Raw genomic sequence first — 59,424 nt, forward strand, 5'->3', positions numbered from 1 at the left:
GATAACTGATCAAACTTCATCTAATGTGAAAAAACGTCTACATTCAGACTTCATAACTGGTTATCTTTTACTGGCTTTTGTAAAGTTACCGGGTGATGGTTTACAGCATTTATGACAATAGTCGTGGGTCATGTGTTTACTGTGGCCTACTATTTAAAATTGTTATTGCTATATTTACCGAGATTATTTTCACAAATTGTTTTTCGTCTCCTTTTTTTCTTTAAACTGAAAGGTTAAATCGCATAAAAAATAAGGAAAATAGCTGGCTGTGACTGCCGCCCTGTGTAACTGTGAAACTTAAAAAAATTATAACAAAATGTACCGGCTGTTGTATGTGCACTTTAAACTCGCAAGGAAGAAATATAACCATTGCATAACACGAAATCTTGGCATGCACCACAGAGGAAATTTTAAGGATGATTGGTCAAGCTAATTGCTCTCTTATATCAACAGAAATCTAGCTTAAATATCACTTTACGTCAACAAACCTGAATAGGCGCACAGCAAATATCACACACTGCAGTGCATCAGACCACTATTATTATGCCTCGCTATACAACTGCCAAGCCATCAGCGAGCAGTGGATGCCGCAGATGGCCTTTACATTTTACATATGCTGTGTTTGGTGCTGGGATAGTATATGAAAAGACCCTTTTACATACAGTGCCAAAAAAAAGCAAAACCACATTCTTATATCCAAACATATCAGGCCATCAGTATAGAGTCAGTCAGTCCTCAGTCTGCCAAACGCAGTGCTGAGGAGAAACAGTGGGGATGGATTGAGGAGAAAGGCATATGCAAAGATGGAGCGGCGTGAGAACGGTCAAAGATTTTCAAGAAGGTTTTCAAAAAAAAGGACACTTAGCTTGTGCACTCACATCTAGTGATTTATGCTGGGTTTGTCAGCAAAAATAAATAATAACAAATTTCCTTTGAAGCTAATTTGACTTAAATGTAAATTCATTTTCAAAAACTGAATGATGTAAGACAATAAAGGAGAATGCTTTTGTGAAAATATATTTTATTCATTTTGCACAGGGAGTCTGGAGTTCATTGTTAGCTACATTTTTATGAACTGCTCTGTAACCGAGTGAGAACGATGAGCTTCCACCAGCTTCTTCCCCAAAGCACGTTTGTCTTTGTGACTGTGATTGAAAAGATGTGTGGCCAATATCTCTGTGAACCTGACTGGAATGCCAAAACATTATCAGAAGTGTGGAGAAAACACTGGGAGAAATGTATCAGGTACATTTCTAAGATTCTGCTTGATTTCTCAATGAACTTGGCCCTTGTTTTCTCAGTGTGACCCGAGGCCAAGCCTTCCCAGTTCGTGTGAGCTTTCACAAAAGCAAGCCTCAGAGTGTGCTTGAACGGCCATGGGACGGAAACGCACGCTGTTTGAGTTGGGAGAAGTGCAAACACAGACAGTGCATGGGTCATTGTGTGAGACAGAGAGGAGAACGAAAGACCCGCTCGCACTGCAAACACTCCCAGCTGTTCAGATCGATGTTTGCATTTGTGTGTGTGTGTGCATATGTGTGCATATGTGTGCACATGTCCACGCACTTGTACCTGTCCATAACTGCAGCCAGATACAAATATAGCACCACACCTTAAGTCAATGCAGCCCATTTAGACTTCACAGGTATGTAAACTCCAACACCAAAGTGTGCATTTGATGTGTCCGCAAAGTTTACCTGAAAAGTGGAGGAAAGTTAATACCTAATGAAGTTTTGCAATGTTATCTCATTCATATTCCTGCCTATTGAGGCAAAGCACAGTCACTAATAGCTCTTGGCCAGTGGACCAGCATGCACTGGAATCAATTATATAAGCTGCTTATTTTAAAGTACTACAGAGAATGTTGCAGAATTACAAACACTGAAGTCCTCAAGCAAACCTCGAGCTTACTTGTTATATTTGATTTATGCTTTATTGATGAGTTGTTTTTTTCTGATAGTGTTGGGTTTAAAAATATATATAACAGAAATTATGCAGTTGAATTGTTGCTTCTGGGCACAGGGAACAAGTCATGTTAATATTACAGATGAAATTGTGTCTCAAGCGCCAAATTGATGTGGACTCTGTCTTTTCAGAGCTTTTCTCATATCCACAGGCTTGTTAGAGGGCAACAAAGAGCACTGCTTGTATTCGCTCCACTGCACACAGTGTCTGGGGGTTCTTTGATACAGACACAAGCCACATGTCTGTCAGATTTTATTGTGAATGCTAGGGTTCCATTCTCTGACCATTCTCTGACCAAGGAAGCTAAAATGTGATTGATATACTTTGTTTTTGGTCAGATTTATGTGTTTTTAAGCCATGAAATAAATTGTCCCTGTGTTTGCCTTGAACGTGTGAAATTTTGCTCTCACTTCCCGTTAAAATGCAGTTTTTCCTTCCGTCTGTCGCCAAGTGCTTTCTCAAAGGAGGTCATTTGATTGTTTTCTCGGTATAATTGTTGGGTCTGTACCTTGTAATATAAAGCGCCTTGAGGCAACTATTGTGATTGATTGATTTGGCACAATATAAACAAACTTGAACTGAATTGTATTTGTATTATAGCTTTTTCAGTGTTGCTAAATGTAAGAGGGATTTTAGTCCCAATAATATTGATCCAGTGAAGTAAAAAAAATCAAAATAACAACAAATAAACAAGATATATGGATATATATCCCGTGTTCATTCCAAGTGACAGGCCCATGCTTAGACTGTGGCACACAAGGGCTTCCTACCCATCTGATTTAATGAAAACAACTGAAGGCAAAATGTTTGCCCAGGGCAGTCAGACCAATCAAATACTATTGAAGAGTGAAAAGGTAGCATTTCATTTCCTTCCGAAGGTTTCTTCGAGTGTGTGGCTTTGTGTATTATTGTGCGTGTATGAGTCAAACTGTGTTTGACATACTAGGTCTGTGGGCATAGACATTCATTACATTATGATCCCCGGATGACATATAATTTTGAATTTTTTACTTGGGAAGGATTCTGGAGAGTCATCAAAACACGTGATTAAAAAAACAACAACAAAAAGACCCCAACTTTAATACTGAGGGAGGGGATAGATGTATTTTACTGATGTGACTTCACTGTGTTTTTTGGTCATTAGCAGTATCAGCTGGAATATCAGTAAGTATTTGAGCAGACAATGTAAAATCTGAAAAACAAACCGTGAATTATGCTGTCTTTTATGTGACACATGTCGTTTGATGAGCATGCTAAGGTTTGTTCCAATAAAATGTATTCCTGCCGAACTCCTGCATGCAGTAATTATCAAGTGTATATTGTATTACTTTTGTGCAAATATACATCCTCAGCTAGTCGCTCGCGTAGACACATGGAACAGTAGCAACAAATCTTAATTTCAGTCTTTCTAAGACCTCTCCAAGTTGAAACCGGACTCTTTTCTTTCCTCTATGTCATTTCATTCATTTTACTGAGTGTGTTCTTGAATATAGACTACAGCTTTGGCATGGTGTCCCAGACTGTCAGATTTGGGAAAACTGATCCTGCCTCCCTGCACTGTTTAAGAACCCTGGCCTGATCAGGAAAACACCCGTGACAGTTTGGCTAGTGGCCTTGCAAAGAAGTGAAACCTATTTAAAATAGCAACATTGCAAATTAATGTTTGAAGGTTTTAACATGAGAAAAAAACACTCTCCCCGCTTTAAGCTTCAGTTCAAACTTCATACAATCTCAGCAAGTGTGGTGTTGGGCACTGTGGAGAGGAACCAGCTGTTGAAAAAAACCCCCCGCTGCCTTCTATCAAGAGGGCATGGTGCAGCATTTCAGCTTCCAGGAAGAAGTGGGCCTGGGATTCATGCGGACCCAGCCTAGCAGATCTATGATTGCACACATATGCACACAAATGAGCTTGTAAGGAACTGATATATCAGTAAGCATGGTGAGGAATTAATCAAACACACCCTGTTTCCCTACCTGCAGCTGTGCCTGAACAGGAGAGACGAATAGGTCAAATCCATTCAAAAGGATAGGTGGAATGACGGGGTTGGTCTAACCTTTGACCTCACAGTTCCATGTATGAGTTGACATTTTATATGCACTTCAGTTACTCCCAGCATGCTTCTACAAATCTCCATCACTGTATTCACAAAGTGAGGCTGAGCTTGGCTAATTGAAGGAAGTGTTAAAATTAAGAGGAACAGAGAGTCAGAGGGAGACGTCTGATGGAGATTGAAAGGGGGGACTTTGCGAGTACAATATAGCCATTTCCCCCCTCTTGCCTGGGGCCCAGCGTAGATGTGGTGGACCCAGCCCCAGACGCCACTCCGTGGTTTGGCACACTGTGCGTTTCAGCCTTCTCACTGTTTCCAGCTGAACCAGCTCCCATGCAAACACATGGGCAACCGGTGGGTTTTCTTATTTAGTTGTCGGTCAAGAGTACTTAATAATATTCAAAAAGACAGTGCGACATATCATACCACGCTTGCCAAAATATGATCTGCTTTTTTTTTTCTTTTCTTTTTCCCCTCCCTCCCTTCCCAACAATTTTCCCCTCTGCAGTTTGGGAAGAGAGCACGGAGATGAAAAGGAACAGATACACAATGCTCCAATCTAGACAAAGTTTGGCTGGCACTTATTAAAGTAATAGAGCAGACTGAGAAAAATGGCAAGCACAGAGCAAAGACAGTGACTGCCTTTCAAGAGGCTGCAAATGGAAATATTTCGAATACAATGGCCCTGAAATCCAGCACAAAGCGGAGGCAGTGATGTGGCGTATGACTTACGCAGATTGATATGTCCTCGTTGACCTAAATGCTGTCATCCCTGCCTCCTCTTTTTGAAGTTAAATAAACAGTGTGTCACAAGATCTTCCACATGCCACCCAAGTGCTTCAGTGTGTGAGAGATTCTCTGTGTGTGTCCGCAGTGCTTGTGTCTAACGGTTTAATTTGTGGCTCCGTACGCAGATTTACTGCATGGATGCAGAGGGACGAGGAGTGTGTGTTAGTGCGCACGGGAATGTGTTCGCCGGTTTGGATGCGTGTGACACGTCTGTGATGACAATGGCGAGTGACAAACAATGCTGACGCACACTGTCCTGGGTCTTGAGCCTTGCTTCAATAAAAAAACAAAAAAAAAAACAAAACGAGTCAGTCCTTTGAACATTTTAATTAAACTAAACAGGACCATCTCCACCCAGGCCTATGAGTTATGTATATTTTGAAGACAAACAAGACCATCTTTTACAGGGCAGACATCAAAAACATGTCTTTTTTATGTCACCCTGGGCCTGCATGTTGACTTTCATTATTTCTAAATTCCATCTGGAATTTTGATGGGCATGTTTTGAAGGAAAAGGCCTTGAAACCACAATGCAGGGATGTCTTGAAACAAAGGTCTCTGCGGTTTTGTCTGTTTCTCGTGGCGAACAACAGCCCGACAGTCTCTGTGCTCAGATAGCTCATGTCTGTAATTTTAGTTTATGGCATCATTATTACAACACGTTAGCTATTTTTCATGTACTTTCTTTGGAAATATACTGAACTGATGGTTTATGCGTTCTTTAGAGAAACATACCAGGGACAATAAAATTTAAAGAGTAAAGAGAAAAAGGGTTCCTTGGACTGTGACTAGCTAAAGTAAGTAAGTAAATAAATCACTCTGATCAAATATGATCAGTTGTGCCTGAAAGTGAACTAAGGTAAATTCTAAGACTGGAGTGGCCTCGTCAGATTATCAGTTTTATTACATTTTCTCCAGTAACCAAAAACAAGCAGGACATGTAAAGTGGCATATCTATCTATCTATCTATCTATCTATCTATCTATCTATCTATCTATCTGTGTGTGTGTGTGTGTGTGTGTGTGTGTGTGTGTCCTTTTGCCACCAGAGGGAGTCCCAAAGGATTTAACTCCATAGTCTGAATATCTGCTCAAAATTCACATCACCCTGGCTCATAGGCAAGAAATGCGAATATTGAGGTTTTGTTTATGTTTTTTTGTTCATGCACTTCACTGTTAATCAAAATCACTGACAGAATCCTACTGAACCAGTTCATTATTATTAATTATTAGTCATGCAGTGGTATTTTTTTCTCACTCAAACAGCTGGAAAGCCATTCCTCCTCTGCTTCATTTTATGGGGCTTACTGTTGTGGTGTAGCCCATCACTTGTGGGGCAATGCCTAATGTTGCAAGCGCCTAGCCGGGGCTACAGGCCTATAAAAGGCCATTTCACTTCGTTCCTTTTAGTTTTCCATACAACAACTGCACGTGTTGAGCTCAGCACTGAAGCCCGTCCCATCCTCTGCATATCCATGCTGCAGGAGGAGGAGGAGGCAAGGAGCCCTTTTGTTACCTGTATTAGACTACCTGGCGGTTGCAAGTTAGTAACGTGGTCTGTGTTTAAGATGTCTTCAAAATATAGAAGCAGCGATGTTCCAAAGCTTTAAACACCACGAAATCCGCGTTTTTTTCCTTTTCTTTTAGGACACTGCAGTATGCGCAACTATTCCCCCCTCCCTCGCTCTCTTTCTACCTGCAAGGCACAGCAAGTAGGAATTGTTAATTAGGTTTTACCGTCAAAGTAAGGACGAATAGGAGGCACTTCCTCCAAGAACTCATTCACCTTTCAAGTCCGAACCTCTCTCGAGTTTCATTTTGGAGTTCTTAGCCACCTTTCAGGTCGTCATCAGCATCTCACCTGTACTCGCGGACCATGGATTTCGCACGGTCGATTATTTCCAAGGAGCTTATGCTAGATGTCGCGGGAAACAGACGGTACACGTGCATCTGGAAGGGCTAAGAAACCTGCCAATGTGAACGGAAAGCGTGGCCACTTTATGTTATAGTGCATGGCCTCCGGACAAAGTGGCAACGATCATGCACGAAACCCTCCGAAGACGGAGTCTCTACGTGTTCCTGTGTTTTGGCATCATATACCTCAGACTTGGGTGAGTTTTTTGTCGTTGTTACTTATCGAGACACTGTAGCCCGCGAGCCTCGGTGTGAAATTCGTTGCGACAGTTAGGCACGCTTCAGAGGGGAAAAGCATTGTAGAGGAAAGATTCGACTGCCCTCTGACCTTAGAGTGAAGCATGAGGATGAAAAAGTAAAACCAGGTGTGTTTAAACATGTAAGAATCATTGCATCATCAAAGTGCACAGCTATAGCTTGGAGAGGGGTGTTATGCGTAAAAAAATTGCAGGTCTGTTCTTGTACCAACGGACAGTACGATCGATCGGCGTTTACCACAGAAGCTTATTTAATTCACCTCCTGGTACTCCTGCTTTGTTGCAGAGGATCATTTGAGCCGCTGTCTCTGCCTCGGATTCAGCTCGGCCCTGCATACCTTCATTAATAGCGGCAGACTGAGTTGTAGTTCCACATTCCATTGCCCAGACGGAGTTTTTACCTGTTTTGCAATACCTCACCTTGATACATAAACACAGAAGGACGTCCATGCCTTCCTTCTCTGCTGCCTCTCGGGCATGATCGTGTTAGGATCTCCAGGAAGATAAGCAGAAGTTCGGGGTTTTTTTTGCGCATTTTTAACATCATACTGTTAATAAAACATTAATTATTAGTGAAATGCTCAGTGAGTCGAAGAGTACATGTTCTAACCCATCTGAATCCAATACACTGAAACCAATATAAATTAGCTGCTATAGCCATAATAAAGCCCAGGGGTCCTGTGCAGCCCTGCCTACCGGGAACGTTGCGCTGCAGAGGAGACAGATCCAACCGAATCAGAGCAAAAGCAGGACCTACGTTATAAAAAGTAGACTTTATAACAGGTTCTGTTGTTTTTAAGCCACTCTGCATTTGCTTAGTGGGTTAATTCTAAGCAATTGCCCAAGAAATAAATAAAAGTTAATAATTAAAAATGAAAGCTGGTACCAGTCACACACGACCACACCACATAATAGTATAGAACATGTATTTATGACTCTTTTATTCTAATAGTAAGACTGTTTATGTTTGTCATATACATCAAGTTCAGGAGTGCTTCTAACTTTGTTGTATGCTTGTGCTTATAATGGCAGTTAAGTAGATCTGATCTTATCCTGTCTCACATTTTCAGCTGTAAAATGGAACGATTGGGCCCCTGCAGCTTGATGTTAATGCTCCGACTGCGCAAATCTCGGAGATTCGCGCGGTCGAAACGAATCAAATAGACAGAACCTCGTGAACTGACTTCAGATTTCACACGGGGTTCATGTCACATGACAGTAGCTCCTTTATGGGGTCTCTTGTCTTATTGTTTACTAATCCTGAGCAGTTAGCTCATTCCTTCCATCCTTTTACTCCGGCTAAGTCTTTCATGGTACCCTCTTTGTGTACAATAACTGGAGCCTGCAGGTGTTGAGTGAAAGTCACGATGTTGAGAAGATAAAAAAAGCTTCCACTCACCAAACCATGTCAGAAAAAAAAGAAAAAAGAAAAAAAGAAAAGAAAAATTCAGTTTATGGCAACAATAGTGCAGTTTTTAAGCCTTTACTTCCATCAATCCTGCACCCTGAGCATAGAAAACCCTGCCTCAGAGCAGGGTCTCAAAATAGGATGACAGCCAACAGAGCGCAGCAGACAGGTAGGCAGAGCAGAAATATTATAGACGCCTATAGAAATGTTATAGTGTTGCCGCAGGATAGAATAAGGTCACTGAACCCCTGTTTGGCTTCTGGGAATTATGCTTTATGTTTCCATGGAAATGTCACAGCAGACAAAGACATTTCTTTATAGCAGCATGGAAAAATAGCTAGAATCATATCTGCCATTCACAGACAGACAGACAGACAGACAGATAGATAGATAGAGTCACTTCGTTAACGTGATGCCAACTTGTTGATTCAAAATGACACATCCTGCCAAGACGTGCGCTGATTTCTTACACATGGAGCCTCGCTGATGGTGTGAGGCTGAAGCAGCCAGCCTCTGTGTTTGTTTATTTTTGGCTGGATGGTGGGGTTGGGGGTGGAGGTTGCGGGGCTGTGTGGCTGTGTCGGTAGGTGGGGAGGGGGTGATAATGATGAATGAAACCTTTAGCGCTGTCCAACGGGAATCAGATGAGTGTCACCCTATTGTCCCACTGTGGCAAAGTGGGCGGATAGCAGTGTCTCTCCCTGCCCAATGGCAGGCACGACTCTCATGAGAGCGGAGAGAGGCACTTTTCTGCCATGCAAAATCCCTAAAACCATCATCATTCCGGCTCGGGAACCCACAGTACTGTGTAACAGCCTCCGCTGCTGAGAGATGACAGAGCCAATCTCGGCGCACACACGGCCCTGGGAGCTTGGAGCTGCGTAGAGTCGCTGCGCAAACACAAGGCGACGCAGAGCGAGTTTTATTTTTTTATTTTTGTGCGGAAAAGGGGATTTAAAGTCCGGGATTAAAGAAGGTTTTTTTTTATCCCTCCTCCTCTCATCGTAGTCCGTCTCGTCTCACTCAAACCGAGCGTGGCCGTTTTGCTCAATGTCATCATGATCCTCTTCTCGTCGCGCAGTGTACTGCTGTCAGTCTACTACCCGCAGATTTTCCTGATCCTGACGAGTGGCAGCTACCTGTAAGTTCGAGCCAATTAACGAGTCCTTCACTCCACAGGGTGCGCGCTCTCATCCTCAGCAACACAAAGATGCACGGGTTAGGCTTTCCTCCTCTCACAACCCTCAGTCTTCTCAATAGGGGATATATTTTCTTCGCCCCAATATTCAAAAGCCGATAAAAGTGGATTATTTCGCTCATCCCTCATCCTCAGGTCAGAGTTATTTACACCGTGATATCAAACTGTATCGAACACGGACCGGGTCTAACAGAAGTGCAGCTCAGGCGGCATATTTGATTGTTCAACTGAACTAATGTTATCCAAACTAAAAAAAAGAAGAAAAAAGATAATACTCATCAGTAGAAACACCCGGGTCCACGTGGGAAAGCAGTAATTTGGCGTAAAGCTCAACGCTCTAATGTGCCATCCCCTCAGCGAGCATGTCTGCGGAGTAAGTAGGGCTCGTTTGGGTCAGGCTGTTGGATTTAAAACATTTTACAAAATCGAGGAAAATTAATACTGTAGGAACTGCAACATTGGTCCATTTTGGCCACTGAGTGGCAGAGATGTTCAAGACAATTAGATGCGGAGATTCTGTTTTCTTCCCCTTGTGAGAAAAACTTCGCGCAACGTGGGTCATTTTTACGCATGGAAGCACCTTTAACCTGCCAGAGCGAGCGAAAGACTACCACGCATTACCTCACCTCTCCCCGATTTCAAATATTTTGATGTTACCGTTTGAGCCCACATCTTAAACTATCCCCTATGCAACACGTACGTGATTGGCACCGCAATGCGCTGAGCTCTGGATTAAAAGTATTTCGCAGAACGGCGGCTTTCTTAAAGTTTCCAAAATAATTACATGGTCCTTTGCTCCATCCTTTGCTGCCCGGAGACCCCAAACCTGATGCTGGAATAGATGTGTTTTTTTTTTTCCTTGGGGGGGTTCAGACAAAAGTAGGCTACGCTGCTAAGTATATGGCTTGCACATCAAAGTTACATACCATTATTTGTTTGGATTATTTAACTATGTTTTCAGCGGTGTATTAACCGCAGGATAGGCCACGTGGAGAACATTTAAACATAGATTCAAAATAATACAATACCCCTTCATCAAAACTATACAGGAAATGTTTTGGCATGTAAAACTGTAAAAACAAGTTTTTTGTGGGCAGTAAATACACCCCGAGCCAAAGTATATATCCATATAGTCCTTTGGAGTCACTGCACACCTCGCCTGTGGAAACAGTCTGAAAACTGTGGGCGTGTAAGGGATTTTGTTTTAAGTAAAACCACTCTAAAATGCTAAAATTTATAAATGCTGCTAGATTTGCTGTTAATGTGTCTGTGTGTGTGTGGTGGGGGGAATAAGGAGAGTATTTATTCACTTGACTTGAGTAAGTTGTGCCTCGGGCATTTTTGCGAGGGCCTTCCTCTTGTAGAAAACACGCCTGGGAACGTAACAGCCTGTCAGTTAGGTTCAAAGTGTTCAATGTGATGAAGCAGGTGGCTGTAAGCAAACTGAATGCCATGACGCAGATGATAGTTCCTCTTAAGGCCACCACACTGCACTGTGATGGAATCTTTAAGCTCCTCACCACAGTTAAGATTTAAGCTCTTCCACAGTAATGACTTCACACTGACCTAAAGTAGTGTTTCATTTACATTTCCTGGTGACTGTTTTAGTCTTGAAGTTTTTGGGATCAATGTAACATGGAAATGATCATGTTTTATCAGCGCTAAGGTTAAATTATTAATGAAAAATCAGCTTTACCAGCTTAAAAATCAGAATAGAAAGAGCAATTAACGGTGGACTCTAAATGTTTTAGGTTTCTGTACGGTTTGTGGTAACATGATCAGACTTTCCACCTGCTGCTTTAAAATTAAAACCCACCTTTCCTCTCATCTCTCTGCAGCATCACTGCTAAACCACAATCCAGTGACGCTGCCATTAGTCGATTAAACAGCACACAGTTTGCATGAAAAGACACAACTTTTGCATCGACTCTCATCCTGTAAACCTGAGGAAGCTATACAGGCCGGGGCTTTGAAATGCATCAGCTTACTTTTAAGTTCATGTTGACAGTCTATCTTATTGGAGATCTGTGTGGCTGTGGGTGAGCTGTCCCCCAAGCTGCTGGCACACACAGAGCATACACTAAGCAAACAGATTCGCATTTGTGCACTTTGATGATGCGGGGATTTAAAAGCTTAGCCCTGGAATTCTCTGTTTGGTGTTGTCTGTTGGTCGGGTTTGCCCATGGTAGACTGTGATTGTGCAAATTAGCATGTGAAGGACATGAGAAAGAGCTAACAAAGGAGGCTGAAAAGAGGTTTCTTTGACAGAGCTAAAAATTATCACCTCGACGCTTGTGTTGGATTTTTATCGCAAACTGACCTTATTCATCTCTAATGTTCATTATGGAAGGAAGCAAATTTCTCTAGTTGCACATTAAACTTAATGAGCCCACCTTTCACTTTTGGACAAACTGGATGTCGTCGTTGCCATGAACTACCGTGTATGCAGCGGAGGGTCAAAGAGGGTCAGAGAAGTTCGAGCTACTTTACAGCTGAGAAAGCAAAGCAGGATTGAAAGAAGCAGCAGGCTGTAGTGTTCGCTGCGAATGCAGAAGGCACCTGATGAATGTCCTTTTTTCTTTCTAACAGGGGATTTTTAAAAAAAATTTATATGATTATTTTTTAGAAGTTAAATACCTGTTAGATAAGTTTGCATCTAGTGTAGTGATGCACACGTTTCGCAGACCAAATTTAATTCTTCTTCTTTTTTTTCTTCTTCTGTCTAATAAACATCGGGCTTCTATTCTATATGAAAACGTGTATCCTAACATGTTGACATTGATTGATTTATGGCGAGTTCAAGTGAAGCGTTTCTAAAATCAACAAGCATACCCATTTTGCGTGTCCCTTTTCAATGTTATACTCCACCAAGACAATGTGTGTAGCCCTGTGTTTGGTAACAGATACTCGCCCCACTGCAGTTAGGATTTATTCTAAAGTTTGTCTTTGAAATTGAGATTTATGTTGTTCTTCCATTGCGTAGGAACTTAAACAACAATCAGAAAAGAGAACACAGTCGTCCGAGAGGTTTTTAGCTATCCCGACTCAAATCCACGCTCTAAGTCAGGGCTTCTCAGAACGAGAGTGTGCTCCGAGCTCTAAAATCGACATCTCCTAGAGCTCTGTTTCTCCCAGTCTCTCCCTCTCTCTTCGTCTCCTTCATCCATTCTTCCATTTCACCCCTTATATATGTTGCCATTTCTTTTCGCTGACACACAGCTCGCCTGTGTTAGTTTGCCCCGTTTGTGGTCAATACTTCGGAGGTCGACGTCATACTTCAAAGGCGGTGTTTGCCTCCGCGCTCATTTATGGCTCCCTGTCCCTGACATGTTTGAAAAGTATGTATCTACATGGTTTCAAGGGCTATAAACAGAATCTTGGAGAAAGTCTGTGTTTTTCTTTTTCTTCTTCTTCTTCTTCTTTTTTTTTGTAATCTGTTTTGGTGTTCCCAGTGGCCATAAAGCCATCTTGAAAATATGCCGTTGTACCTATCAAATATGCTGTTGTGTGTTTGAGGTGAACCAATAAGGACATGTCCTGGGTCATACAAGACCGACCACTTTAGGATTGGAGAAAACCAGTGCTGAAAACCTTACATGTGTTCAATGCAAAGCCTCTCATGAAATTTATGGGCAATTTACACCCCAAGTATTCTTCAAACGCATACTGTAATTACACAAATCATACAAATCGTACTTTATATGAGATTTGGTTAAAAAAGCGATTTCTGCAACTGTGCCATCAGGCACCGAGGAGGTCTGCACAGTGGGTATACAAGTCTGGAAGCCATTCACACCAGTATGTTACCTAACAATTGACACAAAAATCCAAACAAATTACTTAAACTCACGTCTTCCAAACCACTGGGGAATGCTGTTGTGAACAGCCAAATAAGCATCTTCTTGTCTCTCTCTGGGCTGTTTTTAACATTTTTTATTTTTATTTTTTATATTTCTTATGTTGGATTAAGCTCTCAGGTTTTTCATTTACCTTTAATCCATTAAATAGTAATACTCTCGTGCAGTACAGCTTTCACTTTACTATGGAATGTGCATCAATCACGGGCTGAATTGAATCCTGTTCTGGAGAGTCTCGTGAAAGTGAGTAAATCTCACCGTCCTCTGGAGGCTCTAACTGAGTTTGTTTGTGTGTGTGTGTGTGTGTGTGTGTGCGACAACGCATGCATGCATCCATGCCTCTGCGTATGAATGCATGTCTGCGTGTGTGGCGGTGTGTTTTTCTTACTTCGGCAGGGCCCTGTCCTCAGTGGTGGCTCTGGGTGCCAACATCATCTGCAACAAGATCCCAGGGCTGGCACCTCGCCAGCGGGCCATCTGCCAGAGCCGCCCGGACGCCATAATTGTTGTGGGCGAAGGGGCCCAGATGGGCATCAATGAGTGTCAATACCAGTTCCGATATGGACGCTGGAACTGTTCGGCGCTGGGAGAAAGAACAGTCTTCGGTCAGGAGCTGCGAGTAGGTTAGTCTGCGTTCTTTCACAAATTGAAGCGGGATAGTGTGTTCCTGTATCCATATCTGTGTGCTCTGTATGGCTGTGCATGCGATAGACTTACACAGGCTTTGCTTATGGCGCTGCAAGGAACTTTTGCCACTGATCACGTCTTTAATGAGCAAATTGAATCAGTGTAAGACCTTTGGATTGGGGTTAGGTTTTTGTTTGCTAAAGTTAGGTTCAGTGTTACGGTCTGCTACCCTACAGGACTCTGGTGGAAAAAATCATAATAACCGTATTCTATGCAGAAGAGATTAAATAAAAGTCTTAGACATCCCACTAATGTACACCAGTTAGAAAGAAAAGCTAAAACAGCCAAAATCTTATAATCGGATTTTGATACACAAAGATACTTAACAATACAGCTTAAATGATATTTTACATTAGTGGCACACTTTCCCAAATAAATTTATAGACATAGTACTTCACTACAAAAATGCACTCACTCATAATAACTATGGATTTGGTATTACGTTGGTTTGAATATAACTTAAAGGTGAGCGATACACCGTCTTAATAAGACAGAGGAACAAACCATTTGAGGCACTGTTGTACACTACTATGGATTTGTGACTTTCCAGTCAACTTAACAATGAAAGTATGATACAAAACGGGAACTACAGCTTTGAGGCTTTGTGTAGCCTCAAAGTTGTGCGATGCTGAGCAGATGGTGGTAAATTTCTTTCTCTGCCTGCAATCGCAACTATTAATTTGGTAATGGCAATGTAGCTGACAACAATAATACCAGTAATTTTCTTATTAAACAAGAAGTTACATAATGCATCTTTATTGTCCCAGTTTTATGAAACAGTGCCACGAGAGCATCAAAAATGTGGTACCAGGCCCTGACCCTCTGAACCCCATGAAATATGGCTCGTAACAAGCCAAACCCAAGCTGCACACATCACACAGTCAGTTCAAACTCAAACCAGTAATGCGCAGTCTCTTTTGATTTTCTATTGTATAACCATTCATGTTGCTCAAGAGGATCTCGCATACCGCTGATTCCACCCCATCTTTTGCTGCTCCTCATTCTCAGCTGAAAAAATGCTGTTTCTCTAGTGTTCCCTGCAGCTGATTCGCTGATGTAGTTTGTGCAGTGTGGGGTGTTGGTTAGCAGCATGCCTGCCATAGCTGGCTGTGTCCAAAATTGTGGAAAAGCTACCGAAAAGAAGTGCGGCTCTGATGGGGAAAGCGTATGGATGGAAAACGAGACGGCGAATGAAGAGACAGCTAATCGTGTTATTGCAGAGAACTCATGTCAAACCGAAATAGATGGACACATCTGTTGTTAATTGGGCTAAATTGGTTGTGTCCATGCCTGGCTGGTTCACTTGAGTGTTCTCATATAGGCAGAAAAAGCCCCAAAAGAGGGCAAACGTTTACATTTTAAAATGCTTTTGCTTGAGGGACTTCTCAAACTTCTGCAAATCTCTTTTGCGCTGCTTTTGTTTTACAGGGACTTTTATATATTTCCTTTCATTTAGATGCTTTGTTGCTATTACGTTGCGGTTGGGCTGCACATTTAATCCAGTGGCTCTGTTCACAATCCCTCCTCTTAAGCAGCAGCTGAATTAGCTCCAGCTCCTTTTAGCAAAAGCATTTTTTTTCTTTGTTGTGAATGTGGCGCTTTCTTTGGTAATGAAGCTCATGTTGTTTTCCTCAACAACATCCCCTTTTCGCTTTCTTTTGTTCTTGTCTTTTATGGCCTTTTGAAGCACTCGGAGATTTATACATGGCATTCGGCAGTGGTTCTTTGGACGCATCTCATGTGTATTTCTGTGTGACGGCTATTAATGTTTTCATGCATTATGCTGCTCACCCAAAGTAAATTTTACTATTAAAACATATATTCAACCCAATAGGGGGTCTTCTCTGGTTTATTATATGTTATATTATATATTTAGCAATGGCGCCATTTGAATTTGGTGTTAACTTGTTTGGTTTCCATAGTAGATCTGCACAAATAAATGCTCCGTGCGCCCGCACTGAGCACATCACTGTTGGTCGTCCAGTTATAGTCAGAGACCGATGACTGCTGGGCCTGTCATGATTGTTCTATAATGATGGGACTTGGTGGCCTTCTCAATAAAGTATCCCTACAATGACGTCTTCCTCTAGACCAACATGGAACTTGATTTAAGTTAGGATTCCCAAGGCAGATTTGGGGTTTTTCAATGAATAAATAAAATAACCAGCCAACAGGGGCTTATTTTTCAACTTATTTTCCCTCATTTATGTTAGAAAATAAACCCCATAAAAATCCCCCACCTACCCACCCCATCTTCTATTGTCATATTTGAACCACACACAAAGTTAATGAGCAGTAAAACAGGCCGAACTGTGCAGATTTATGCGAACAGAGTGGCGCATCAAAAGAACACATGACAGTAGAGCTTCAGCTTGCTCGATTGCGTCACATTTGTAAACTGCAAGAGGACATATTATAAGGCACCCTGCGTGTCAGTACAGTGACACCAAATCCTCTCAGTCTGCATCTCTGCAAATGATGCAATGTCATGGTTTGTCTGGCTGGGCTCAAACGCAGGACTCAGGAATGAAAGTTCAGTGAGTATATTTACAGTGTTGGTGATAGTGCTATATACAAAGTCTTTGAAGTGCTTAGTTCAAAAGTCCAATATGTACAAAATCCAATGGATGGAAGGTTGCATGAATCCAAGTCCCCGATCTCCTCACTCTGCCAAGTAACAAACACTCTTTTGGAACTCCGCTGGGCCGTCCTAGGCACAGGAAAAGACGCATTAGAAAGCTTCAGCAAATAAACTGAAACAGAGAGGCAACATGAACACTACTGCAGTTAGACAACACCAAGGCAAAGACTGAAGGTCAGGTCCCAGCTTAAATAGCAAACAGCTGATTGCCAGATGATCCACTGGTGCTGATTGAGTCAGGTGTGTCCAGGAGAGGGCGGGGATCCCAGGAGGATCCCGCCCCTGTAAGGCAAGTAAACACACCCTCACACAGAGCAGCAAGGACACAACAGAGAGAGAGAGAGAGAGAGAGAGACGGTGGAGGCACACAGGAGGACTGGAGGACCATGACATGCGAACCCGGATAGTAATCGTTCCAAATCGATTCTTGTTCAGAGAAAACGCTGCACATTTCGAGGAGCTGATGCCTCAAAGAAAAGTCTGTGCAGGCTGCTAGTTTATCCCTTTGAAACTTTAGAAGGCGAAACTAGCTCAAAAGACTTAATAAGAAATTGTTTAACAGTTATTTCTTACTATCATTGATCCAAGTGTGAAAAAAAGAGTAAGTATATTCCATTGAATTGAACATTTCACATTGTACCTCCATTAAAAAAAAACATGGAAAATTTAGATGTAATCAGATTACTTAAAGTCAGCATTTGGACTGGGAAATGGTTGCAATCTGTGTGGAAAACATCTGGTCATCTCTCTATTGTAGCATCTAAACCACAACTTGTTGCTGCAAACTTATTGGCCAGTAGTTAGTCATGCGATGCTGACTGACCGCAACTGTGTAGCTTGAAGTCTGGCAATATGCTGTTTTTACTTCTGATCATGACCTTGTGAATCACCCAAATCTCTCCCTCCGGGTCTGTGTTTGCACCATAAAAGGTAGCATATGTTGCACCTTCGTTCATAGAAACATGCTGGCTATGTGAGGTGAGCCTATAACCCGTGTGCCAAACATTATCACAATAGAATTAGAGTCATACACAAAGAGTTTGAGAATTTGAATGGTGTTGTACATTAATGTTTGTGTGTCAGTGTTGAGCGGTAATGTATTTTAACCCCAGTTCGGTATCCCTGTCAGTAAAAATTTCTTGCTGTGTGTACATAAGGAGTAGGATAGCTCCTCTCTATTCATAGGTTTAACTCTCTGGACTGATTTAAGATGGTCTAGCAGGGAGATACAGCCTCGCCGAGTCTCCATTTCAAGTTGTGTTAAAAGTGCGGACTTCATACTATAACCTATTTGATGTTTAATGCATAGAAGTCCTGCACCACAAAAATAGATAGAACCCAACAAAATAACCATGCTTTTTGTTTTCTATGTTGTGGACACAGCTAACATAGAAGCCTTTTAGATACTTAAAGATGTGACGATGATACTGAGTAAGCTGTGAATCACATTTAGTGTTATATGTAAGATCATTTCAGTAGATATTTGGGATTCATGTATTTGCATTAGTTTGATATTGCATAGCACCGTTTGCTAGCAATGGTTGGCACTGCTCTTCCAAAGCGCGGGTTAGGGTTAGGGTATATGATGACTTAGACCTCAGAGTATTAATATAATAATATTTATGTTTTTAAACCTAAATCTAGCGACTGCTAGACAGAGGTGTGTGATTACTACGTTTTGAATAAATGAGATCAAGCACGCTGCTGGATTCGATCTAAGTGCTCTGTTTTAGTTTAGTAGCGTCCCACTAGGTCATCGTAGGAAACCACCGACACCGCAGCTACTCTCCTGTCTCTCTCACACACACACATGCACACACAGGGGAGAAGCGGGTGACTGTATTTTTTCTCAACACCTGAATTTCAAGCTGCCAGCAGCCTGCATGCAACCTTCGCGATTGTGATCTTTTCCAGTGACTATTGCCCTTGATTGAAGATGTAACCATGTTTTCTAACCGCGTCCGTATGTATTATGGAATTCTTTAGCATGGCATATGAAATCATGGAATACACCCCTCGGAGAAAATGTTCCGATCCCTGCTTCAAATCTGCAAATTCCAACATCATCATAATCAAATGTAGAGGGAAAAGCTGTTCGCGTTCTGCTCCTGTTTAGGTTCCTTGTTCAAATCCCCCCAAATTATGAACGCCAAACCTCCCACCCACCCCCGTGCTCAGTGATGCAGTCTTAGTTCTGGACTGAAGGGAGGAGATGTCGGCAGTTTTTCAAGAAGTAAAGATCAACCGACCGCAAGTCTTATGCATTCTCTCTCTGTACTGCCTTCTCTTGGAGGCAGTCTTTCTCTTCTGGAGCTGGTCCAAGATATTACATTCGCTTTCCAAGGGAGCACACATTAATAACTGGGCTATTGTGGATTTTTAGGACTTGAGATATCGTCATTTAGCAGAGATGGTTCAAAAATGGTCTATTTGATATTTACTTCACTTTTATTTCAAGTTTTCAAGGTTGGCTGCTGCCGGCATCTCTTTTGTTGCTGACACGAGACTCTACAGTAGATGCACTGAAACAAAAAACAAAAAAATGAACCCACATATCTCCTGCAGCTCTGCCGCTCAGCATTTCCACTGTTTTGCAAAAAGTGTGAGCTTGCTTATTACGCACCAACTGACAAATTGGAGTACAACGCCGTAAACTCAGCGCGGAGATTCGAAACCAGCAATTTGAGTGTGTCTCTGTTTCCTCTGCAAAAGCAGATTTAGCATTCTTCCCCGTGCCCCGCTAACAGCGTTGGCATGAGCCAGTGCCATCAGCCCTCAGAAATGTGGAATGAATTATCCCGTGCTAACAGAAATGGGTGTTATTGAGTGACTTGTTGCAGTCTATTAAGAACCAATAATAAAATTAGAAACACATCCATCAGCAGCTTAGGAGGAAAAAGAGGGGGTTTCAGGATAAGAATGGCAAATGTGGTCTGCCCTCCGCTCCGATCTGGCCTGCTTTCTGAATGAATCATTCTATTTTAAACACTCCTGTCAAGACTCGATCCCGTAGCCGTGATTTGTTGATTTCAATTTACTGTGCATATTTAAGTGCCGTGCTACAGATTTCACATAAAAGTTAAATCTCGTTGTTCTGTGCCACATAAATCAGCCTTAGCATGCATATTCTGCGTGAACTGGCTTTATTTTTCTATTGCATTTATGCTGCTCATCAGCCGTGATCAATGCAGCTTTTGGTTATTGATCTCCCTATCAAAGCATATTTGAACTTCTCCCCTTGTTTTTAATGACATGTTTTGACTTGGTAAAGCCTCATCCTGTGTGCAATCAGACATTCCTTTGGCTAACTACCTGTAATAGAGATGCCCTTCACTTAAACAAAAAAAGAAATGCCTATGAATACCTTACAGCTCTGTTCAAATTGCAATGCACTTGAAGTCAGTGATTAGAGCCTGAAAATGGACACCTTTCAACAGCTACACTCAGCATCAAAGGCCAACACTGGCCCCCTTGTCATAAAATGGCCTGCTCTGGTTACTCTTTGTTTGACTTTCCAACCAGTTTGTCACCATCCTGATCCACGCTTTTTCACATGAAAGAGGTTTCTTGTATTGTGCTGCTAGTGAATTATTGCAAAAGTTCAATCATTCTGCCTTTGGCTCATTGCACAAGAATGGATGGAGCACTTGAGCAGGTGAGCCGAGGAAACACGACAGTTTTTTATTGTTACGACAATTTAAATTTAAGCATACCTAGGTATAACTGTGCACAACTGCTACAGTGAACAGTGAAACAATCAGACCTTTTTAAGAAAAGATGTAAGCAAGTCTTTTTTCTTTCATGACCCCCCCCCCCCTTTGCTTTTTCACTGTGCTCCTTTTATTATTTTTTTTCCCATTTTGTCTCCCTGTCTCTCTCTATTTTTTTTTTGTCAGGTGCAGAGAAGTTGCCCCAAGCTGTGGGTTACAGGAAAAACAAAAAAGAGAGAAAGAGAAAAAAAGAAATGGGAGTAGTGTAGAGGTGTCAGGGAATTAAAGGTGTGTTCATGCCATCCTCCTTCTTTCTCTTTCACCTATTTCCTCTCACAGGATCAACATTGTGGTGAAGGTAGTGGTCAGTCCACCTGCTAGAACCTACAGGGCTGCAGGGACCAAACTAGCATCCAGTCACTAGAAAGGATGTTTAAGTCAGCAGGCTTATTGAAAACCATTTGTGTGGAAAGAACTCCCCGGACAGGCACATACTTGATCGGGAGCTGGAGATGGCAGGGCTACCTCTCGGAGGAGGGGAAAGGTCACTGCAGACACCAAGAGCCAGACATAATTGAGGGAGGCTGTTTTTTTTATCCACAGTGGAGTTGGATAAGTAAGTGCAAAGAGGATGTGGTTGACAAAAGTTTGGGAATTTTGGCTTAGTGTTATATACACCATTCCCGTTTTTATAGAAAACCTGAATTCACAGAGAATGGAGTGTGCCAGAAGCAACAGATGAACCATTTTTGGTGTCTTTTCCCACTCCGAATACAATAATCAGAGAAAAACAAACTGTGTGGGACCATCTTTTCCACATTGTTGCTCATATATATATATATATATATATATATATATATATATATATATATATATATATATATATATATATATATAGATGTTAAAAATGACTTTGGTGTGATTTGAGAATCCCTGCGGTGTCCTTAAATTTCCTGAACACTCATAATTAATAATTATTATGCCAACATTTTATTTGCTGTTGTCAAGACTTGAAGTAGCCATTAATTTGCTTTCCCCCCCACACGTCTACAATTCATCCGACACACCGCACTACAAGCTCCTGGGCCGAGGACAACAGAATACTTGCAGATTATAAATTCTTTGGTGGAGCTCCTTCCTTTTCTCGGAATCAGCTGATGGTCGTTTTGTGGTGAAATCATATCTCCGCAGAATGGAGGCACAGCATCAGTCTAACCTAAGGGTAATAATGAATGGACGAAAAAATCTGTTTAAAATGACCACGCGGTTCGGTTATTGCTTTGTTTTGCTCATTCTGACAAAGCGAGAGCTAATACAAGCTGAAATATTCACTCTGGCCAGATGAAGATTTCCAGAAAAGTCCCCTTTAAATCACATGGCGATTGTGTCTCGAGAGCAGACATTCAAGGACAGTATAAACAAAGCAAGGCAAAGGGAATCAGTCAGCATTGTAATTTCAGCCATCCACACTGTCAACCCCACAATTATTCAAAATTCAAAGAAGAAATAACATGGCATAACTGTGTAAACTTACATCTCATGTTTTCAAGGCTGTGATTGGCTGGGAGTGAAGCTTGGCAGAAAAAAAACACACAAGCTTACTCAGCTGGCAAGAAGGTGTCATGCCCAGGACTAGCTTAACAAAGGCAGTCAAAAAAGCCATTCTTCAAACTGTTTTTTCCTGCTCCTTTTTTTTTTTATCACCACAAGTGGATACTTTGACACTGGTGAACTCTCCCAAAATGCCATCAATCATCTCACTGCCACTGAGGATTTTTCCCCTTTGTGGGGATTACTTTTTGTTGGTTCTACACCCTTCAGGCATACTGCAGCTCGACTACTTAATCATTCACCCAAATCTCGCTATCCCACAGAGATAAAGAAAAACAAATATTGTTATCATTAAAGGACGGAATATTAAAGCCGATAAAAGATCTGATGCACCACCAGTGCTGATCTGCCAGCAAAACAGCAGATCCACTCCCAGGCAGCCAAGCAGTTGGCACCGAGCGGATAACAGCGTGGAAATGACGCGTGCATTGTGTTATGGTGGAACGGTGGTGGATAAAAGGCCTATTTTTCAGCCCGTCATCATGTGGGTTGCGCTAATCCTCTCTGCCTTCCTCCATGTGAGCCCAGAGAAGCTGGAGCGGTCCGACGTGCGCGCGTGCGCATCCCGCGCGTAGGATCTTTCACTAACTTTATCAGATAGCAGGAGAGTCCGTTGCTTTGTTGTTCTGCAGCGTGTGGGCTGTGGTCATCATCGGCAGTAAAAGGTCATGTCTTACGCTTTTTCTTCCCAGCGTCTTGCCTCACATCCTCTGCCCACAGCATGTGTCTGTATCTAGGGTGTGGCTTGTCGTCCTACGCAACCAAACAGCACTATCATTGCCGGGTCCGCTTTTCTGCTTGTTCATTCATCAGCTCTGTCTCTGTCTCAGAGTGTGTGGGTGTGTCCGTTTGCTGGGGTCCCTCACCTTTTCCTCACCCCATTTCTCTCTCCCCCGCCCACCCACAGTCTGTCTGAGCTGTTCAGAGACCCGACCCTTGTGGCCCCCTGCACACGGGGCTCCCCGTAGCCTCGCGTTATCGGTGGGATCTGCGTCTGTCTGTGTCTGCCAGTGCAGCTAGACGCAGGAGGAAGCAGGATGCAAGAGGATCAACTGTAATCTCACTCTGTGCTTTGTTCCACACTATCCCAGGCCCATCACTGTATTCTCTACTTGCTGGCCCACCACTGGACATTTACATGTGCCAACAATCACATCGCTACTGGCCCACTTAGGTGAGAGTTCAGAGAGAGAGAAACAGCGAGAGGGAGAGAGTCTTAGTGGGTTTTTAAGGCAGAGACACTGGTTTGGAGGGAGAAGATGCTAAGAGACGTGGGGCTTTATTTTGACTGTGTGATGATGAGTATCACCAAATATGAAAATGTCAAGTCTGGAGGTTTCTTTTGTAATGAGAAGGAGAAACATGTCATCAGTGGCATATTTGACTCGTTGATTATAGTGGTGAGGATAATGATATCTTCGTTGATGCGCTGTGGGATCCGCACACATCTCGGTAAATATGTTTCCGCTGAAGATGAAACAAATTCAAGTAAAGATTGAAATTGAGGAAAATCCTCGACATTGTCCTCCCGTGAACTTGATGAATGCTTTGTAGAGCGCGCAGCGGCCTACGTTTGTAGATGTGTGCAGGTGAGGTCCTGATTTGGGCTCATTATTAGGATGAAAGGGTGGGAAGAAGGATTTGTGCTTGTTTTAGCAAGCCTCAGCATTCAGTCAAAAAGCTTTATCTTCACCTCAGGCAGATCAGAGGAGAGAAAGGATGCTTTTGAAACGGTTTTGTGCCAGCCCAATTTTCTGTGCCTGGGAGGCAGCTTACCTAAATTCTCAGAATTTAATAGTGCACCGGCAAAGTTAAACACCCTCATAATTGTTTTTAGCTTTTCTTCTCAAAGCCCTCCTCATTATATGAATCAAACTGGAGGACCTACAGTGAGCGGCCGTGCCAAAGCGTGTCACTTCCTCGGCTCTCTGATGTGAGTTCTCTGAGAATGTGGAGCCTAGTTCTGGTAAAACAATATTATTTTATTGTACAGGAACACGGCTGTGCTAATTCCTCAAGCTGCAAACCTCACGGACCACAACTTTGTCTATAATTTGCTGGGAGCATATGTTCATAGCAACGGTACATAAAGCGGAACGGAAAACAGTAGTAGAGAGCGCAGTAGTCAGTTCAGCGAGTGGTACACAAAGCAAGGGGTTTTCCTCCAACTTTCTTCCCCTTCCATGGGGCCCTGGAGACAGGATTCCAGCACCAGTATGGCTTTGGTTAGAGCTTATTCTCAGTATTTTTTGGTGTCATAACTTTATTATATGTGCACAGTGACGTAAAATAACTTTGTTATGTAGTATCCATGAACTTGCATGTGCTCACAATGTTTTAAAAGCGGTATCATGTTTCCATTTGATTCACCGGAGCTGCAGAGTGTGTTGCACGATGCTTTGTTTTTGCTTTTGAAAATGATGACCTGGAGCTTTTATTTCTGGGTTTTAGTGTTTTGATTCAATTTCTATAGTTTTGCTGCAAGACGGGGGAAAAGTAAGAGAAAAAAACCAAATGATCTAAATGTTACTTGAGAAACAGCACTCTGCAACTTCCATATCTGCTTTAAAAAAGGTTTGGCATCGTGTTTTTTATCATTATTATTATCATTATTGTTATTATTATTTTGTATCTTGTGAAAATCCCACAATATGTGTAAAGACTCTTGGCCACCAGCAGGTGACACTTTTCCCTTTGTTCACTGTGGGCCATTTGTGTGTGACAAGATGTTCTTACAGGTAATGTGTGAATGTGATGTGAAACTTGAACTTCGAGTGTGTCGCTGTGTTGTGGAGATTTTATTTTTTATGCAATCTACTCTCCACCCCCCACCCCCAATCCCACCCCACTCCCTTGTGTCCCCTGTGGGAGTGAGTGCATGTCTGGGATGAGGGGTCTTTAAAAGGCTTTCCCCATCACTGCTCCAGCAACAGCAGGCTTGGCCTGTGTGGAGAGGCAATTCAGCCACTCTGCTGGAAACCTGCCGGTTTCTGTGTGTACTTCTGTGTATGTATGTGTGTGTGTTTTGCTGTTGTTTGGCACCCCCTCCCCACCCCTTCCCTACCAGGAATCCAGCCTAAACTACTTCTCTCCAGTCCTTTTAGTCTACTGAATGTCTTTACCCATCCTCTGGCTCACCTCACCTTTACCGTAACCGAATCATACCTTTGCTGTGATGTTCTGTAAAGCTTGATGTCTGCATGTTTCGCTACATCTTTCTTAGGCTGTACACCGTCCGTATGTATCACATTGTGCAATCGGAATTCTCAGAATCCCAGACGTGTTTTATGGGGAAGCGTGCTGACGAGGACAGAAGGAATTTGTTTCTGGCTGGCAGGATTAGTAAAGGAAATTAGCTCAGCATCTCCACTAGCTGCTTTGTAAAACATCAGGTCAGTCATAATAATAACAGATGAATGCGATAACCTTTAGCAAGTCAAGGTTGTCAGGCCATTTCTGCCCTCACTTGACCTTTTTTTTTGTATATTTTAACCATTTGTCCCATGATGGGGCAGACACACAACATGACTGACCTTGACCTGGTTTTTGGAGAGAAAAGGGCGCTCTACAGCCAATTCTGTATCCAAGTCCCTTCAGTATATCTTTTCCCTTTCCTCTCCTGTCAACAACATATCTTTACTATGGCCTGTGAACAGAGAAGAAAGCAAGGCCCGTTGAGGTCAGCGGCAATGTTACTACATCAGCTTGTCTATAGTACACAAGTGCTGCCTGTATAGTATCCCCGGTTGTAAATCTTCTATGCTGTGTCATGTGAATTCTGGCTAGCGGTGTGCCTGCCTCCGTCTCTAAACACAGATTGCAGTTTTAGCGGCAAGCCACTACATCCAGAGACTTCTTTTTATGTCCTAGTTTCGGCAGATGGTCAAAAGACACGGCGGGCCATCGCAGCGGGAGCCGCTGTCCAAAGTGGTGTGGTCAGGTAATGTGAAGGCCAAAGCATACTGCGTCAGTATTTCTGGTTTTAGCCCCCAACGCAGGGCCGTAACAAAAGAAAACAAAACAAATGTCTGCATATGAGCTCCCTTACCTGTTCTCAGTGAAACAAGCCTGATCTTCTTGCCTGCTTTCTTGGCTGCTACAGCAGACACTTGCCACTAAACTCCATTAGACATCTGGTTTAATATTCCCCCATTCTTCTCTCCTGGATGTTTCCAAGTTCATTGAGGTTTTTCTGGTCACTCCAATTTTCCACTGGCAGCTAGCAAGGCTATCCCAGGGTGGTTCCTCCTGGAGTGCTGTCAGGACTCTGGGGCCAGCCTCTTTTGGGGCTTTTTGCTGCTGTTATGGGTGCATTTTCTCCTTCAAAATTTCATCAGATGCACATCTGTTCGGGGGCCTCTTTCTTTCTCCAGAACACAGGCGTTTTAAAAAAAAGATGTTGCACACGCAGGATGCACATGCTACACCTTTGCATTGCTATATTAATGTAACTGAGCTAGGCAGTTCAACAGCAGAATATAATCTTTGGTGTCTAGACTCTGACTCATTGCCCACTCTAAATATGATACAGAAATTGGGAGTGATGAGTAAACATCCACACAGAGCCTACAGGTTGGGTTGGTGAAGGGGGTTGACATATCAGGGTAGTGCACTGACATGTCGGAGGGAGAAATGGGAAATTCTGCAAGTAGACCACCAAACTGAGAGGAGGGGTGTTTGGGATATGACATGTGGAAACTGAAGCATGTTAGCGTGCAAAACACAGTGTGGCTGGAGTTGCCTGTCTGAACTGGCTTCACTCCACTTATTTTGTTCGTAACCTTTCCATCTTTGATTTATGAGTCAGTCACTTTCAGGGAAACAGAATGAAAGCATTCTCTATTCTGATTGTCATCATTGCCCCACTAATAGCATAACTCATTGAGTACCACCCTTTCTCTGGAAACTGCCTTTATCCTGTTTTAAACATTACAGTGATGCTCTGTTTGTGCATCTATGTGTAAACGAGCTTTTAACAGTGTATGCGCGCAAGGGTGGAGGGAAGTGGAAGTGTGTCGTATTATTTTATTATGTGGCCGGTCAGGGAGCGTTTGCGTGTGTGTGTGTGTGCATGTGAACAGAGCTACATTGCAGCTGTGTGACTGCATTTGTGTATGAGGTGGGGGCAGCAGAATGTCACCACAAGCTGGTGGGGCACAGCTCTGCTGCTAACCAAAGAAGCAAGTGGTTGTGAGTCAGTGCCCACCAGGCAAACCTGTGGCTATGGTATTAAGTCTACAGCACCAGTGCCAGGGTAGGAAATTAACAGTGGCTTTGGGTGAAAACATCTCTGAGAGTTCAAAAATGCCCCCGAGACCAGAATAGGAGGTGTAAAAAGTCCCTCTAAAAAAAGAAGAGGAAATGAAATGGAAAACAGCTGCAAATGGCTGCATATTAGCAGTATATTTAGGAGTACATAAAGCACATTGCTTTTGAAATGAAAAAAAGTTGAATAAAAATTTGTACACATAAGCTTTAGCGGATAACACAAGCTATCGAGTGTTTGCTTGGCGTCCATAAAGTCGTTTTTGTCTTGTTTCCTTATAATTTTCACTTCATTTGCTGTATTTTTGTATTTAAAGGCTAATCAGTGTTTAGAACATATAGTCAAATACACTGAAACTGTCTACAATGTATAAAAAATAATACATAAAAAAATAGAATTCTCTCCAAAGCCTACAAGGATGCTACCAGAATTTACTCATAAATAAATAGGTTTCTACAGATGTGTTTTGACATCCAGCAGAAATACAGTAAAGAGGGGATTCTTGAGTTCATGTGGTTGCCTGCAAGAAGCATAAGAAAAACAGTGGTTGCAGCGACATGCTTGCAAAAGTATAGGATAAGTTTGACTATCATATCCGTTAGCTTGGAGGCGGTATATTGAACACTTGTGACAAGTTCTGTATGTACAACTTTATATTCGGCCACTCATTTGAAAATTTACATCAAGCTTTTATGTTCACTAGCCTGCTGAAACCGGATGATTCTTTTTGATAGGTCATGTACTGTGACGTTTGCAAACTACCGAACACGATGAACCTCTGAGAACCGCTGAAAAAAGAAAATGATAAACTGACATGGAGCTTTTGGCCCTCTGAAGTGCAGAACAACAGAACACATTTTACCTAGAGTGATTCCAATAATTGCGACTGAGTACATTACACAACACACATCAAAGACTTACAAAACATTCTTCTCCACAGGCTGAAAGGCCCCTTAAAACACTCTTTGGCTAGCCTTGTTTCTGAGGATTGCCTCCTTCTAGATTACTGCCACTTGGAGGGAGACCAGGGTTGTAATAACCCGCAGTCCTTCCTATACCCAGAGACGATGTCTTTTAAGTCAGATCCCTTTGTAGCCATTAGGGGAATAGTACAGTTATTTCAGATATGCAGGAAGTGAGTGGAATTGTATGGTATGGTTATTGTCACCGTCCTTTTAGCTAAAGTGTACCCAGGTCCTTTACATGTTGTTTATTGTATATATATATAATTTTTTTCTCTTATTGACACAACAAGAAGTCTATACCTCGGGCATTGGCATTCTCAATTTTTTTCCCAAGACATTGAATCTATTTTTTGGTTTTTAAGTGATGACAGTGCACATAGTATTTTATCTAGTGACATAAGCCGAAGTAGAACTTTTTAAAGCCAATAACAACTAATCTAAACCTTCAGTTTGAGTGCTTTCATGGCCAGTAAGCATGCACTGTCTTTAAAGCCTGAAGTCAGACTATGAAACATAGGTAGAATTAATCTTGTTAGGTTTAGCAGCTGCTCTTATCTTCTGAGGTCCTGGTATTACCTGATCTAGGCACCACAGGGCTTCCTTTCTTGTCAGTGATCAGTATCAGAGTCAGCGAGACCTGCAGACCCCAACTGTCTGCAGTGTGGGCAGCAGTACAAGGTGCTCCTGTGGAGGAATTCAGCACTTTGGACAGCACCTACCCCAGCTCTCCCCACACTGGAATTCCAACACTGCACTCTTGCAGGCTAGGTCCAAGGAATTTGTGGTGGGAAGTATGACCACATTTCTACCAAGGTACAGAAGGCAAGCTGTTCATGAGAGGAAAGCAAAATGGTGGCTTATCGAATGATGGGAAAGATTCTGAATATCTGTGGTGTTGTCAAAAATCAAATTCTCTGCGCTGTAAAATGCTGTGAGTGGAGCATTTATCTGTTTTTCTTTTTCAGGCAGCCGGGAAGCAGCTTTTACCTATGCCATCACAGCGGCTGGGGTGGCCCATGCTATCACCGCAGCATGCAGCCAAGGCAACCTCAGTCAGTGTGGATGTGACAGGGAGAAGCAGGGTTATTATAATCAGGAGGAAGGCTGGAAATGGGGAGGATGCTCGGCAGACATCAAGTACGGCATAGAGTTCTCTCGCCGCTTCGTGGATGCCCGCGAGATTAGAAAGACCCCACGTCGTCTGATGAACTTGCACAACAATGAGGCAGGCAGAAAGGTAAAGAAAGATGTCATATACTTTTCTTTTAGCCTCGAAGTCACAAAAACCCCAGAAAATGCTTAAACAAATCTTACTTAAATTAATTACTTAAATATTATGTAAACTGTGCACAATAAATGTCTATCCTCAAGAGAGCATACTTACTGTGAAGTGAATTTTTGCATTATCTTGATGACCTAACTTTTGTTTTTACCTCCAAACAAAGAAGGTTACTCATTGGATTAAGCTTGCGTTTGGTGATCACGCTGATAAATGATACCGCAACGAATAAATGGACGTCTGGAGCAACTAAATAGAGCTAGCAGCACTATGGAAGTAGTTACAAAGAACAATTGTTATTTATTCTTTAAGTCACTTGATAGCAGTTGATAGCATGGCATATCTGCCAGCCAAAGATACAAACAACTGGATGAATGGATTTAATGGCAAACATGTGTTTATCCATAGATGCAGAGATGTGTCCCAGACAAGCGGAGCTCTCCCAGATAAAGAGCTCAAAGTCGCAGACTTGTGACAAAAAGCTGCGATCAATCAACAGATCAGCAGTTTATTTCTTAGAGAACAGATAGCAGAAAGTCATGAAGAACGTTAACGACCAGGAAAAAAAAGACAGAGAGAGTGTGGGAGGTGAAAAAAAGAAAAAAGACAATACTTAGTTGAAAAATGGATCTAATTAATAACTTCAGCTGTATAATGTTCACTGGGAAAATGGAGCCTTCCCAAGTGGTTGCCAGATGGAGGACTGCCATTTATCCTTTCCAGTTCCTTTCATGGAATTATGAAGTGTAAAGTCAGGAACAGGATATTATTGCAGTTGTCTGCACAATACCAAAACATGTCACTGCCATTTGACTGCATCTATTCAGGGTGTGAAAGCAGGCCGACAATGCTAGTGTTAACACAGCAGACTGATATGGTCTACGCTGCATGCCATGGTACTGGCAGCTCTCTCGATTAGAGCTGGCACTATTGCCGCTTTGCTCTTTGTAGCTCAAAAAAATTAAATGCTATGAGGAAGTGTCAGATTCTTTTTTTGTGTGCATACTGAAGGAAAGCTAAAAGTTTAAGAACTTATAAGGACACAGAGATTTGGGCCTTCTCTGATTGTACCTCACTTTGTTTGATGATGCATGCACAGTTACTCCAAGAGTGTCAACTGCATCACATAGGTATTAAATATTTAAAAAAAAAAACAACATCCAAAAGTTAAAGACAGATAGGAGTCTTATTGGAAAACCAACACTGATCCGATCAGTCCATCTGCAATTTGCCAGATGAAGGCACACACATATGCATCGCTATATATGTAAACTGGATTTTATGTAGTTACATCTGGATTTTGTTCAGATGTGAAGCCTTTAAAATGACGAGTGTAAGAGGGCTTTGTTGATTGTTACTATTACTCTTATTAATGGAAAAACAAACCAAAAGAAGTCTACATGCAGATGTGTGTTTGACAAGCCATCTCAGGGCATCTCAGTGCATCTGTATGCGGTGATGTGTATCTGGTCATATTGGACTAATCAGTAACAGATCAGAGGCTTTGATGGACACACTTTAAGTAAATGTTTCCATACATATGTCAGACTCCTTATGCCAGACATTTCTTGTGGTTTTTGTACAGTGCATTTTTGGAAATCCTCACTCTGAATTAATACTGGAGGCAGGCTTGACATCTAATCCCAGCTTTTATGTAGTCGGGAAGGCTCAGTTTTTTAAAAAAAAAATCAAATTTCCTCAAACCACATGAGTGCGTAGACAAGACAGAGAGAGCTATATAACATCACTTGTGTACATTTCATAAGTGTGTGATAGAAGTGATGACTTGTGCTGTTGGCAAGGCGTCATTCCAGGAAAAAGCTGCACAGCCACCCAGCAACAACAGAGACGCCCGCTTTGCTCAAGCAAACGAAGAGTTTTTAGAGTCATGGCAGATTTGTTAGCAGCGGGTTAATAGGACTCAACTAAACGACACCCCCGTGATTTCTCTGTCCCTTTGTCTTTTAGGAAAAAAATACTTTTTTTGTTTTTGTTTTTTGTTCTTTCTTACTCTCAAGGGACAAAGGATTGACACTTGAATACTGACAACAGCACGCAATATTTACCACATGCTGCGGGATTAGGGAGCAAAGAGAAGACTTTCTGCCCTGTGTGTACCATATGTTGGAGATAAACCAACAAATCTTAAGACCAAACCTAAGAAAGGGAGTTACACAAAATAAACTGTCATATAGTCCCGTCTTATGATTGTAATATAACATAATACATCAAAATCTTACCCATATGGGAATAATGCTGTATTTTTTTGTCATAATATTGGTTAAGAACCCACTTAAACCATGTGTGTTGTCCAGCTGTAAACGATTAATTGAGTTTGCCTGTTTGTACACTGCATGTGTAACACATTTAATTGCACAATGGATTCAAATTTTCAATGGCGATCAAAAACATATGAGATATTTTTGTTTCTGAATCAGTGATATGTTTTATGGAAACCACAGGCAAAATTACTACTATAGGATATTTCTTGTAAAAGCTAGAAAAACGCTTTATATTGTAAGGAAAGGAGAGAAAACACCAACAATCAGATGAGCCCCTGTGAGCAAACACTCGGCAACAGTGGGAAGAAAAAACTCCCTTTTAACAGGAAGAAACACAGAGGGGCAGCCATCTGCCATGACTGGTTGAGGGTGAGGGAAGGGAGATGCGATGACATGCACAATATAAATGAGAGCAAGAGACTTATAATAACTAATGACTAAAATAAAGTATCCACATCAAAACAAAAGGTGTTCAAAGATCTATATATTGGTCGATTGGATATCAATGATTTTCTTATGGACTTCCACTCTAGTCAAACTATGCAGATGTCTTGAGCTTTGCACTCATGTGAAATAGAAATAGAAACAATAATAACAACAACAATAATAATAATAATAATAATAATAATAATAATTAGACGCTTTAAACATTTCTACCTTTTTCCCAGCACACTGGAAATCCATAGAGAGAAGGAAAATTGAAATCTTCATCTAGGGGTTCTATTACCTGAAAGTCCTATAACTGCTAGAGCTCTACAGCTGACCTGTTGTCTCTACCACTCCCCAGGTTTTAGAAGAAAGGATGAAGCTAGAGTGCAAGTGCCACGGCGTCTCGGGATCCTGTACCACTAAAACATGTTGGACTACTCTTCCGAAATTCCGCGAGATTGGCTACGTACTCAAGGACAAGTACAATAAAGCTGTGCACGTGGAGGTAGTCCGGGCCAGCCGACTGCGCCAGCCCACCCACCTCAAGGTAAAGCAGACTCAGGGCTACCGTAAGCCCATGGAGACAGACCTCGTATACATTGAGAGGTCGCCCAACTACTGCGAGGAGGACGCAGCCACAGGGAGCGTGGGAACCCAGGGACGCCTGTGCAACCGCACCTCACCACATACGGACGGCTGCGACCTTATGTGCTGCGGTCGGGGATACAATACACACCAGTACACAAAGGTGTGGCAGTGCAATTGTAAGTTCCAGTGGTGCTGCTTCGTCAAATGCAACACATGCAGTGAGAGGACGGAGGTGTTTACCTGCAAATAAGGACATGAAGAGCTCAGTGCCAGAAAAAGTGACGCGCAAAGGACTAGCTAAATGAGGAAGAAGCGGGAGAACGAGCAGGAAGGTGTGTCTTCGAGATTTTGAAGCGAAGAAATGGAATTTACACTATCAGCTCTTCGAGGCATCGTTTTGCACAGCAGAATCTATCTAATTGCTTTTCCGAAAGTAAATTCTAATTATCAGTAGGTAATACCCCCAAAACTTTACTGTCACATTGAGGTTGTGCTTATGTACTGATGTATCCGCAGTGAAGTTGGGACTACGTGTAAAGAATGAGACCCTCGGTGGGAACTGTGCTTTGCACTCTGGGATTTGTGATGGTTCGATTGCAATATAACCAGACTTGCATGGAGAGGAACTCACAGTAACCTGGGAGTTGATCGAAGTGACAGCCATTGTTAAGTCTTTGACGAGAAACTCTTTGTGGGTTTTGTCATTTTTTCACTAACGGGTGGGGGCATAAGTGAATCTTGACATGAATGATACCCCTAGCTTGGCTGGGGCTAATGGTGGAGGTCTGTAGAAATGAAGAACATTTTGTAAGTGTGGTGCATCACGCTGCGCCAATATCTGAGTGGAGAACTCTGTTAAAACCCTCTGCTGCCAACTGGAATATGGTGGAGTATGTTAGTTTTCCAGTCACACTGGAACTGTCTGTTCTGAACACTGAAAATAAATTGTCTATTTATGTTATAGTATCTTAAAACAAAACACTAACGGGTAGACATGTCTTTTTTTTTTTGTACTAAGTGTAAAGAAAAATACTTTTTAGAAACTGACTGGAAAAAATGTGTGTCTATTAGAACATGACCCCCCCCCCCCCAAACCCCTACAAAACCTAATCTTTTCTTTAAAAAAAAGGAAGAAGAAAAGAAAAAAAAGTCATAGCTACTGGTGTGTTGACAACAGAAGAGATCTTTACAGCATGTTTCACATGTTTCAGACACCTGGGCTCTACTATGTTGTAGTTTAGCTTGTTTGCAGTCCTTTTTTGCTCCCTGAGCAGTAACAACTATTTCAATGGTTGTGCAATTTCAAAGACAGTAGCATGAAAACACTGCAGAGATCCTTCCTAAATTCATTAAACATGAACATTAAAACTGTGCTGGATGTGGATGTGTTAAGTGCTGCACCTATATTTTCTATTTTAATCTATGAGAACTAAATGGCTCCCATTTTACTCAGTTTGATGGTTCAATGCTAAAATATCAACTGAAGTTTAACCTGCAGTTCATCTTAATTCTTTTTTTTATTGATAATTTTTTCAAATTCAACCAAAGACTAACTTGGAACTGTTGATTTTCTTTTGCTTATTCCCATTTTGGCTATAGGGGCATTTTACTTCTGGCTAAATAAGCTCTCCTCTGTAACAATAATAAAGGATATTTCCACTTTATTACAACTTGGATCTTACTTGAGGATTCATGATCACATTGTGCTCACTATGGTAATGGCTGAGAGATGATAACATGGTGGCAGAAAATAGAAATAAGCAATTGTAAAAAAAAAAAAAAAGTACTTTATTGGTAAGGGCACCCAAAGTATACTATATGGATAAAAGTATTGGGACACATTTCTTCATCTTTAATTCAGGTCTTTTCAGTCCCACTGCTACATGTGCATAAAGTCAAGCACCTAGACTTATTTCTAGTTATTCAGCCTGCCTTTAAAAGCATTTGTGAAAGAATGGGTCATCTCAGTGAAGCTCAATGAATTCAAGTCTATTACTGTAATGGGATGCCACCACTGCAAAAGTCAGTTAGTGAAATTTCTTCCTTCTTCGACAGTTCATGATGAAACTGTTTGTTTGTTTGTTTTTCAAAGAACCACAGTAACTCATCCACAAAGTGTCAGACAACGTAATTGCTGAATGTGGACGCGTACTTTGCATAAAAGCAAAAAACTCTCTGTGGACTCAATAATTGCAGAGCTCCAAAGCTCAGTGTACCGGGAGCTTAATGGCATTGCTTTCCATGGCTGAGCAGCTCCTGTAGCTATAATGTGGAGGTTTGCCCATATAGCGTATATCTTATAATATGTTGTTTCACAGAGTACACAGAAAGCTGCTTGCTGAAGTTTGTTGAAGTTCAATTATTATTATTTTTTTCAATGACAGATGTTTACAGCAGAAAGATGGGGCAGTATTTGTTTTTCTTTCCAGATAAATTCAACTTGAGACAAATTTGAGATGTTTCAGCATTCTCATACCCAACTTTTTAAGTAAAATGTCACAAATGAAACCGATAGAAAGGTGTTGCTATAAAGTACAAAGAGAATCTACATTGCGCCTGAAGGTGTTAGCACATCCAAACCCCTTTAAGACCATAAATATTTGGTTTCACAACCTGTATTCAGTTTTGGCAGAAGTAGTAGCATTTCTTTAATTGATCGCTTTTAGAGATGATGACATGTTTAAATTTAGAGGATGTCAAGGTTGCTGTTTAGAAGCTAAGCTTTTACACCTCCCGGCTCTAGCTCCAGACTTGACGCATAGATAATGAGAGTAGAATCTGCCAGTCTTCTCTAACAATTTAACTGTTGTGAAGTAAATGAATCGGGGTTATTGTCAGGGATAGCTCAGTAATAATAATAATAATAATAATAGATTGGATTTATATAGCGCTTTTCAAGACACCCAAAACGCTTTACAATACCACTATTCATTCACTCTCGCATTCACACACTAGGTAGAGTGGTGGCCCCATGATCGGAAGGTCAAGGGTTGGAATCCACTGGACGACTACCCTGAGGTACCCCTGAGCAAGGTACCATCCCTACACAGTGCACCCAATGGCTGCCCACTGCTTCACTGAGTGAATGGGTTAAATGCAGAGAGGAATTTCCCCACGGGGATCAATAAAGTATACATACATTAAAATGTCAAATTATTCCTTTAATACATGCAGTATGAGAAAGGTAAAAAGTCGATCTATCCTAGCAGATTCTTTTAACCATTTTTTGCTTTTTGTTTGTTTGGTACATTTAATCTACAACACCACGTTAAAATCATGTGACAGTGAAAGAGCGTCTAGGCCAGTTTATCTTCATTTACATGTTAATTAATAGATTTGAGATGTAGAATGACTTTTGCACATTTATGATTACACATAAAACCATGTAGCCTAGTCATTTAAAATGTAGTATTAGCTTTTCTTTTTCATTTCAGCAAAGGCGCAACTCAGATGGATTAAACAAAGCAATTACATTCATAACTGTGCACATTTACTCAATTAAATAGCTTATTATAACAAAAAGTTTCTAGCGTGTATTTTTACACTGCCATGTTTTCATTGTTCCTGAAATAGTGCCTAAAATAACTCCAGTTAGAGCCATTAAAAGAAATAGACTCAGATGCAAACACATTTCCACACATAAAAATCTGATGCGTCTTTGATTCAATGATGAATTGCATTCTGAAATATAAAAGAAAGCTGAACCCTAAACACACATTCTTCACTTTATTGTTCACTGCCTGTTGGTACAAGAGTGTTCCTGCCTGGTGTTCAGTTGCCCATATCGGTTGTTCCAAACATCCAAAGCTATTATTTTCATAAATTTTCTCCCTTCGAAGGAAAACACACACATTAAATTTGTTGATTGTGTGTGTGTGCGTGTGTGTGTGTGCGTGTATGTGTGTCCAGGTTTGAAGCCAAACTTTATGCCAAAGTCTGTTATTCAAACATTCCAACCACGCTTAATATAGTAACTGGCAAGTGCATTAGGAAGCATAAATCATTAAAAATCAAAAATAAATAAATCAAGCACTCTGCTGACTTTGACATTATTTTGTACACAGCACATGTTCGTAATATGCTGTGGTCTGCTGTCTTGATTGTGGCACGCATGGAACAGAAGTCAATTATCTCGCTCCAGTATGGAAAGGAGCTTCTTGTCTGTGTCAAACCGGGCAGTGATCACAACACAGAAAGAAGAGGGGAAAAATAGTAAAATCTGTACCACTAATATTTTAATTCTACACACAGTTAAAGCTCAACATTATTAAATGGAATTATTAGGGCTTTTACTTTCCCTGTTTTCTATTATGTTTCCAAGTGTGGATGATATTACTCTCAAAATCCGATGTGGCTGATAAGAAGAGTCGAACTGAGGATTTTAGCATGCAGAGTGAAAGGATAGCTGTCTCCACCCTCAAGCCTCCTCGTCCACTCTGTGTTGGCAAAAGCGTTTTGGAGTCACTAAATGGGGAGAGATCCCTCATGCAAATCACCTGATGTGAATAGGAAGTTACTCAGTGTGCCTCTTTGTTTTTGGACACACAAACAAGAGTGTAGTTCTTTTGTGAGGGTGTTTTTGAGATGGATGGGATGGCTTGATGAAAGGAGGTGCATGTGAAGCCGGAAACAGCAAGTGAAAAGGGTGGGTACTTAAGAGAGGGCCTGACTGAGAATGCATTGGAGAAATAGTGGGTACACTGTATAAGAAGGAGCAGCTGCCGGTGCAAGTTGGCGACAAACTAGAGCAAAGCTAGTAAAAAAAGAAGATATTCTGTGTATTGTATAAACGATTAAATCCAATGTTTAATTTATATTTATTATTATTAAATGTTCAAATCATTCATAACTTTACATATTTAACAAATGACCTTTCCAGACTTTTGTCGGCTTTCGTCTATTGCTATGTAATGGATATATGTATGAGACCCATGCTACTTTGTCAATTAAACGGAGGCTCGCGCTCATCCTCCTGTATGTGAAAAGCATTGTGGACGGGCAGCAGAGCAGAAGTAAGATGTGTTTTGTTAGTTGTCTGAAGCCCAGGGGACCGGAACCATATAAGCTCCCCATATTATTCCCTGGATTGAGAAAAATAAATCCATTTGTTTCCGACAAACATTTTGTCATTAAAAATATGAGATAGAAAAACAGAGTCTGCTGTGTGTGCCTTCTTCTAAATCTGCTATTGTTTGGGTGTCAGGATCATTAGTTCATTGGGATATATTCTGCAAGCTAATGCTTCTGGTCCATCTCACTTCTGGGAGCAGTGTGCCCACTTTTCCAATTCATGGAAAATTAGTTATGAGGTAACATAACTGCTGGAATGGATGAACCTTGCCTGTGTTAAGGCCAAGCATTTACCTTATGTAAATTTAACACATTATCATACTGTTCAGAGTTCACTGTATGGCGAAATGTGTCAGGGACATGAGAGCTTTGTGAGCCATGGGAAGCTTTTAATTTAGGTGAAGGAGTAACAAGACTGCCGGCTTCCATTCATGAAAGCTGAAGAGAAGAGGGAAGACAGAAAAAATCATAGTCCTATGGGGTCATTTACTTTCTTGTCCTTTGAACCAATAAAATGACTCAACACAGTCCAATTCTCAAATCCGGTGCTGCAAAGAGATTTTAGGGTGTCTAAGTAATTTAATGGATCTAAGCCAAAGGTGTACAAACCAGCTTTTAATTTAAATTTGATAGGATAGTAAAGTAAAATCCAGCCTTTGTTTCTGTTATTGTGATGTTAGAAGGGTGTTCTGAAATTTCTTTGAAATCTCTCCAGTATCCTGCCTCCTTCGCTAACTTGTAACTTTCGTAATGGACATTCAGGTTAACAGCTTGGCCCTTCACAGATACGACACGTGATGATATGTGAAGAGACAAAAAGGGGTGGCAAAAAAAAAGAAAGAAAGAAAATGACCCAAATGAAGGGATGAAATCTAAGATCAAGGAGTGAAAGATCTACTGAGCTGATTCTTGAGATTAGCCAGACACCAAGTGAGAAGGATTGTTGTCTTCCAGACACCGCACTTCAATTACAGACTTCTCCTAAGTAGAGGCAGGGGATGTTTAACAGCCCCGTGGATGACAGATTATTTTGGGGCATTCCTTTGAACCTTTTTGTTTGTTATTCTGGGATATAGTCTGGATTCTGGATGAAATCATAAAAGTGCTACTGTGCAAAGGGCATCTCTTAGCAGCCCGTGCGAACAGAACAGAAATGCAGCCAGTGCCATGATGATGCAGGTTTCAAATTAAATTTTCAACAAAGCAGAGGAGCAGACAATACAGCATAAGGCCGCCCACAGCACAGCCTGCTGTAATTAAGAACACATAGTCTTTCTTTGTCATGTGATCAGTTGGAGTGGTGTTTTTCTGTGTTCCTATAACTTTGTTTTGACTGCTTGTCTTTGTGAAAGACCATCATTTGGAGGTTTCTCATCATCTGTTTGATATTAGTGGTGAGGAACACATGGCCATTCAAAGGCAAAACCCTGTGTGACATCATAAACCGCAAGGCAAAGTGGGGATCATCAAGACCCCAGACTGAGGACTCTGAACACTACCTGACTGCCTTCATCCATCTTTATCTATATTGTTAAAAAAAAGAAAATAAAACGGACCATCGTTGGTCTCGGCTTCTGATGTGTCTTTGGGCTTTTTTGCCGAACTGTCTCTCGTCCTTTCTGCAAAGACAATGGAGAACTTTGTGGATGACGACTGAAGGAAAAAGAAGAATATGGCCAAGTCCCACAGACTTTTTTACCTATATATAAAAACAAACCAAAAGGAACATTAAAAATGTCCAGTTAAAGAACTTCAAGTACCTTTAGAGTCACAGGTATCAAAATGAGCTATATCTTAATAAGCAGACAAGACAGCCTGGGGAGTAATGACGCCCAATTTGGCATGCACACCTGTTTATATTGGACTGGGGCACTAAGCAGTGCTTGTAAAATATGTGCAAGGTTAATACTTATGTGGTGACGCCCTCGGGCCTCACAGCTACATTAAGGACAGCATCAGCAGTCTGAGATGATGGGATGGGTCTAACCCCAGGCGCTGCTGTATGTGTTCATGCGTGTGCGAAGCTCATTCGGCGGATTTATTTGTCGGGTACTTTGTGTTTCTGTCTGCATGCATGTGTGTGTGTGTGTGTGTGTGTGTGTGTGTGTGTGTGTGAGAAGACCGACACATCTCTATGGGAAGTGGGTTTCTATGTGGACACATTTGGTGAAGGGAGTTCGAGGACGGCCCACACGCGCTTTTGTGCTGCTCAGTGTCCAGTGGTTGGCTAGCCCACGACTTCTCCTTGAGGTTATTTTTCTCCTCATGTTTTGTTTTTCGTGAAGTGAGGTCGGGGTTCTATAAGCAGACTCCACCTGGGGGAAAAACTACAGGCCACTTTAGGGAGATTATCTTAGCACTTCAACCCCCCCCCCCCGGCATCTGTCAAGCAAAGCAGAGAGACAAGCGTCCTGAAGGAAGCGAATAATGAATTTCACAACAAAAACTGTAACTTGGTAATTCATTTTCCAGGCCTTAAGCACATGTTATTTCCTAGGACAAAAGCTGACTCATTATTTAGCAATTCATTTTTTTTTTTTTATAAACCATGATTTATTTTTTATAAAATGGAATTTGGCATATCCCAGCATGCAAATAATAAACCGAACTGACTGAAATTACAGCAAACTAGCTCAGTCCAAACCATAGAAAACCAGAAAGGCTTCAAGTGCTGGACTTCATGATCTGTTCTGATAAAACAACATCAATGCACTATGCAGCTGAAACCACAGAACTTGACACTCCACAGCTGTGATTTGTAATTTTATTTTATTATTATTATTTTTTTAGTTCTTTGTTAACTTATACAGCATCGAGTATTCTCATCGAGTATTCTCAGCAACTACACCCAAAAAATCCACAGTTATTTGTGCACCTTGTGCCTACTGTAAACTGTCACATTGCTGCATCTGCAACAAGGTTTTAGCTCTTTCCTCCACTAAACAGCAACACTTTTGAGTCAGTTTCAGAGGATAATTCGGGAGTAGCCAACCCCACTAGACAGCCAGGGCCAGTGGAATTCAGTGCCAGTGTATCATCCTTCCCCGTCTAGCCTGTGGAAAGAGCAGTGGTGGTGGTGAGGAGGTTCCATGATGTGGGTCACATACATGGAAAATTCTGCTGAATCCATTGCTTTTCCATGGGGATGGAAGGTCACCGGAACAACACACAAACGGCTCCAGCTCAACCTGTAGCTAAGCGTGCTGCATGAAACACTGGGCCCTGTTGTTCAAACAAATTATCTCGTGACATTATGACATTTAATGGCTTTCTCAGCTGTGTTAAACCCAGCGAGTAGCGGAGGTTTAAGCAGAGGTTTAAGCATTTCTGGCAGACAACGAGGAGCAGCATGTAGAGAAAGTTTGCTTAACGCCAGTGAACTTGTCCATCTCCTGCTCAGAGTCGATGGCTAACTCAGTCTGTCAGCAAAGTGCACCACAGAGAAAGTAACATTAGAGAAACTGGTTGCCCCAGCACTTGTATATTTCTATCTCCATCTGTGTCAAGGGCTGGAAGTGGGCTAGTGTACATGCCTTTGAATATGTAGGGCATTGGACACCAACTTCATGTGGTTTGGGAGAAGTTAAAGGCTGGTTGGGGCTTTAATCCAGCAACCCTCCTCCCAGTTTTCCCCTCTTTTTCTTGTCTCTGTGGGTCTCAACCCCCACCCCCTCATCCCCACCTCACCCTCACCACTGACTCCCCTTTACCACACAGACCCATAAGCACCCCAGGTCCCAAAGACCGTCATCTCCTCGCCACCACCCCCATCGCTGCATCCACACCAACTGGGCCTTGCCTCAGCCGTGGCCTCCTAATGGCTGATGGATGTGCAGAGGTCAGAGTGATGATCTAGACAAGTCCTCTGGTCCATCATTGAGTCTTTGATCAACATACTTAACCCTTTCTTCCTAAGAAGCCATCCCCCTACCCTCAGTGGATGAGAATGTGGGGAGATTGAGTTACACCGTGCTGGGTAGTGGGCAGGCTGACATCCCTTTGGTAACACATGTCTTTGTTTAAGGCAAGGCTCTGGCACTGACAGTCTTCTTCTAAATCCCCGTGCTTCTATAACGCTCCACCAAAGTTACCAGGGAGAAAGTCTGAAAGAGAGTTCATAAGAAAAATCGGCAGTTTTTTACTGAGTCAACCACACTGGTAAACCAGTCGACAGCAATTTTGATTTTCTTGGAAACCAGCTTGAATGAGAAGATTAACAGAAGATTAATAAAACGTTTATTTAGCCTGGCAATGCTCTATTCTAATATTCAAACTAACTTCTGTTATTTGGAATGAACCTTTAGAGTTTCTTTATATTTTAAAAGGCTTTACTACTGCTGCGGATATCTCTGTTTGTTTGAATGCTGCTCGGTGTATTGGAGAATACACTTTAAATGTGTTCCATAAGTCGGTTTTTGTGTAGCAGGTGTCAACTTGTTGAGCAGAACCACACAGCCATCAAAACAACAGTGTGTTTGTTAAACTTCTTTTTGTGATACCACAAAGTAATTGAATTTAACGAGGCCTCTTAGAAACCGAGTACAGATTTTGCTTAAAGCCAGAACTTGGTGATTATATGGTCGTTATTTACAGAAAATCTGAACAATATTTATTTCCATGCGAGTCTATGTATGATACTTGTTTTGTAATCCATCTTCTGTGACACTTTAATATGGCTGTGAAGTGCCATATGCGTTATAAATCTAATTAGAGGATAAAGAAATGAGATGGCTCATTGAATTATCATTTCAGATATTCTGCTTTGAGTTCTGTAAACACAACAAATCAAATTTATGTCTGTACATAATAATCCCACACATTTTGTTGAAAGCTGCGAAAGATTAGGAAAATATTTATTGGACTTTGAATTCCCTCCTTGATGATTTTAATTAGTCTCTGACCACATACAGACTGAAACTGCGGTTTGAAAGAATAGTTGCTCAGTATGTTCATCTTAGGATCACCTTACCAGATTTCGGATATGTTCTATCAATTAGCAGACTTGGACAGAAGGCAGAGGAAAAATTAATATGGTTCTAATTTTAAGTGTCATGGTTTCTGCATTTAGACCTGCATATCATCCTTCCAAAGAAAACTTCTACCCTGATATTTTTCTGTTTTATTGAGCTGAATTGCAGTAAAATGTGATCCGCAAATACATAAACGCATTAGACCTCATTGGGAAGTGCTATTAGGTCTTGGAGCAGCAGTAAAATCCATTTTAAATCCCTGCCAGTTCTCTGGCCTGCAACCTGCAGTTACACCTCTCATCACTCGGACCATTAAAGAATATGACCTGCTTTACATGCAGCTGAAGTGATGGGGTGCACAGACACCAAACGTGCTCCTGTCCTCTCATGTCCATAATGTCTGCTTGGCCTTCAGTGGACTTTTCCCAAGCGCACAGGTTGTCGAGCCAACGGCAGCTGTCAGATGGTGGTTGTTGGCAGGGTGTGGTGCCTGACTAGCAGGTCTGACCAGACACTTGTGCTGCTGCGCTGAGCCATTAGCAGAAAGTTGACCCCAAAGCCTTCCCTCAGACTACTGGTTGACGTACTGTGGTTGTCGGGGTCCATGATAGCATTGGTGAATCACAGCCGAGTGGATGACCCGACCTTCCAGTGGTCACGTCAGGATTGGCTAATTCTGACAGAAGATGTCTGGGCTTCCTTTACATGTGTGTTTATCTTTTGAATTTTTTTTTTCTATTAATCTTTTATGCACAGCCTGAGTAACTTCACAGCTAAACAAACAGTGATTTGTGACCCACAGTAATCCTGTTCTTGAGTCATATCCCTTCTTTTCTCTTTCCTTAAATATACTACTCGAAGTTCCCTCCGTAAGATCTTCAGATTTGGCAAAAGAGTAGTGAACACATCTTAAACCAGAGTTGGCTTAAGTGGTGACTGTCACTATGGCAACGTCCTCATGTTTTCAGTTTGAAACTGACATCTCAGTAGGTCCTGTTGTGTCCTGATATGTGGGGTTAGAAGCTGTTCTACATGTATGAGGTGAGTTATTAGGAAGTTTGATAATTACAGGGGGTGAATAAGGTATGCAGTAAATCTTGCAGATTAGAGGCTGGATGTAGCAAACTATCTGTAAACTTAAACACACTGTCACGGGGACTTTACAGGCCCCATGATGGCAGAATTGGACAACCACAATGCCAAGACATGGCATGAAAGAATTACTTATCAAAGTCATGAAAATGAAGCCGATGAATGCAGGTTTATGAAATACTAAGGGATCAGCCAAATGCAACGAAAGAACCACTGTGCCTCATTCCATGCTTTCCATGTTGCATTGAAATCTTTCCACATGTTATGTGACCTCAGATCAATTAATTTTTTATTAAAAAGTGCTGACATAGTGGCAGAGGACTCAGGCTTAACACAAGCTTAACCCAAAGATGGTTAAAGTTTACAACTTTAGTTATCTAAATATGTGGTGGTGGTGGTGGTGGTGGTGGGGGGGGGGGGGGGGGGGGGGGTATTTTCTCTTCGCAGCTATGATTTTACATATCATGGAAATATTTTTAACAAAATGGCAATACAGTAAAACAAGTATATCATAAACACAATAAATGCATGTGTGTCTGTGTGTATTCGTTGAAGGATGGGAGCAGGGTATGGGTATTTTTTGGGTCTGATTCTATGGCATATGAGGCACAATTTTTTCCTGGCTAGTGAGACTGTGCAGCCCACTCTCATGGCTCTTAGAAATTAATGTATTGCAGTTGGAGTTATTTTTGTGCCAGCACCATGCATCCTCTCTTGGGACATGAAAGGCAAAGTGGAAGAAAAGCTGACATTTACATTTCTGAATACCTTGAGTTATATGAAATAACTACATTCATATCAATGTCTCAAAAGGAAAGCCCTGTCATGGGAACAGATTTCCATCTAAAGTTCCAGTCACACAGACTGGTTGTTAACCTCCTGACAGCCACCCTCCCCCAGGGAAAAATCTGTACTCCAACATCAACCATCTAGCTAATGAAAATTCAGTCGTATGTAGCACTTGCTGGCTCTCCCGGGCATTTGGGATTTCCAGTGTGTCGCCGACTGCTCTATCGGACTATGTGTTGCTTGTTGTAGACTTTTAGGTTTAGGTTTGCTAAGAGTTCTTCACAGTAGTACTGAACGAAAGTGTCCTAGCTTAGGTAAATTAGATATAGAGCTAAGGTCCTATTAAAGTTTTTAAAACATGTTTTGGTCTTATTTCTACCACTTTCTAAAATCAATTCATCCTTCCTAATCTTACAGGTATATATATTGTTCTGCAACGTGAGTTGTCAATAATCAGTTAATTATTTTCTCTGTGAGTGTTGTTAATAATTATTCACTGATATTTAAGGTTGTGACTTATTCCATGTCCAGCATTTTCATGACTACCCACTTGAATATGTCAAAAAAGGTTAGTGGCAAGCTTTAGCGACAACACAATCAGATTGACGTCTTGCTGCCAACTCAACTACTCTTAAGATAAGATGGGAGTAGACCATATTAAAACAAAGGCAAAATCCATAAAACAGTACACAAACATATGAGTTAGTGTTGGTGACTACATATTAATGAAGACATGAGAGCGGTGGCCTTCTTTTCTAACTCAATTATAGTGCCAACAGAGTTACTGATTACAGATTATACTGAACTTGCAGTGAACTTGTACAGCAAACACAGTGACATAAGGTATTTTAACTGTTTATTGTTGATTAAAGTCTAATATCTGTTCAAGGTGTTGCTGCATTTAAAGACATTAAAGACATTTATCATTAAGTAGAGTGTTATTACTGAAATTATGAGCAAAGATCTAGAATTATTTAAATCAGAACTGTCACTTGAGCTGTTTTACATGCACATATTTATGCATAATGCAAACACAGAATATGAGCATAATGGGCGATCGTGGCTCAAGAGTTGGGAGTTTGCCTTGTAATCGGAAGGTTGCCGGTTCGAGCCCCGGCTTGGACAGTCTCGGTCGTTGGGTCCTTGGGCAAGACACTTCACCCGTTGCCTACTGGTGTTGGTCAGAGGGTCCGGTGGCGCCAGTGTCCGGCAGTCACACATCTGTCAGTGCGCCCCAGGGTGGCTGTGGCTACAATGCAGCTTGCCATCACCAGTGTGTGAATGTGTGTGTGAATGGGTGGATGACTGGATATGTAAAGCGCTTTGGGGTCCTTAGGGACTAGTAAAGCGCTATATAAATACAGGCCATTTACCATAAAGTAACACAAGGTAATAAAAATATCTGTGTAACATCAAGCAAGACATATTATAGATGATAAAAAAGTGATAATACTGGATGAGAGCAGAAAAAGAGAGAGTGAGTAAGAGTAGGGCAGAAGCAGGCCGGTCTAAAGGGTTGGTACATTTATAAGCAGTGACCGTGAGAGACTCCTTTCTGGCCTATGGTTGCCTCTTTCACAGGTTCCTCCTCCCCTGCACTGAAAAGTTGTTACAGGGTGGCGCTGGGTCTTATTTGGATTCATTTACAGCCCCCTGCCTGAAGAGCTTGGTTTTGTCAGGGCTGTTGCGGTAGCTTGCTCACTCTTTGGTTTAAAATATGTTGCATGTCAGTTATTTGATGGTTTGGCTGTTGACAAGTGTTGGTTAAACTCATTTGGCTGCTCAGAGAAAAAAAAAAAGGCCTCCAATAAGACTGAACACTTGAATACATTTTTCAAATGTGACATATTTTTTCAGCTCTGCCGTTTCAACATTGCATGAATGGTTTCCTTTAACCATAATATAATGTTGCTGGCACAAAATGTCCGAAAGAAATATTTCCTAATTATGACTGGGGAACATAATCTGTGATCAGATATCAAATGAAACCAACGTGGCATGTTTTCGTGTGGAGAGCAAAACTCCACTCTACAATTTTGGCGAAGCAATGAGATGTCTGAGATGCTCACTGACACTTTGCTCTGACTCAAAAAGACTAGGAATCATCTGCCACAGCAGCTCTGACATTTTCCCTAGCTTTCGATAAACAGGTGCACCACCGCGAATCTCGTGGAAAGAGTTTAGAACTAACCCTCCATCACTCCCAACCCACATAAAGACCTTGTGGATTGCACAGGAGGACAGTGGTAGATATATCACGTGGAAAAGTGATACGGCATACTACTATGGTTCTGTGCCAAAGGAGCTAGGAGAGCCATGTGCGGTCAGAGTGGCGAGGGGAGGCCTCACAGTGTTGGCAGGCACGTGCGCTATACTGCACCAGATGCTGGTTTATGATCACTTGTGTTAGGTAATTGCAGATTTGAGTGTTTACCTGCTTGCATTTAAACCATACTGACACTTGTGTATCATTGTGTACTGTGTAACAGTGACACTTTGGTGTGATTTGATATCAGTGCAACTTTGATCTGTTTAAATTTATAATAAAAATATATCACAAGTTGAATCCGTCATTACAAAGAAAAACACTTATTAGCTAACGAAGTGCTTTTGGACTGAATAAATATTACTAATGTCTTAGCTGGACTATTCATTTGAAGATTTTCCAGTTGCCATATATTTTATATTTGGACATTCCTAAGGAATGCTTTTAGTGGTTGATATATAATTAGTTGCTGTATAAACCTGTTTTAATAGATGTTTTACAGACCCCTTTCCACAGGCAAAAAAGGTAAAAATAAAATAAACATTCAAAGAAGCATTAATCTATCATTTGACAGATTATCACTAGTTAGTGATAATTAGTTAGTTTTTAAATTCAATAGGTTATACTGATTTTCAATTTAAAGATATCAGTTCAGTTCAGTTTGCTCCACTGCGACCCAGATAAAGAGAATCGGAAGAGAATGGATGGACAATAGATAGATAGATTCAAAACATCAATAGATGATATGATCTGACCGTGCCACCACAAAGCTAACAATGTGACAATAAATGACATTGTTTAAAAGACCATTCATATTTTAACCATTAAAATATGTAATGCCAAAATCAAAGTTGTGCCAGTGTAACCTGTCCATCTTGTGGCCATCCTACAAAAACGTCTGCCAAACACGATTCTTTGACTTTCTAGCAAAAGGGAAAGTTGTTTCCCAGAACTTTTGGATATTATCTCTTTGTTAGTTACACATTACAGAGAATTGTACAGGTAAGTTCTGGTTGTTTGTTTTTGGCCATTACCAGGGAAGGTTTATAATAAATCATGACAAAGTTGTTCATTGATTACGTTTATCCTATGAAGAATAAAATCTATTTTGACTGGAATGGTCTCTTCTGGAAGGACAATCCTACTATCCACGGGGCACAAGGAGTCATGAAGTAGTTTTATATATGCAAAAGTGATGTGAATTGTGCTATGGCCCTTAAAGTCCCCAGATCTCAACCCAGCTGAACATCTATCTGAGTTTTTTCTTATATTTTAATTTAGACAGCACTTTTTGCCACCCTTTTGAAAACATCAAATTAGGAAATAGACTATAGTCAATGCCTGATACTGCCTGTGTCAAGGTACACTGAAACAGAAGGAATATGGTGGTTCGACCTCTTACAATACCAACCAACCCCTGAAGATATTATTTGTCTCTAGATGCACTTGTGTCACAATTAAACCAGACAACAACAAACTATAGATCTCAGTAACAAGCACAATTCATACAACTTTGACTGTGACTATGAAGACTTAGAGTCTACCAGGTTACTGAAGGTCTTTAGAGCTTGAAAAGAAAACAACTGGACTTTAGGTTTGGGGAAATATTTCACCTCTCATTGAAGAGGTTTTTTGACTTCTAAAACAACTGATGAAGAGTCCCAGGTAATAAATTTAACTTAATTACTTAAAAACTCTCTGCCCACGTAATCAAGGTGCAGAGTCCTAGGTAATCTAGTTTAACTGGGACTCCCAGTTCTAAAACAACTGAGGGAAACAATAAAACCATTCTACAAATTCAGGGTAAGGGTCCAGGGCTTCTCATCTAAAGCTAGACTTGATCACCTTGGACTCTTGATAAGTTGTTTTAGAGCTAAACCAGCATTTTAGGCAAAACATCTTCACAAACCTAAAGAAGATCAGTTGCCTTCTCTTCAAGCACTCAAAAACACAATCACTACCACGGGGATAACGTATACGTTAAGTAGTCTATGACAGTTGGAAAAAAATACCAAATGTGGAGTCATGGTCGTAGCATTTCCCTGCCTTAAGTGCCCATTGCAGTCATTAGTCCTGGGTCACAACAGCTATTCAAGTCAGCAATCACCATGGTCCAGTTGTTAATGATTGTGTTCCCCATGCTGACACTAAGTGTTGAGTCAGGTCAAATGGACATTCAGAGGAATTCCATCTTGGAAATTCCAACGCTCCTGTTCCCTCAGGTTCACATCATGGAGAGTGCAAGGGAAAAAAGCTGGAACAATGCGATCTGGAATCTGGGAGGGAGTTTGTCACTGCTTTTTCACAGCTCCTGAGATATGAGTTAAACATGCGGAATGTTAATCTGTCAATGTGTGGTCATGGTGCGTTTTTGTAAGTGATTGTGATTTGAATCACGAGGCCCTGTGGCTGTGGCCGGGCCCTCTCTGCCTATCAGGAGCGATTAGAGGTAACTCTTTCTGACACCCTGATGGCCATGAGAGACATCCCTTGCCCGCCAACAAAGCCGCATGTCACACACGGCCATCTTGTTTTCTCCCAACAGGCCTCTGGAATGTAGTTCATCCCCTTGGTCTCCTCAATAAGACCATTCTACAAATTCAGGGTGAGGGTCTATTGAATCTTAACCCTCCAGGCCGATGGATGCAAAGTAGCGCTCAGCATGTGAAACTATGTAGAACGAATGCATTTTAGCACCCTTTATTTGGCCTTCAATAGACTGTCTTCATTGACGTGGGCACTCTAAAGCCCGTCTCAGTAAACGTGTCTCCAAAATGAAAAGGTGAAACAGCAGGGAAGACATATGTGATCATCAGCTGAAGCTCCAGAAATCTGAACAATACAACTGGAAGCACAGGACTGTTTAAAGACGGACAAAAACATCGTACAAAACTGTTTGAATGAAACGTATCTGAGATCCCAAAGCCAGAGTGTACCAGTCATAACCTTCTCTGGTAGCTCATTTGAAGTAAGTGAAAAATGCATTTTTTAATCCCAGTATGCAGGGATAAATCCATGCCATGTTGGAAAAACATTTGCACCACAGCTCTGGTTTGTGGCTGGCTATTGTACGGGGAGTGGTATTTCACTTATGAAGTGATTCCGTTACAGCTGTCCCCTCAACCATCCCCCCTTCTGCATGCACTCACTTACTCCCATTCAACCACACACACACACACACACACACACACACACACACACACACACACACACACACACACACACACACACAGAGGCAGAACTATTTAAACACAGTTCTCCATAAAGAACTTTGGGAAGGTTTCTTTTGAATTATAAAAGGTTACAGATTGTAGGCTAAAATGTGAGAAGAAATGTAACAATTTCAAGCTCTAACCAAACTAATTCCAATAGTAACATTTCAATTTTTTTGGATTACTTTTCTTACCAGTATTTTAAATTGGTCAATAACACAGAAATGTCCCGTGAAGGCTGTAGATGTTTCGTATGAAGCCTTCAGGTGTTGACAGCATTTTCACCATAAACAATTTTTACACTGCAAGTAATGCTAGAGTCTGTCATTTTTCACCCCTCATTTTAGAAGGAAAATGTTATTTAATTTCCAGCAATAAAACGGACTTCTTGTCCAATGAAATGGCCACCCATCTACATCCAGTCACAGACATGGCAAAATGGTTTTATTTAGAGCAGTGTGCATTGATTTAATATGCAGTTGCAGAATGGCTGCCAGTGAAGTCCTGGCTGACTGTTGTGGCCTTTGCCATCTTGGTGTTCATGTAAAGGTTAAATTAACAGACAACACTGCACGTTCATTCAGTAGCAACGTCATGCTTTTGTTAAACCCGCCATAATGTCCTACAGCACACCCTGCTTTATCATCTATTTAACTCTAACTATACACTCTGTGGATCACAGGGTTGTTTTCCCATAGACTCCTATATCGTACATCTTATTTCTGAAACCATGGGAGATCCCTGCTTTTGGCCATTAGGATGAATACAAGTATCACACAATCACTGTTGATTTCAGGAAACAACAACATAGTCCAGATTCACAACACACAAGAAAAGGTTATTTTAGACGCAACATATGCCAAGATGCGCATCTGCAGTGAGATCCAGCAAAACTGCCACGTAAAACACAATCTAGTCCGGCTTCCTAGATCCTGTGGAATGACATATTTTAACTAATATCAGCTGAATAATATATTTCACTTAGCTGGGTTCACTTAGCTGGCTATGTGGGAGGAAACTAATCTTGAAAAGATTATTATATTTACTTTTTTTGGCAAAGCTTTGAAATGGTATGGGAGGTAGTTGTGGCTTCTGTGGTCAGATGTTTATTGTTTATGCTTTGTATTTATCCCTAATTAATGCTGTGTTGATGAGCCCTGTCACAGACACCAGTGAACAACAGCATGGTCTCACGCAATGTGCGGATGATTTACTCCCCACATACAAGGCCTTGGAGGGCAGCAAAACGCTGCCTCCAGCTTGTCTCTTTGAGTCAGAGCAGGAAGACAGATGCTCTAGAAAAACGCACAGAAAAAACGAAGACTTCCCGCAACTTCTCAACTGCTCATCTCTTTTTTGGAAGCTCTACTTGTTTTCAGCATGTGCATCAGAGCAACCAGCAGTTCAAAGACTTGTTATTCAGAATCACAAATTGTTGCACGTTTTCCACATATGAAGGTTTGGGACGCACATGGAGACCAGTAACAGAGGTCACTGCAAGGTCTTTATGACCCCTTTCCATGTGGCTACTCCATCCAACAAATCTCTGTCATTATATTATTGTGTTCAAATGATTTGCTCACTGACAAATGATGTGAGACTAATTTAAAAATAATGTGACTTGTCTTTCCTAAGAAATGGAACTGCTATCCAGTTGAAAATATGCTGTGTGAAACTAAAAGTGACTGACACTGATATTTATTATGTATCACAGCCTCCCTTATTTATCATAACTAACTTTTTTTGAAGTACAATGCACAGAAACTGTAACTTTCGGTTCAGTGCTCTAAACCAGGTGCATCATAGTAGTTTTAGTTCATAAGCCACATAAATCCCACCGCATCATGTTGTGGGGCAACATCAAATTGGGATGTTTTACTGTCCTGCTCTAAACTCTTGATGCATCCTTAAGCAAATGGTGGTGTCAGAAATAGAATATGGTCAAGAATTAACTAAAGATGTGAATTCATTTCCACAACCTAGCCACAGGATTCCACGAGTCAGTGTACGACTAGTGCCCGTCCCAAGTGGATAAATGGGGAGGGTTGTGTCAAGAAGAACATCTGGCATAAAATCTTAGTCAAATTCAGCATCTGGATCCTAAAAAAACTGAGATTTCCACATTGGATTGGTTGGGATAACAAAAAGCACCCCCAGTGCTGATGGCCAACAGGATGCCAGAGGAACTCTTACTGATGGCTAAAGACAAGGGAAAAGGCATGTTAGGAGGCAGCACAAGAGAAGAAAAGGCCAGAGTGTGGAGGTGAAGGTAGGAACTTTAGATACGCCTGCCAGAAGAAGGTGGCACTAACAAAAAGACAGGAGGATGAGCTGGAGGTGGCAGAGCTGAAGATGTTGTGAGATGTTAAGTGACCAGAAAGGACAGGATCAGAAATGAGTAAAGCATGGGGACAGTTAAGATTCAGTGATTTGGGGACAAAGTTCAAGAGAGAACTTTGTCTCAAGGCTGAGATGAATGGACATGTGTAGAGGAGTGGGTATATTGGACAAAGGATGTTTAATTTGGAGCTGCCAGGTAGGAAGAAGATACAAAGACCGCAGAGGAGGTTCATGGATGTGTGTCAATGTGAATGTTTTTGAGTTTTGTTTAAAAAAAAAAAATCCTAAATAGCACAGTGATAAGAAAGTTTAGTTAGTGCAGACAGTTTAAAAATTATAAAAATCAACCAACACAGTGAAAAGAATGCCTTGTTTCTCTGACAGCTTTTTCATCAACATCATCCATAAATTCACACACGTGCAACAGACATAATAAGGGCTGCAGATCCTTTGGCAAATTTGACTTCACCAGTTTTAGATACCTTTTGTGTTTGATTAGAATCAGATTATGTGTCAGCATGACCAGCTTTGCATTTTGCACCACAAATGTCAGAGAGAGCAATGATTCCCATATGGAAAAGATATATATAAATCTTATAAAGTTTGTATCTGTCTTGTGTGAAACTTGTATGAAAAGCATACAAGAGTGAAAACAGAAATAAGATCCCTTGAAAAATTATATAAATTAAACTTGTATGTTTTGGATACTTACTAAAACAATATAATGAAAGTAATGAGAAAGTGGCCACTTTCATGAGTAAATCGTATAAGCCTTATATGATTCAGTATATGAAGTAGGCAGTGTTGGGAAGGTTACTTTTAAAATGTATTCCATTACAGAATACAGAATACATGCCCCAAAATGTATTCTGTAACGTATTCCGTTACGTTACTCAATGACAGTAACGTATTCTGAATACTTTGGATTACTTAATATATTATCATGCTTTTTACAACAACGTGAATGTACTATTGCTGTATGATTTATTACTATTACTGAAGGTCCGCGACTCCGAACTGTAGTAAAGGGACCTCTGACTAATACGGCGGGGTCCCTGTCGGCTCATAGCCGAAAAATAGCTTTACTTTGTTGTGTGGGTCAACTTTTCTTGTGAGAGACAGAGAGAGGCGTTGAAAGGCTGCTCCAACGGAACTTATTGTTTTCGGAGGAAAACACGAACACGGTGTACAGTCGAGTCTTAATAGCTTACTTACAACTGGGCTCGTCAGGCACTCTTCTTGGCTGCAGTGGTTATTATTATATTTACATGTTTCCAGCTCCCGTTTTTCCTCGATGACAACTCGTACCTTTCCACTCCCCTTTTTCTCCCTCCTCGCGCTCACAGACCCATAACGTGTATGGCAGTCCATTCTCCCTGCAACACGAACTACACTGCCCATGAGGCTACATTCTTTAGAGCTATGCTTGTAGCATTCTGCCTGTTAGCTTAGCACAACAACAACAACAACAACAACGAAAAGGCGCTCTCTCACCCAGGAAACACACAGTCGCAGAGAGAGAGAGAGAGAGAGCGTCGCCCTGTAACCATGGCAACCGTAACGCTGCCGCCTGGAACAACAGAACGTAGCTGTCAAACAAAACCCAAACAGTCCTGACCCTCGACAAAATGAAACAGGAAAGTACCGCAGTGTAATCCATTTATTTCAACAAAGTAACTGTATTCTGAATACCACCTTTTTAAACGGTAACTGTAACGGAATACAGTTACTCATATTTTGTATTTTAAATACGTAACGGCGGTACATGTATTCCGTTACTCCCCAACACTGGAAGTAGGCCACATCTTATGCAAGTTTTTTTATAAGTTTTTTCTATTTCTTTTCCATATGGGTTGAGTCAAGTGTAACCACACCTGACACTGCTTTTGGCTTTCCACGTGTGTGTTGTTCTTCAACACATCACAGGAGTGACATCAGATTTTCTCACTCTTATGCATATGTACTCTGATTTACTGTGAGTTGGTACTTGGTGGTTCTGATGTAATTCAGTACCCTAAAAAGTACTATGTTCGATAACCAACTCATAAAAAAAACATAATGCAACATGAAACATAAAAAGCAAAGAAATATATGTTTTGCACACCAATGCAATTAAAAAATAAAGCTGACAAAATTAATTGAGAATACATTCCTCAGCTAGAGTGACAGTCACATGTGCAAAATAGTCAGATTTCTATTAAGCAATGAATTCACATATTGCATTGTTCTAACAGTTGAATGACAGTATTAACTCTACTTATACCGAAACAATTTGAAGTTTCTGCAGTGCAGTTTAGAGAAAATGTAATCATATTTATTTTCTCTAGATTTTTTTGGAATTAGATCTGTTCTGTCCAGTTATGGTAAATATGTTAAAGACGTGTGCGGTTTGCTAAGTCAAGCATGGGAGGCTCTTTACCGGACTCGCCCTAAATATACTTTGAAGCATTTAACATGTTATGCTCCTCTACCCTATAGAGGAAAACACTGCTATACTTGACTGTTGCCTGGACTAAGGATCTCCCCAAGGGACAGAGTGGACTGCTCCCTTAACCCGTCCTATCAGCGGGGCTCCACCAACATGTATAATCCGCAATGCGAAGCTGCCTTTTACTGCATGCTGCTGTTATACCACTGAAGCCTGACAGTGCCAAGGCCTGTGGTGACTTGGGCGTTGCAGGCCTTGCAGTTTGTTTTTATCTTGTTCATGGGCACTAAAGTCATATTTCACCACCTGAGGACAGGAGTACTTGGTTCCAAGATTCATTTATCCGTGTAGCTCACTGTAATTCATGCACAGTGTGTCACAGTTATGATAAGCAGAAAACTGAATGTGCCATAAATCTACCTAATTATGCCATTTTCGATCAGTCCTATACATTAAATGAAGCCTACATCTCAACAAAGAAAGGAAATAGATGAAAGACCAAATACAAAGAACAAAATCTCATCATCTCGTCAAGACAGCTCAAGACAGCTGGCAGAGCACAATACTGAGACTCCACAAAATAGTCTGTCATCTATTTGTAATCTGTTAACACATTTGAGCGTCTAACAGAATATTTGTGGATTTATTTCCACACATAAAGTGCACTTTGAGGAGGGATTGGAAGTCCTCAGGGCCATGTTAAAAGACTGGGCCTATATTGACATGTGGTGAGATACAGAACCTGGAAACCAATCAGGTTTACTCAGACTAGGCCAGACCAAACCAGTCCGAAGTAGTGTGATCCAATTGAGAATGAAGAAAAAACAATCATTAGTTCAAGTCGCCAGTCCAAATATAATGCTTGAAAGAAAAGTGTTAGTCAAAAGGAACTTTCTTCCCTGCGCAAAAATACTGCTTTTTTCGGCATGCTCACTGAAAAGTATTATCATAATGACATTAAGTAATAAAGCCTGCTAGTTGCAGTATGTTGACAAGACAATAAATCTGTTTTTATTTGCAAAAGGAGAAAAGTGCAGCTTTCATCAGTTCTTCCACAGTGCCCAAGGCAGGTTCCTTCTCTGTGGTGTGGCCAGCACCCATCTAGCCACACAGGAAGCATCTTCTACTGCTTCCACTCTTTTCTCTCTCTCCTCATTTCCCTTTTTTTACGTGCTGTCTCCTCCTCACTTGCCCATGGTGGAAACTATTAATAGGGCAGGGTTCCATGGAGCAGTGTGGCTAGGTTATCATTCACACAGCTTTCCTTTGCTCTCTCTCTCTCTTGCTCTCTTTTACTCTTAGCACAGTAATCCTCAGCACACAACCCAATATAGCGGGGGGAGACTCATTGCCCTCTGTTTTTAGACCTCCACAGCCACAGGATAACGATTTTTCCTGATACACGCGTGGTGAAAATGCGTAAGACTTGACCTTTTTTTCTTGAGCCTTGGTGTGTCACAGACAGGGGTGACATGGGAAGGAAAATGTGATGGCCAACCAACTGTAAAACAGTTTTGCAGTGTCAACCGAGGAGAAATGTAAAGACCCAAAGGAATCCTTTGTAAACAGACAACTTAGAGTTTGCAGGACAGACAACATTTTAAGACGTATGTTTGCTCCTAGAAAGAGATATGTTTAAGATTGTCTTGTGACTGTTATTTAATTGGTGACATACAGTACAGATAGACAAGAAGTGTAAGGAAAGAAAACAGGAGAGAGTTTTGCTGATAAAGACCCAAACAGGGGATCAGTTGCTAAGAGCATTTTTATCTATGTAGTATGTACCCGGATCACATGTCCACTGGTACATTTGTTTGTTTTTTGTGTAAAAATTTGGACATTTGAAGCAACTTTTTTGTGCTTGGCTTTAAGCTAATACCCCAAATACAGATCTGTACTTCAAATATAGCCAAGAAACAAATGTAGGAACAGTGTTGTGAGAAAGTCTTTACTTCCTTCCAGATTTCTTACAAAGAATTCATTTATTCTTGAATTTGTTTCTTACCAACTTAATTCTTGATATAAGACAAAAATAACGAGTAAATACAAAATACAGTTTTTCAGTGATGATTTAATTTATTAAGGGAAAAAAGTTATCCAAACCTACCTGGTCCTATGGTAAAAAAGTAATTCCACCTTAAACCTGATAATTGTGCCACCCTTCACATCACAGTGGAGGAATTTTAGTCCACCCTCCTTTGCAGAATTGTCTTAATTCTGCCACATTGGGGGTTTTTCAAGCATAAATGACCTATTTAAGCTAAAGCGGGACGTTTTATTCCATAGATTTAAGTCCAGATGTTGAGGCAACGCCAGAACCTTTTTGTTTTTATTTGTTTGCTAAGCCATCCAGATATGGACTTCCTGGTGTGTTTTAGATAAATGTCTTGCTGCATAACCCCATTGTACATGAGTTCCATTGCACAAACCGATGGACAGATATTCCATCACGCTACCACCACCATGGTTGACTGGGTGGTAAATCTTCCAAACTAAAATCTTCCAAAAGATTCAGCTTTTCTCTCATCAGTCGACATAATATTTTCCCAAGATGTTTATAGGCAAATGTGAGACGAGCCTTTGTGTTCTTTTTGATCAGCAGCGGGTTTTTTTCCTTGGAACGCTCCCATGGATGCCATTTTTTCCCAGGCTCTATCTTATTGTTGAATCATTAACTGAGGCAAGCGAGGCCTGCAGTTCTTAAGAAGTTGCTCGAGGTTCTTTTGTCATTGACGGGTTCTTGGAGTCATTTTCCACTTGTGGATAGTGGTTCTCGCCATGGTTCGCTGGAGTTCCAAAGCTTTAGAAACAACTTTGTAACCCTTTCCAGGCTGATAGATGTCAATGACTTTGTTTCTTAGCTGTTTCTTTAGATTGCGGTATGATGTCTTGCTATTTGAAGTCTTTTAGCCGACTTCACCTTGTCAGACAGGCTCTATTTAACTATTTTCTTGATTTTCTTGAACTTGGGAAATACAAGTCATCATTTGCATTTACTTGTGTTATCTTTGTGAGTTTGTTTGATGATCAGAAATGTTTAAGTGTGACAAATATGCTAAACAACAACAACAACTAAAAAATAACGAAGGGCCCACATATTTTTTCAGGCCACTGTAAATTTTCCTCGATCAACCGTTGTATCACTGGATTGTATGCATATTGTGAATATGCAAAAAAAGAGTACAAGTGCATCATGATGTATTCATCTCTGTATTTCCATTCCTCCTATGCATCTTGAAATTCAGTTTTCCAGATTGTAATGTACCTTCTAAAAATTATGCACTCTTGTGCAGTCTTTCCTCTCACTTTTAATCTCTCAGCCAGCCTCATCATCCTCCTTTCCTCCTCCTCCTTTTCCCTGGGCCGCTGAAAAGCTGTCATTGATGAGAACACTGTGAGGGAGTGAGAGGTGGTCGGGCCCCACGGGCTCGTGTAGCAGCTCCAGTGAAAGACTCCCATTTAAGCACACACACCTGTTAACAAACACCAACAATGGCCTGTATGGCTGCCAGTTCAGTGAGCTCTATACCCTGACCCCTCTCCCACCTCTCAACCCCCTGGCGGATATTAAAAAACCTCTATTTACCCATGCTGGCAAACAGTGCAAAGGCCCCAGAGAGGCTGGCCTGCTCAGGGTGTCCTCAATCCACTATTGTCCGATGGAGAACTAGCCGGCTGGATGGGAAGGAATGCTGAGGTAAAACTGAACTGGATTGGAGTTCTGTTAAATTGTTTAATCTGTTTAATTTTTGTTTAACTTTTGAGCATTGCATACAGCCCCTGTGTTTGTCCCTTGTTATTTTTGAGGGTGAAATGGACTTCATGTCACTTTTACTGCTTCAATGTGGAAGGGGTTCAAACTGTGCTATAGCTCGCAAGCTATGGCTGATCACACCTTGAATAAAGCATTATTGTATGTCTAAATTTTTAGAGTTTCCCAAACTTTTTACCAAACACATGTTTCATTTGTAGATTTGCAAATGGAACTTTAAGCGAACAACAAGCAAGAGAGCAAACAACAAATCAAAAGATTAAAAAAACAAATTTGCATCTAGAGTACTTGTGGAATCCACTGAGGTCATCATGGCCCCCTGATTGAGCCAATCATCAGTTAAGTTTATTACAAAGTAACAAATAGTTAACCCCAACATCAATAATATCCCCGTTTGGCCCCATGAACTTGCAAAAGTGAAAGGCATTCATTTTACAATTTACAGTTAAACAGTTGAAAATTGTTTATCAATTATAGACAGACAATTTCCTGTTCTTCAGGAATTTTTTCAAGGTGAAGTTTTGGAGTAAGCCATTATTGAGACCAAACGTTTTTGCAGGGTGAACATCCTCCGGCATAAAGCCAGCAG

The 59,424-nt window shown here is 41.3% G+C and overlaps 1 protein-coding gene across 2 annotated transcripts; it reads left to right on the forward strand.

Moving 5' to 3' along the window:
• The first annotated feature begins 6,723 nt into the window (after window positions 1-6,723).
• Window positions 6,724-33,146, forward strand: wnt7bb (wingless-type MMTV integration site family, member 7Bb). 2 transcript variants are annotated; one of them, XM_085357641.1, is made up of 4 exons: window positions 6,724-6,915; window positions 13,835-14,061; window positions 29,284-29,555; window positions 32,667-33,146. In XM_085357641.1, exons 1-4 carry the CDS (start codon window positions 6,845-6,847, stop codon window positions 33,144-33,146), a joined length of 1,050 nt encoding a protein of 349 aa, XP_085213767.1. In that variant the 5' UTR covers window positions 6,724-6,844. The 2 variants fall into 2 exon arrangements, with proteins under 2 accessions (XP_085213767.1, XP_085213768.1); XM_085357642.1 differs by lacking the exon at window positions 6,724-6,915 and adding an exon at window positions 9,442-9,524.
• The last annotated feature ends 26,278 nt before the right edge of the window (window positions 33,147-59,424 follow it).

Source organism: Diplotaxodon limnothrissa, linkage group LG7 (assembly GCF_057381915.1).
Source record: "Diplotaxodon limnothrissa isolate DT_005_m linkage group LG7, D_limnothrissa_male_GT1.1, whole genome shotgun sequence".
Lineage (NCBI taxonomy): Eukaryota > Metazoa > Chordata > Actinopteri > Cichliformes > Cichlidae > Diplotaxodon > Diplotaxodon limnothrissa.

Coding starts and splice junctions, on each gene's coding strand:
- wnt7bb (XM_085357642.1), top strand. CDS start 9,442: ATGATCCTCTTCTCGTCGCGCAGTGTACTGCTGTCAGTCTACTACCCG. Junction 9,525..13,834: donor CTGACGAGTGGCAGCTACCT/GTAAGTTCGAGC, acceptor TTACTTCGGCAG/GGCCCTGTCCTCAGTGGTGG. Junction 14,062..29,283: donor CGGTCAGGAGCTGCGAGTAG/GTTAGTCTGCGT, acceptor TTTCTTTTTCAG/GCAGCCGGGAAGCAGCTTTT.